Source organism: Oryctolagus cuniculus, chromosome 21 (assembly GCF_051225735.1).
Source record: "Oryctolagus cuniculus isolate XC-2025 breed Fujian yellow rabbit chromosome 21, ASM5122573v1, whole genome shotgun sequence".
In the NCBI taxonomy this organism is placed as follows: domain Eukaryota; kingdom Metazoa; phylum Chordata; class Mammalia; order Lagomorpha; family Leporidae; genus Oryctolagus; species Oryctolagus cuniculus.
This window is the reverse complement of record NC_142887.1, coordinates 40335002-40407090: the sequence shown is the minus strand read 5'-3', so window position 1 is coordinate 40407090 and position 72089 is coordinate 40335002. Positions and strand designations below refer to the sequence as shown.

The window sequence follows — 72089 nt, the reverse complement described above, 5'->3', positions numbered from 1 at the left end:
CAAATTTTGTATTCTGACGCCATACAAACATGAGTTTGGGCAGAGTACCGATTATGAAATACAAAACACAACAAATGGGCATTTGAAGCTCAAAAATCTACAGGTTACATGACCAAGGTGAGTTTTTGTGTTTTGCAAAAAAAATGTTACACTTTGGCTGAGGTCACAGATATTAATTGACTCCAAACTGAGTTTCACTGCGATTTTCAGGGTAATTCAGTCAGAATTCCACAGGCAGACAGCTGGAGGTATGGATGAATCTGGGGACAGCCGGTTTCCTTGCGACTAAATCAAGCCCAATATCATTAAGGATTCTTGCATTTCTTTGGCTTTTTTCTCTTTTTTCTTATTTATCATGGTTTGTAATGAATTTTCTGATGTGAGCTTTGATTTTGAGGCTGGCATATTGAATTCAGGGCACAAGAGGAAGGTTCTTTTTCAATCAGGGCACAGCTGTTGGCTTGCTCCAATTCTGGCTTGCTGTCATTGTTTTGGGTGCCTCAGCTGATTTGTGGTTTCTTGAGCGGCAATTTCCTTAATGTTTTCTGGGTCTGAGTCGGTTTTGCCTTCTTATTCCCATATTTTGTATTCTGATGCAATACAAGCAAGATTTGGACAGAGTAGCCATTATGAAAGAAAAAAAAAAACACAGAAATTGCCCTTTCAGGATTAGAAATCTACTGGCAACATGATCAACATTAGTTTCTGTGTTTTGGAAAATGACATGGAACCCTTCTGCTGAGGGGACAGATTCTAATTCCCTCCAAATTGAGTGTGAGTGCAATTTTTAGGTGAAATCAATCAGAATTCCAAAGTCAGTCAGTGGAAGGGGGGATGAATCTTTAAACAGCCAGTTTCCTTGTGTCTAAATCCAGCCAAATATCACTAAGAACTCGTGCATTTCTTTGGCTTTTGTCTCATTTTTCTGATTTATCATGGTTTGTAATGAATTTTCTGATGTGAGCTTTGGTTTTGAGGCTGGCATATTGAGTTCAGGGCACCGGATCAATGGTCTTTTTCAAACAGGACACAGCTGTTGGCTTGTTGCAATTCTGGCTTACTGTCATTGTTTTGCGTGCCTCAGCTATTTTTGGTTTCTTTAGCGGCAATTTCCTACATGTTTTCTGGGTCTGAGTTGGTTTTGCCTTCTTCCTTTCCAAATTTTGTATTCTGACGTAATACAAACAAGAGTTTGGACAGAATAGCCATTATGAAATAAAAAACACAACAAATATGCGTTTGAAGCTTATATATGTAGAGGTAACACGAGCAAGGTAAGTTTTTGTGTTTTCGAAAGTAAAATTGAACACTCTGGCTGAGGTAACAGATATTAATTGCCTCCAAAACCGAGTTTCACTGCAATTTTTTTGTTAATTCATTCAGAAACCAAAGACACTCAGTTGGGAGGTGTGGATGAATCTGGAAACAGCCGTTTACATGGCAATAAATCAAGCCCAATATTACTAAGAACTCCTGCATTTCTTTGGCTTTTTTCTCATTTTTCTTATTTATCATGGTTTGTAATGAATTTTCTGATGTGAGCTTTGGTTTTGAGGCTGGCATATGGAGTTCAGGGCACAAGAGGAAGGTTCTTTTTCAATCAGGGCACAGCTGTTGTCTTTCTCCAATTCTGGCTTGCTGTCATTGTTGTGGGTTCCTCAGCTGACTTTTGGTTTCTTGAGTGGCAATTTCCTAAATGTTTTCTGGGTCTGAGTTGGTTTTGCCTTCTTCCTTCCCATTTTTGTATTCTGACGCAATACAAACAAGAGTTTGGACAGAGTAGCCATCATGAAATAAAAAACAAAACAAATAGGCATTTGAAGTTTTGAAATCTACAGGTAAGAAGACTAAGGTGAGTTTTTGGGTTTTGGAAGATAAAATGTTACACTTTGGCTGAGGTGACAGATATTAATTGCCTCCAAACCGAGTTTCACTGCGATTTTTTTGTTAATTCATTCAGAAACCAAAGACACTCAGCTGGGAGGTGTGGATGAATCTGGAAACAGCCGTTTACATGGCAATAAATCAAGCCCAATATTACTAAGAACTCCTGCATTTCTTTGGCTTTTTTCTCATTTTTCTTATTTATCATGGTTTGTAATGAATTTTCTGATGTGAGCTTTGGTTTTGAGGCTGGCATATGGAGTTCAGGGCACAAGAGGAAGGTTCTTTTTCAATCAGGGCACAGATGTTGGCTTGCTGCAATTCTGGCTTGCTGTCATTGTTTTGGGTGCCTCAGCCGATTTGTGGTTTCTTGAGCGGCAATTTCCTGAATGTTTTCTGGGTCTGAGTCGGTTTGGCCTTCTTATTCCCAAATTTTGTATTCTGAATCAATACAAGCAAGATTTTGGCAGAGTAGCCATTACAAAAGAAAAAAAAATACACAGCAAATTGCCCTTTCAGGATTAGAAATCTACAGGCAACTCGACCAAGATGAGTTTCTGTGTTTTGGAAAATGACATGGAACACTTCTGCTGAGGGGACAGATTCTAATTCCCTCCAAATTGAGTGTGAGTGCGATTTTGAGGTGAATTCAATCAGAATTCCAAGGTCTGTCTGTGGAAGGGGGGGGATGAATCTGGAAACAGCCAGTTTCTTTGTGTCTAAATCCAGCCAAATACCACAAAGGACTCTTGAATTTCTTTGGCTTTCTCAGATTTCCCTTATTTATCATGGTTTGTAATGAATTTTCTGATGTGAGCTTTGGTTTTGAGGCTGCAATATGGAGTTCAGGGCACCGGAGGAATGGTCTTTTTAAAACAGGGCACAGCTGTTGGCTTGCTCCAATTCTGTCTTGCTTTCAAGGTTTTGGGTGCCTCAGCTGATTTGTGGTTTCTTGAGCGGCAATTTCCTAAATGTTTTCTGGGTCTGAGTTGGTTTTGCCTTCTTCCTTTCCAAATTTTGTATTCTGACGTAATACAAACAAGAGTTTGGACAGAGTAGCCATTATGAAATAAAAAACACAACAAATATGCGTTTGAAGCTTATATATGTACAGGTAACACGAGCAAGGTAAGTTTTTGTGTTTTCGAAAGTAAAATTGAACACTGTGGCTGAGGTGATAGATATTAATTGCCTCCAAAACCGAGTTTCACTGCGATTTTTTTGTTAATTCATTCAGAAACCAAAGACACTCAGTTGGGAGGTGTGGATGTATCTGGAAACAGCCGTTTACATGGCCATAATTCAAGCCCAATATCCCTAAGAACTGCTGCATTTCTTTGGCTTTTTTCTCATTTTTCTTATTTATCATGGTTTGTAATGAATTTTCTGATGTGAGCTTTGGTTTTGAGGCTGGCATATGGAGTTCAGGGCACAAGAGGAAGGTTCTTTTTCAATCAGGGCACAGCTGTTGTCTTTCTCCAATTCTGGATTGCTGTCATTGTTGTGGGTTCCTCAGCTGACTTTTGGTTTCTTGAGTGGCAATTTCCTAAATGTTTTCTGGGTCTGACACGGTTTTTCCTTCTTAATCCCAAATTTTGTATTCTGACGCAATACAAACAAGAGTTTGGACAGAGTAGCAATGATGAAATAAAAAACAAAACAAATAGGCATTTGAAGCTTAGAAATCTACAGGTAAGAATACTAAGGTGAGTTTTTGAGTTTTGGAAAATAAAATGGAACACTTTGGCTGAGGTGACAGATATTAATTGCCTCCAAACCGAGTTTCACTGCGATTTTCAGGTTAATTCAGTCAGAAACCACAGACACTCAGCTGGGAGGTGTGGATGAATCTGGAAACAGCCGTTTACATGGCAATAAATCAAGCCCAATATTACTAAGAACTCCTGCATTTCTTTGGCTTTTTTCTCATTTTTCTTATTTATCATGGTTTGTAATGAATTTTCTGATGTGAGCTTTGGTTTTGAGGCTGGTATATTGAGCTCAGGGCACAAGAGGAAGGTTCTTTTTCAATCAGGGCACAGCTGTTGGCTTGCTCCAATTCTGGCTTGCTGTCATTGTTGTAGGTTCCTCAGCTGACTTTTGGATTCTTGAGCGGCAATTTCCTAAATGTTTTCTGGGTCTGTTTGGTTTTGCCTTCTTCCTTGCCAAATTTTGTATTCTGACGCAATACAAACAAGAGCTTGGGCAGAGTAGCCATTATGAAATAAAAAACAAAACAAATAGGCATTTGAAGTTTTGAAATCTACAGGTAAGAAGACTAAGGTGAGTTTTTGAGTTTTGGAAGATAAAATGGAACACTTTGGCTGAGGTGACAGATATTAATTGCCTCCAAACCGAGTTTCACTGCGATATTCAGGTTAATTCAGTCAGAAACCACAGACACTCAGCTGGGAGGTGTGGATGAATCTGGAAACAGCCGTTTACATGGCAATAAATCAAGCCCAATATTACTAAGAACTCCTGCATTTCTTTGGCTTTTTTCTCATTTTTCTTATTTATCATGGTTTGTAATGAATTTTCTGATGTGAGCTTTGGTTTTGAGGCTGGTATATTGAGCTCAGGGCACAAGAGGAAGGTTCTTTTTCAATCAGGGCACAGATGTTGGCTTGCTGCAATTCTGGCTTGCTGTCATTGTTTTGGGTGCCTCAGCCGATTTGTGGTTTCTTGAGCGGCAATTTCCTAAATGTTTTCTGGGTCTGAGTCGGTTTTGCCTTCTTCCTTCCCAAATTTTGTATTCTGATGCAATACAAGCAAGATTTTGGCAGAGTAGCCATTATGAAAGAAAAAAAAAAAAAACACAGCAAATTGCCCTTTCAGGATTAGAAATCTACAGGCAACTCGACCAAGATGGGTTTCTGTGCGATTTTCAGGTGAATTCAGTCAGAATTCCACAGGCAGTCAGCTGCAGGGGTGGATGAATCCGGGAACAGCCAGTTTCCTTGCGACTAAATCAAGCCCAATATCATTATGGATGCTTGCATTTCTTTGGCTTTTTTCTCATTTTTCTTATTTATCATGGTTTGTAATGAATTTTCTGAGGTGAGCTTTGGTTTTGAGGCTGCAATATGGAGTTCAGGACACTGGGGGAATTGTTTTTTCAAACAGGGCACAGCTGTTGGCCTGCTCCAATTCTGGCTTACTGTCATTGTTTTGGGTGCCTCAGCTGAATTTTGGTTTCTTGATCAGCAACTTCCTAAATGTTTTCTGGGTCTGAGTTCGTTTTGCCTTCTTCTTAACAAATTTTGTATTCTGATGCCTTACAAACAAGAGTTTGGACAGAGTAGCCATTATGAAATAAAAAACATAACAAATATGTTTTGAAGCTTATAAACCTGCAGGTAACACGACGAAGGTGAGTTTTTGTGTTTTGGAAAATAAAATGGTCTGAGGTGACAGATAATAATTGCCTCCAAGCTGAGTTTCACTGCGATTTTCAGGTGAATTCAGTCAGAATTCCACAGGCTGTCAGCTGGAGGGGTGGATGAATCTGGGAACAGCTGGTTTCCTTGTGACTAATAAGGCCAAATGTCATTATGAATTCTTGCATTTTTTTGGGTTTTTTCTCCATTTTCTTATTTATCATGGTTTGTAATGAATATTCTGATGTGAGCTTTGGTTTTGTGACTGCAATATGGAGTTAAGGGCATCGGAGGAATGATCTTTTTCAAACAGGGCACAGCTGTTGGCCTGCTTCAATTCTGGCTTCCTGTCATTGTTTTGGGTGCCTCAGCCGATTTGTGGATTCCGAGTGGTAATTTCCTAAATGCTTTCTGGGTCTGAGTTGGTTTTGCCTTCTTCCTTCCCAAATTTTGTATTCTGACACCATACAAACAAGAGTTTCGGCAGAGTAGCCATTATGAAACAAAAAACTCAACAAATGGGCATTTGAAGCTTATAAATCTACCGGTAACATGACCAAAGTGAGTTTTTGTGTTTTGGAAAATCAAATGGAACACTTTGGCTGAGGTGACAGATAGTAATTGCCTCCAAACTGAGCTTCACTGTGATTTTCAGGTTAATTCAGTCAGAATTCCACAGGCAGTCAGCTGGAGGGGTGGATGAATCCGGGAACAGCCGGTTTCCTTGCGACTAAATCCAGCCCAGTATCATTATGGATTCTTGCATTTCTTTGGCTTTTTTCTCATTTTTCTGATTTATCATGGTTTGTAATGAATTTTCTGATGTGAGCTTTGGTTTTGAGGCTGCAATATGGAGTTCACGGCACTGGAAGAATGGGCTTTTTCAAACAGGGTACAGCTGTTGATTTGCTCCAATTCTGGCTTGCCTTCATTGTTTTGGTGCATCAGCTGATTTGTGGTTTGTTGAGCGGCAATTTCCTAAATGTTCTCTGGGTCTGAGTTGGTTTTGCCGTCTTCCTTCTCAAATTTTCTTTTCTGATGCCATACAAACAAGAGTTTGGACAGAGTAGACATTATTAAATAAAAAACACAACCAATCGGCGTTTGAAGCTTAGAAATCTACAGGTAACACGACCAAGGTGAGTTTTTGTGTGTTGGGAAATACAATGGAACACTTTGGCTGAGGTGCCAGATATTAATTGCCTCCAAACTGAGTTTCACTGCGATTTTCAGGTTAATTCAGTCAGAATTCATCAAGCAGTCAGCTGTAGGGGTGAATGAAACCAGGAACAGCCAGTTTCCTTGTGATTAAATCAAGCCCAATATCATTGTGGATTCTTGCATTTCTTTGTTTTTTTTTTTCTCATTTTTCTTATATATCATGGTTGTAATGAATTTTCTGATGTGAGCTTTGGTTTTGAGGCTGCAATATGGAGTTCATGGCACAAGAGGAAGGTCCTTTTTCATTCAGGGCACAGCTGTTGGCCTGCTCCAATTCTGGCTTGCTGTCATTGTTTTGGGTGCCTCAGCTGACTTTTGGTTTCTTGAGCAGCAATTTGCTAAATGTTTTCTGGGTCTGAGTTGGGTTTTCGGTCTTCCTTCCCAAATTTTGTATTCTGATGCCATAGAAACAAGAGTTTCGGCAGAGTAGCCATTATGAAATAAAAAACACAACAAATAGGCGTTTGAAGCATAGAAATCTACAGGTAACACAACCAAGGTTAGGTTTTGTGTTTTGGAAAATCAAATGGAACACTTTGGCTGAGGTGACAGATAGTAATTGCCTCCAAACTGAGTTTCACTGCGATTTTCAGGTTAATTCAGTCAGAATTCCACAGGCAGTCAGCTGGAGGGGTGGATGAATCCGGGAACAGCCGTTTTCCTTGCGACTAAATCCAGCCCAATATCATTATGGATTCTTGCATTTCTTTGGCTTTTTTCTCATTTTTCTGATTTATCATGGTTTGTAATGAATTTTCTGATGTGAGCTTTGGTTTTGAGATTGCAATATTGAGTTCAGGGCACCGGAGGAATGGTCTTTTTCAAACAGGGCACAGCTGTTGGCTTGCTCCTATTCTGGCTTGCTGTCATTTTTTGGGTGCCTCAGCCGATTTGTGGTTTCTTGAGCGGCAATTTCCTACATGTTTTCTGGGTCTGAGTTGGTTTTGCCTTCTTCATTCTCCAATGTTGTATTCTGACGCCATACAAACAAGAGTTTGGACAGAGTAGACATTATTAAATAAAAAACACAACCAATCGGCGTTTGAAGCTTAGAAATCTACAGGTAACACGACCAAGGTGAGTTTTTGTGTGTTGGGAAATACAATGGAACACTTTGGCTGAGGTGCCAGATATTACTAGCCTCCAAACTGAGTTTCACTGCGATTATCAGGTTAATTCAGTCAGAATTCCACAGGCAGTCAGCTGGAGGGGTGGATGTATCTGGGAACAGCCGGTTTCCTTGCGACTAAATCAAGCCCAATATCATTATGGATTCTTGCATTTCTTTGGCTTTTTTCTCATTTTTCTTATTTATCATGGTTTGTAATCAGTTTTCTGATGTGAACTTTGGTTTTGAGGTTGCAATATGGAGTTCAGGGCACAAGAGGAAGGTTCTTTTTCAATCAGGGCACAGCTGTTGGCTTGCTCCAATTCTGGCTTGCTGTCATAGTTTTGAGTGCCTCAGCCGATTTGTGGTTTTGTGAGCAGCAATTTCCTAAATGTTTTCTGGGTCTGAGTTGGTTTTGCCTTCTTCCTTCCCAAATTTTGTATTCTGACGCCATACAAACAAGAGTTTCGGCATAGTAGCCATTATGAAATAAAAAACACAACAAATAGGCATTTGAAGCTTTGAAATTTAGAGGTAACATGACCAAGGTGAGTTTTTTTGTTTTGCAAAATCAAATGGAACACTTTGGCTGAGGTGACAGATATTAATTGCCTCCAAACTGAGTTTCACTGTGATTTTCAGGTTAATTCAGTCAGAATTCCACAGGCAGTCAGCTGGAGGGGTGGATGAATCCGGGAACAGCCGGTTTCCTTGTGACTAAATCAAGCCCAATATCATTATGAATCCTTGCATTTCTTTGGCTTTTTTCTCATTTTTCTTATTTATCATGGTTTCTCATGAATTTTTTGATGTCAGCTTTGGTTTTGAGGCTGGCATATTGAGTTCAGGGCACAAGAGGAATGGTCTTTTTCAAACAGGGCACAGCTGTTGGCCTGCTTCAATTCTGGCTTACTGTCATTATTTTGGGTGCCTCAGCCGATTTGTGGTGTCTTGAGCGGCAATTTCCTAAATGTTTTCTGGGTCTGAGTTGGATTTGCCGTCTATCTTCCCAAATTTTGTATTCTGATGCCATACAAACAAGAGTTTGTCAGAGTAACCATTATGAAATAAAAAAACACAACAAATAGGCTTTTGAAACTTAGACATCTATAGGTAATACGACCAAGGTGAGTTTTTGTGTTTTGGAAAATCAAATGGAACACTTTGGCTGAGGTGACAGATATTAATTGCCTCCAAATTGAGTTTCACTGTGATTTTCAGGTTAATTCAGTCAGAATTCCACAGGCAGTCAGCTGGAGGGGTGGATGAATCCGGGAACGGCCAGTTTCCTTGCGACTAAATCAAGCCCAATATCATTATGGATTCTTGCATTTCTTTGGCTTTTTTCTCATTTTTCTTATGTATCATGGTTTGTAATGAATTTTCTGATGTGACCTTTGGTTTTGAGCCTGCTATTTTGAGTTCAGGGCACAAGAGAATTGGTCTTTTTCAAACAGGGCACAGCTGTTGGCTTGCTCCAATTCTGGCTTGCTGTCATTGTTTTGGGTGCCTCAGCTGATTTGTGATTTCTTGAGTGCCAATTTCCTAAATATTTTCTGGGTCTGAATCGGTTTTGCCTTCTTATTCTCAAATTTTGTATTCTGATGTAATACAAGCAAGATTTTGGACAGAGTAGTCATTAGGAAAGAAAAAAAAAAAAAAAAAACAGAGCAAATTGCCCTTTCGGGAGTAGAAATCTACAGGCAACACGACCAAGATGAGTTTCTGTGTTTGGGAAATGACATGGAACCCTTTTCCTGAGGGGACAGATTCTAACTCCCTAAAAATTGAGTGTGAGTGCCATTTTGAGGTCAATTCACTCAGAATTCCAAAGTCAGTCTGTGGAAGGGGGCAATGAATCTGGAACCAGCCAGTTTCCTTGTGTCTAAATCCAGCCAAATATCACAAAGGACTCTTGCATTTCTTTGGCTTTTTCACATTTCCCTTATTTATCATAGTTTGTAATGAATTTTGTGATGTGAGCTTTGGTTTTGAGGTGGCAATATTGAGTTCAGGGCACAAGAGGAATGGTCTTTTTCAAACAGGGCACAGCTGTTGGCTTGCACCAATTCTGGCTTCCTGTCATTGTTTTGGGTGCCTCAGCTGATTTGTGGTTTCTTGAGTGGCAATTTCCTACATATTTTCTGGGTCTGAGTCAGTTTTGCCTTCTTATTCCCAAATTTTGTATTCTGATGCAATAGAAGCAAGATTTTGGACAGAGTAGCCGTTAGGAAAGAAGAAAAAAACACAGCAAATTGCCCTTTCAGGATTAGAAATCTACAGGCAACACGACCAAGATGAGTTTCTGTGTTTTGGAAAATGAAATGGAACCCTTCTGCTGAGGGGACAGATACTAATACCCTCCAAATTGAGTGTGAGTGCGATTTTGAGATGAATTCAATCAGATTCCAAAGTCAGTCTGTGGAAGGGGGACGAATCTGGAAACAGCCAGTTTCCTTGTGTCTAAATCCAGTCAAATATTACAAAGGACTCTTGCATTTTTTTGGTTTTTCCACATTTCCCTTATTTATCATGGTTTGTAATGAATTTTCTGATGTGAGCTTTGGTTTTGAGGCGGCAATATAGAGTTCAGGGCACCGGAGGAATGGTCTTTTTCAAACAGGGCACAGCTGTTGGCTTGCTCCACTTCTGGCTTGCTGTCATTGTTTTGGGTGCCTCAGCTGACTTTTGGTTTCTTGAGCGGCAATTTCCTAAATGTTTTCTGGGTCTGAGTTGGTTTTGCCTTCTTCCTTCCCAAATTTTGTATTCTGACACCATACAAACAAGAGTTTGGACAGAGTAGCCATTATGAATTAAAAAAGACAACTAATAGGCATTTGAAGCTTAGAAATTTAGAGGTAACATGACCAAGGTGAGTTTTTGTGTTTTGGAAAATCAAATGGAACACTTTGGCTGAGGTGACAGATATTAATTGCCTCCAAATTGAGTTTCACTGTGATTTTCAGGTTAATTCAGTCAGAATTCCACAGGCAGTCAGCTGGAGGGGTGAATGAATCCGGGAACGGCCGGTTTCCCTGCGACTAAATCAAGCCCAATATCATTATGGATTCTTGCATTTATTTGGTTTTTTTCTCTTTTTTCTTATGTATCATGGTTTGTAATGAATTTTCTGATGTGAGCTTTTGTTTTGAGGCGGCAATATTGCGTTCAGGGCACAAGAGGAATGGTCTTTTTCAATCAGGGCACAGCTCTTGGCTTGCTCCAATTCTGGCTTGCTGTCCTTGTTTTGGGTGCCTCAGCTGACTTTTGGTTTCTTGAGTGGCAATTTCCTACATGTTTTCTGGGTGTGAGTCAGTTTTGCCTTCTTCCTTCCCAAATTTTGTATTCTGATGCAATACAAGCAAGATTTTGGACAGAGTTAGCTCTGTGTCCATTCTTCTCTCTCTGTACTAGATGAATAAAAAGACAGTGTAAAATGATTTGAAAAGAACTATAAGGGGTCGGCGCTGTGGTGCTGCTGCCATTTGGGGAGTGAACCAGCAGATGGAAAACACCTCTCTCTCTCTCTCTCTCTCTCTGTGCCTCTCCTTCTCTGTAACTCTGACTTCTAAATAAAAAAATGAATCTTAAAAGAAGTATAAACATCAATAAAACACAAATGAAAATTGTATTCTCAAAACTGGATATTAAACCATGCCTTCTACACCTCTGTTAAAAGTTACATTCTATCATAGTCATTTATGATTTCTAGGGCCAAAGTAGTAAATAAGATTTTTCTGGAAGAGACAGAGGTTATGAGGGAGCCAGGATTTGGGGTCAGTTAGCAGAAGTGAGTGTCACTCTTTCAGATTTGATGCAGGAAAGGAACAGCAACTGATCCCTGAGATTTTGGTGTGTGAAGGAAAGGAAGGAGGGACTTAGCAAAAGCAAATGCCCTCTGGTTGTGGGCACCCACCCCTGACTGCAGCTTTTCGGAGGAACAGCTGGTGTCTCTAGGGATGCTGCAGCCTGGACTCCATTTCCCAGAGTTCCCAGTAGCTCCGAGGTATTCTGCTTTCCAAATACCTGTGGGCATGCACCTGCCACTGCCTGTCCCTGGGGCTCAGAGTTGGACCAGGGGAGTTCATTCCTTGATCAGTGTCAACCCTGGGGGCTATGCTGCTCCTTCTCTGGCATTTACTGCAACTCCTGCTCTGCACGTGCGATCCCAGGCAGTTTCCGAGTGCTCACCCTGAGCCTGCCTCCTGCTGCTTCTTCCCTCTTCATCCACCAACTGTGGGTCCCACATGCCAGGGACGCTCTTCCCCACACTCCCAATTTCACTCCCCGTGTATCTGGAAGAAAGGGTACCTGCTCCAGGGACTTTCTGCTGCAGGTTTGGCATGCAGGAAGGGGCGGAGACACATGTGGGAGAAGTGTGCCAGCGATCCTGGCAGCTTCTCCCGAGGTCAGGGCTGGGACCCGGGCTGCTCTGTCTCCCACCTCTATTTCCCAGGCTCAAAGTGCCCGGACTCTCTCCTGCAGTACCTCACCTAAACTGTCCCTAATGTGCTTTATTTAGTGGTTACAGGAGAGAGGGGGCAGCGTTCTGGGAACCTGCACTCACAGGGAAGGAAGGCAGAAAGACTCCTGATCTCCACAGTTAAATAAGCCGGGTTCCCACTGTGGGTGGTCTCAGAATGCAGTCTGCCTTGTCTCTTGATGTTTCCTGGGCTGGTTCCTGCAGGGTGGGGCTGGATGGCCCTCAGGAGGGAGCCTGGGGCAGCAGAGGGGTGGGCAGGAGGATCTGTCTAGGATCTGCCCCACTGCTCTCATCCTGCACCTCATCTTCCTGGTGGGGAGCAGTGTGAAGCGTGAATAGCTGCTTTGTGTGTTGATCCCTCTCAAGTATTAATTATCAAATTTTTCCAATGTGGAATTTGAAGCTGTTCCAGAAACATGGGGTGGGAAATCTCCCTTCTTTAAAACAGGCACAGAGACAGTGGAGGATCCAAGGAGTTTCTATTAATGGCCCTAGGCTCAGCTGGAATGATTTCCTGAGAATTGAGCATCAAATTCAAGTTTCTTAGCTGTTACAGCATTGGTGGGTTTAAATGGCAGCCTACATGATTAGAACCACATTTCCAATGGTCAGTGGGTCCAGTATGTTTGTAAAAGAGATGCCAGAGACAGATTTATTAGGACAGATTTATGACTGGAGTTTACAAAAGCAGAACTTAGGACATCTTCCCTCCCTAGACAAGATTTCAGTGGGCAGCTGTTTCACACATTAATTGTGAGCATCCACTTTTAAAGGCTTGTGTTGGATGGGGTCCACTTCTCTTTCTTTGATGATGTATTTGGCTGCTTTTCATTTTCTGTCTTCAGCTATCTCTTCTCCTGTTAGCAAGGCTGTCAACTGTTTTGACCTGCCACTGATCCCTTTGCAAAGTGAGAAGGGAACCAAAATTAATGCAAGTCTACTGTGTTGTCAATAACTGGAGCTACTTTTTTAAAGATTTATTTATTCATTTGAAAGAGTTACACAGAGAGAGGAGAGAGAGAGAGAAAGAGAGAGAGGTCTTCCATCCGATGGTTCATTCCCCAATTGGCAGCAATAGCTGGAGGTATGCCAATTTGGAGCCAGTAGCCAGGAGCTCCTTCTGAGATGAAGCTGTTTTTTTAAATAATTATTTATTTATTTGAAAGGCAGAACTTTGTCCAGGTCTCATAGGTGGGTGCAGGAGATGAGGGATTTGGGCCAACTTCTACTGTTTTCCCAGTCCACAGCAGAGAGCTGGATGGGAAGTGCAGCAGCCAGGATCCCAACCGGCACCCATATAGGATGCTGACAAGGCAGGCAGTAGCTTTACCCACTATGCAACAGTGCTGCCCACTAACGGGAGCTCTTTTAATCTGAGTTTGCATAAAGAGGAGAATTACAGCATCATAAATACAGATAAGTAACAGTTTTTCTCTGCCCAGCACTTTATATTACCCAGTGCTCCACTGAGAATCTTACATTCCACACTGTGTAATTAAGAAGGCCAGTTACTTATCTTATTTTGGGTTCTGTGTTTAAACCCATGACACTTTTGACATAGGAGGATATTAGTTCTACAATTTCATAGAGACTGGTCTTTGGAAGCATCGATAGAAGTTATAACTGTGAGAGTGCTAAGAAAGAAGAGGGGAAGAAATAAGTGCCCCTTACCCCCCTCAGAGATGTCCACAAGTGCAGTAGAAGATATGCCCTATGGTTGACTTTCTGGGACAAACTGTGTTTGAGTGCTTCACATGTTCTGATAGAAAGGTGTTGCCACCAGGTTATTAGTATATTTTGTTAGTTTTTAAAGATTTATTTATTTATTTGAAAATCAGAGTTACACAGAGAGAGAAGGAGAGGCAGAGAGAGAGAGAGAGAGAGAGAGGTCTTCCATCAGGTTCATTTCCCCAATGGCTTCATCATTGTGAACTTTGCTCAGTTCCTGACCTATACCTTTCCTTTAACCTAGTACTTTGCCATGTAGTAGCCCATGAAAACTGCAGACTGCATAAATTAATGAATACTTGGAGGGTTGTGATTTCTTAGAGGAACATCATGAGACAGAAGGAATAAAACAAAACAAAAGTATCCTCCATATATAGAAGGTACACTGTTTTTGCAAGCCACAGAGAAGAGGAAGAAGCAGGAAAGTAGTGAGACTGGAAAGTTTGCGGCAAAGGTAATAGGCACTGGTCAAGAATTTAACAAGCCCATTAGGAAAACATTAAGGTTTCCTTACTTCCATGTAGACTCTGCCCTCTTATGGTGAACAGGGTCCTCTAAACCCACTTGTTGCACAAATGAAAACCCAAGCATTGTCTTCTCCCACAGATGGAGTCTGCTATTGGTTTTGATTTACATTTCCCTAATGGCTAGTGATATTGGGCATGTTCATCTATGTCTTGACCATTGAGATTTCTTCTTCTGAGAAACATCTGTTCTGATCCTTGCCCATTTCTTAGCTGTACATTTTGCTTCTTATTTGGAGATTTTCCCAGTTCAATATATGTATGTTATGGCTATCAATCTTTTGTCATAGTCAGAGTTTTCAATGTTTCCTGCCATTCTGTCCATTGTATCTTTACTCTGTTGAATACTTTGTTGTGAAGATGTATCTTAATATGATATGCTCAAATTTCTATATTTTATTTTTGTTACTTGTGCTTTTGGAATCTTACCCAAAACTGTTATCTATGCTTATGTTTTATAGTTTCTCATATGTTTACTTAGTTTCTGGCTTTATATTTAGACTTTTAATTCACCTTGAGTTGCTTTTACATAGTGTATGAGGTTTTGGGTATATTTTCAGGCTTCTACATATGTATAATCACTTTCCTTTAAACCATATGCTAAAGGGGTTCTTCTTTCTCCTGTTTGTTTTCTTTCCTTTGTTAAATAGGAGTTGCCTGTAGAAAAGTCGGTTTATTTCAGCTGCCTATACTTTTACATTGAACTATGAGTCTGTTTTCCAACAGTGCTAACACTGTTTCTATATTTTTAAGATTTATTTATTTATTGGAAAGGCCAGATGCTTCTTCCAAGTCTCTCATGTGGGTGCCAGCACCGTAGAACATGGTCCATCTTCCACCAATTTCCCAGGTGCATTAGTAGGGAGCTGGATTGGAAGTGGAGCACCTGGTCTCCTAGCAGCAACATATGGGATGCATGCACAGCAGGTCAAGGCTTTAACCCAGTACACCACAGCACCAAACCCTTCCTTATTTACTTCTGCTGTGATCTTTCATTATTCACTTTTTTCTACTGCCCTGCAACTTGACTCCTTCCTGTTTTTTTTCTGGGTCCTAGACGATGGTAGTAGGTGGCTTCTGGGATCTTTTTGTGTTAGTAGATACTTGGTAATCTAAAATCACAGTTTTTAGTTTCTATATTTCTCTGCTAATCACTAGGACCTTCTGGATGACAATAGAAAATGCTGGCAGAAATGAGGATATATTAATTTGCTAAGAAAATACCACAGAGAATATGATTTAAATCATGGAATTTTACTTCTCAGAGTTGTAGAGCTTGAAAATATCAGATCAAGGTGCTTAAATAGGCTCGATTTTTCCAGAAGCCTTTCTCCGATGTGACAGACACATCTACCATTTGATCTGCTTAAAAGCACTTTCTTCAGGTAGAGTCATGTTGCTGGTTAGCACTTCCGTGTTAGAGTTTTAGGGAGGCACATTTCAGTCCATAACAGCAAAAGGGGCCCTGTGGTCTACTTCAATGACAGCCATCTCTGCGGAGGACAGAAAGTTTGGAATCAGCGTTAGGATTTCTCACAGTATTACTGTCAGTGCTATCTCCATCAAATGTGCATTCATGTACACACAAATCTACCTGTACTCATAAACACATTCAACAGTGGAAATGCCTGATGGTTGTGTATGGGTAACATCAATATAATAATCCATAAGATGACCTATTAGCAGACATTAAAAAGAGAATTAGAAAGAATGACAACAAAATCTGCAGTTACCTATATTTATGTCTATATGTATGATATTCAGTATTTATAGTTGCTAAAAGATGAATACTGATGTGTGGGAATAAAAGCTAAACCTTACCTTGCAATATTGCAGCCTAGTCTACATGAAAGATGTCTTCCTAAAACCATTCACTGGGCCCACTCTGTGGCATAGTAGATTAAGCATCCACCTGCAGCACCAGCATCCCACATGGGCACCAGTTTGAGTCCCTGCTCCTGCACTTCCAATCCAGCTCTTTACTAATGGCCTAGGAAAGCAGTGCAATATGCCCTGAGTTCTTGGGCCCCTGCACCCATGTGAGAGACCTGGAGGAAGCTGCTGACTCCTGGCTTCTGGCACCTGGCTTCAGATCGGCCCAGCTCCAGCCATTCTGGCCATTTAGGGGTGAACCAGTTGATAGAAGACCTCTCTATCTCTTCCTCTCTATATCTGTAACTCTGCCTCACAATAAAGAAATACATTTTTAAAAACCTTTCACATGTTAAATTTCTTAATTGTTTTAAAGATTTATTTATTTATGTACAAGTCGAGTTACAGACAGAGAGGATAGACAGAGAGAAAGAGAGAGGTCTTCCATCTGGTGTTCACTCCCTAATTGATTGCAACTTCCAGAGCTGTGCTGATCTGAAGCCAGGAGCCAGGAGCTAGTTCCCAGTCTCCCAGATGGGTACAGGGGCCCAAAGACTTGGGCCATCTTCTACTACTTTGCCAGGCCATAGCAGAGAGCAGGATCAGAAGTGGAGCAGCTGAGTATTGAACCGGCCCCCATATGGGATGCTGGCACTTCAGTCCAGGGTGTTAACCTGCTCCACCACAGCACCAGTCCAACATTTTAAATTTCTGATACTCTAAAGTAGTACAGGATTGCATTACATCTAGGAAAGATGCATTTAAAAATTATAAATCAAGTGCATTTTAGCAGAAGTTTTAACAAATACTTCTGATTTTCTCAGCATTATATATAAATAAATGACATAATGAGTCATTGTCAGATTTTTAGCTTTTGACAGCCACTTATAATATTTCACAGCTTTTTGAAATGTATTGCTAGTGTGTTTTTCTCAACACATGCACTGGATTTTACCAGTTTAGTGCACATGGAGTTGCCTCTTATAGGATTTGCATTTTAATGGGTTTTCATGGCACATGTAATCAACATCTGCAAAGCCTCTAAAACACATAAATAATAACATGAATCAGGCTTTTTTCTTAAATATTAATTTATTTATTTGAAAGAGTTGCACAAATAGAGGAGAGGTAGAGAGAGAGAGAGAGACAGACAGAGACAGAGAGGTCTTCCATCAGCTGGTTTACTCCCAGTTGGCCGCAATGACTGGTCTGTGTCAATCTGAAGCCAGGAGCTTCTTCAGGGTCTTTCACATGTGTGCAAGGCCCCAAGGACTTGGGCCACCTTCTAATGCTTTCCCAGGCCATAGCAGAGAGCTGGTTCAGAAGTGGAGCAGCCACGACTTGAACTGGCACCCACATGGCTTGCCAGCACTGCAGGCAACAACTTTATCTGCTATGCCACAGCGCCAGCCCCACATTGCATCTTTTTAAGATGATATGGATTTAAGTTCATGAGAAATTATTAGCATAGTGGGAACTGATAGATATGCATGAAGCAGGATGGACTTGTTAGGAATGGTGATGTTAATTTTCTTATAAAATAAATAAATAAGAAATTAAATATGGTCAGACATAAATGAAGACTAAATTTTATTAGTGGTAATCCAGAAAACACTGATCTCAGGTCTTTTTCTTCCAGTGTTAAGTTTATATTTTTAAATGCATATTAAGTGAACAAATTTCATGTAATTTATATATACAGATTGAAGAGCAAACTGATAACATCCTATCCTATCTTCCCTTGTTCTCATATTTCCAACTCCCTCCTTCTTGTTTTATTTTCTTTTAATTTTGACAGCTGCATGCTTTGATTTTATTTTAGAATCACAAGCTTTAACCCTCTACAAAATAAAGAATTCAGCAAGTAGTAGCAGAAATATCAATGAGTATATGTTGTGTACTCTATCAAAGAGTACAGAAAAGTGCTATGAACAATACTCAAATCTCAAAATGTCAATTTAACTCATATGCTGCTTTTTGTTGTCTATATATTAATTACCACCAGTCAGAGAAAACATATGGTATTTGTCTTTTGGGGACTGGCTTCTTTCATGAAGCATACTTGTTTCCAGTTCATCCATTTAGTTACAGAAGATGGGATTTCATTCTCAATTATGGTTGAATAGTATTTTACACTGTATATATAGCTCATATTTTTGTTCCAGTCACCAGTTGATGGACATCTGGGTTGATTCCATGTTAGCTATTGTGAATTGAGCTGTAATAAACATGAGGGTACAGATAACTCATGCCTGTGCATATTCTATTTCATTTCATGCAGATAAATTCCCAGTAGTCAGATGGCAGGATCACATGGTATGTTTGTTTTCAGATTTCTGAGGAACTTTGATACTGCCTTCCATAATGGTTGCACTAGCTTCATTCCCACCAACAGTGGGTTAGGGTACCTTTTTCTCTCCCTCTCCACCAGCCTTTATTGTTTGTTGACCTTTTCAAAAGAATTATTTATTTGAAAGATTGAGTTACAGAGATGGAGAGGCAGAGGCAGAGAGACAGAAGTATTTTATCTGCTTGTTTATGCTCCATATGGCCCAACAGGTAGTGCTGGTCCAATCGGAAGCCAGAGTCAGGAGCATCTCCCTGGTCACCCATGCGGGTGCAGGGACCCAGGCACTTGGGCCATTCTCCACTGCCCTCCCAGTCCAGTGCAGAAAGCTGGACTGGAATAGCAGCAACCGGGACCAGAACTGGCACCCATATGGGATGCCGTCTCCACGGGTGGAGGATCAACCCAGTGTGCTATGGCACTGGCCCCCATCAGGGATATTTTTCTATAGTACTCTCTCTCAACTGTATCTTTTCTAGTTAAAGAATTAAGGTGATGCAGGATTAATAGAAGGAGTTTGAGAGGATTGTCTCTCTTTCAATTGTGTTGAATAGTTTGAGAAGCATTAGTTCTTTAAAAGTCCTGTAGAATTCAATAGCGAGGCTGTCTGATCCTGGACTTTTCCTTGTTGGGAGGGTCTTTATTACTCATCCAATCTCTGTCTTGGTTTTTGGTTTGTTTAGCTTTTCTATGTGTCTTCATGACTCAATTTTGGTATATTGTGTATGTCCAGGAATATGTTGATTTTTACTCTAGGATTTCCAATTTGTTAGCAGTCACAACAGATGCCCACAGCCTATATTGCAGTGCTAATCTGAGTTTTGGGTACTACACTTCCAAATCAGCTTCATGTTAATATCCCTGGGAAGCAATGTATAATAGCTCAAATTCTTTCATTCCTGTCGTCAAATTGGAGAACTGTAACCTCAATGGGGACATGAGAACCTGGTCTTGCACAGTGGTAGCCATATAGAAAGTGAACCAGCAGATGGGAGATCTCTCTGCTTCTCTTTCCTTCTCTCTTTGTCTCTGTGTGTCTCTGCCTTTTTTATCATATTAAAATATTTAATTACTTACTTGAAAGAGTTACAGAGAGAGGGAGAGACAGAAATCTTCCACCACCTAATTCATTTTTGAGATGACTTTAATAGCCAGAGTGTGGCCAGGTTGAAGCCAGGAGCTTTCCCTCCGATGTGCATGGCAGCAAGGAGCTTTTCCTGCAATGTGCGTGGCAGCATCCCAGGCACTTGGGCCATCTTTCCCTGCTTTTTCAGTCCATTGGTAAGGAGCTGGATCAGAAATGGAATAGCTGGTACTTGAACTGGTGCACGGAGAGGATGGCAATGTAACAGATAGCAGCTTTGTCCACTGCACCACAACCACCAGCTCCTCTATCTGCCTTTCCAATAAATAAATCTTTTGAAAAAGAACTGAAGGTAGTAAAAGTCATCATGACTGAGCAATGGCAAATTTATTGAAGTGATCTATTTTCTTAAAGATCCTTTTATGAATTTGAAAGGCAGCACTAGATGGAGAGAATGGGAGAGATTGATCTTCCTCCTGGTTTGTTCACTCCTCAAATGGCTGCAATGACTGCGGCTAGGCCAGACTGATATCAGGAGCCAGGGGCTTCTTCCAGGTCTCTCACAAGGGTGCAGGAGCCCCAATATTTGAGTCACCCTGTGCTGCTTTTCCAGACACATTAGCAGAGAACTGGATCCGTTTGGAGCATTAATGTCTATGATACTCTCCTTGCAGTTGAAGGATTTAGAATCCATTTTGATTATGGGTGGGCCAAGTACAATGTCTTCCAATTGTCCAAGGTTTGGATTAGATGGGTTCTGAGAAATTTTGTTAAAATAGTTATTAATCTTGTTTAGACAAGGTCATAGTCAAAGTGGAGGTTCTCTCCTCCCTTCAGAGAAAGGTACCTCCTTCTTTGATGACCTGTTCTTTCCACTGGGATCTCACTCGCAGAGATCTTTTGCCAGAGTGTCTTGGCTTTCCATGCCTGAAATACTCTCATGAGCTTTTCAGCCAGCTCCAAATGCCTTTAGGGCTGATTCTGAGGCCAGAGTGCTATTTAGGACATCTGCCATTCTATGAGTCTGCTGAGTATCTCACTTCCCATGTTGGATCACTCTCCCCTTTATTTACTCCATCGGTTAGCGTTAGCAGGTACTAGACTTGTCTATGTGCTCCCTTTGACTCCCAGTCCCTCCACCATGACCAACTGTGAACTGAAACTGATCACCTGGAACAGTGAGATGGCATTGGTACATGCCACCTCAATGGGATTGAATTGGAATCCCCTGGTATGCTTCCAACTCCACCACTTGGGGCAAGTCAGCCTGAGCATGTCCCAAATTATACATCTCTTCCCTCTCCCATTCCCACCACCATGTTCAACAGGGATCACATTTCAGTTAATTTTCAACACTTAAGAATAACTGTGCATCAATTACAGATCTAAACCAGTCATATTAAGTAGAACAGATAAAAAAAACTACTAAGAGGGATAATGTATTAAGTTGTTCATTAACAGTCAGGGCTATGCTGATCAAGCCACCGTTTCCCATAGTGTCCACCTCACTCCAACAGGTTTCCCTCTTGGTGTTCAGTCAGTTGTCACTGATCAGGGAGAACATATGGTATTTGTCCCTTTGGGACTGGCTTATTTCACTCAGCATGATGTGTTCCAGATTCCTCCATTTTGTTGCAAATGACTGGATTTCGTTGTTTCTTACTGCGGTATAGTATTCTAAAGAGTACATATCCCATAATTTCTTTATCCAGTCTATCGTTGATGGGCATTTAGGTTGGTTCCAGGTCTTAGCGATTGTGAATTGTGCTGCAATAAACATTAGGGTGCAGACCTCTTTTTTGTTTGCCAATTTAAATTCCTTTGGGTAAATTCCAAGGAGTGGGATGGCTGGGTCGAACCGTAGGGTTATCTACGACCTTGTCTAAACAAGATAAGAGTCGGAGAACTCAGAGGGCTTCCATAGCCTTGGAAACTCATGACTGGAGCATAGGGAGATTACTGATGCCATAGACAGGAGTGTCAATTGGTAAAGTCAACAACAGGAGTCACTGTGCACTTACTCCTCATGTAGGATCTCTATCCTTAATGTGCTGTACATTGAGATTTAATGCTATAACGAGTACTCAAACAATATATTTCACTTTGTGTTTCTATGGGGGTGCAAACTGTTGAAATCCTTACTTAATGCATACTAAACTGATCCTCTGTTAAAAAAAAAAAAAAGAAATTATCAATTCCCAACTTGACTCTCACTGGGATTAAACATGACAATAGGTCTGCTCTGATTTCATCATCATTTAAAAAAAAAATCATCTATTATTTTTCACTTTATGTTTCTGTGTGGGAGCAAACTGTTGAAATCCATACTTGACGTATACTAAGCTGATCTTCTGTATATTAAGATAATCAAAAATGAATCTTGATGTGAATGGAAGGGGAGAGGGAGTGGGAAAGGGGAGGGTTGTGGGTGGGAGGGACGGTATGGGGGGGAAGCCATTGTAATCCATAAGTCGTACTTTGTAAATTTATATGCATTAAATAAAAATTAAAAAAAATAGTTATTAATCATAAATCTCAGTTTAAGCTTTTCTTACCAAATTTTCATGTTTGCTGATGTTTATATCTATGGGAAAATTGGGTCTCTGGATTGCAACCAATGAAAGCATCCAGACTAACAGTAATAAGGTCAACAGTCAGCAGAATGATGTCCAGCTGAACTGAAATAGCTTTTCTTATTTGGTAGAGGGGTTACCTCCTGCATTATGCTGACATACTGACATAGACAGTAGATATTGGAGCCTGTCCCTTCTGCCAAATGAAGAATACCATATTTTGGTCCATCATATATATATTTATATATTATAATATATATTATATATTATACTATATATTTCTATACATAATATAGAATTGCATATAATTATTATAAATATATAATTGTATATATTATATATGAATTTGTTATTTATATATAAATAATTATTTCTGATCCAGCTCCTTACCAATGGATTGAAAAAGCAGTGAAAGATGCTCCAAGTACCTGGGTTCCTGGGACACACATCAGAGGAAAAGCTCCTGGTTTCAACCTGGCCACACTCTGGCTATTGAAGTCATCTCAATAATATATATATATATATATAAAATACATATAATAAATTATATAATATTATCTGTTTATAATTATATATTATATAATATATTGTATGATAAATTATAATATATTTTATATATGAATATATTTATATACATAAATATATAAATAAATGTAAATATATATATAAGGAATTTATTTATGTAGTTGACAGGTTTACTTACAGAGAGTGAGAAGAAGAGACACAGAAAGGTCTTCCATATGCTCATTTACTCCCCTAATGACTGCAATGTCTGCAGCTGGGCCAATCTGAGCTAGGAGCTTCCAGGTCTCCCATATTTTGGCAGGGACCAAAGCACTTGGAACAGCTTCTACTGCTTTCCCAGGCTATTGCAGAGAGCTGGCTGGGAAAAGGAGAAATGGGGACTAGAACTGGTGCTCATATGGGGTGCCAGCATTGCAGGTAAAGGATTACACCACTGCACCACAGTGCTGGCCCCAGTCTATCCTTTATTAAGGAGATCTCAGTAATCATGTTCAGGTATTGCTGTCCTATATTCATGGCCAAAGTCCTAGCAGGCAACATGGTTTGGAGAATCATAAGCACAAGGTGTGTAGGAGACTTCATTTCTCATACAGCACAGTTAATAACAAGGTTCCAAGAGGGGAAATTACTTGCATCATAGTCTTTGAGAACTAATGGACATCACAGGTGATCTAAAGAATTTAGAAGGTTTGTGAGCCCCTAGAGTGAAAAAGTCACTGGGAGCACAAGGACAGTGCCTAGAGTTTATTTTGATGGATTTTAGCCCCTTTCATTGGAGGGAGGCCCGAAGAAGCTGGACTGATTAGTAAACCTCAGAAGTGTCTTTTCAAGGTGAAGGCAAACTGAGACTGAGGGGTTTTTGGAAAAACGTTGAACAAAAGACATTTCCCACACGTGGTTAAGACACATCATTTATCTACTGATTTTCATCAGATCTGTTAACATTAGGTATAAGGTACAGTGGACATGGTGGATGGCATATAGCAATATGATTTTAGTAATATATCATGAGGTGCTTTTTTTAAATGGATTTAGCAGGTAAAATTGGGCTACCTAATGGGATGTAGCTGGAATAATCACCTTTTTGTTAAATAAATCTGAGGTAATAAATGTTAGTGTATGAAGACATTGAGTTTTCTTTTATTGGGCCTTCTTGGTTATTTTAATCTGGGATCTGCGAATTCTCATTTTCTTTATTTTATTCCTCATCATGTCGGACCAACTCTGCTGCTTTGGGGATTTTTTTAGTACATCTGACATTTGGAAATTTAGACAATAGTATAGTTAAAATGAGATGTACCAAGTAAAGTATTTATTTTTATTCTGATACATATTTTGGAATTCTTCTAAAATTCCTATTGAGTATCCTTGTTAAATTTAGTTGCATCCCAGGTTAAGACTTATTGGAGGCAGGCTCCATGGCTCAATAAGCTAATCCTCCACCTGCGGTGCAGGCACACCAAGTTCTAGTCCTGCTGGGAGAGCCAGATTCTGTCCCAGTTGCTCCACTTCCAGTCCAGCTCTCTGCTATGGCCCAGGAGTGCAATGGAGGATGGCCAAAGTGCTTGGGCCCCGTACCTGCATGGGAGACCAGGAGGAAGCACTTGGCTCCTGGCTTTGGATCAGCGCCATGTGCCAGCCGCAGCACACTGGCGGCAGCGGTCACTAGGGGGTAAACCAACAGAAAAAGGAAGACCTTTCTCTCTGTCTCTCTCACTGTCCACTCTGCCTGTCAAAATAAAAAATAATTTTTATAAAAAGACTTATTGGAGCCACTTTAGTGATTATACCCATGAAACTTTGTTAATAAATGCAAATAGAACCTGGGAAAATTGATGTATATCTTATGCTGTAGAGACTTAAGATTGAACATCTTTTTTTAATCTTTTTTAATTATATAATTTAAAAACAAATTTTAGATTTTTTTTTTTTACTTTACTAAGTCACAGCTCTGGCCCCATTAATATGACTTAACAATGTTTTTTCCTCTCAGACTTATCTCTATTGTTTCAGTTAACTGCATGCCTTTTCTTTACATTCAGATTCCCTCAGCTGTCAAAGCTTATTCATCTTAATTCTGTTGTTCCTATTTCCCTCCCTTTTATTCTGTCCCTAGGCTAATTGAGATCATGATTCTCCATTCCTTCTGTGTGGTGTCACAGTAGGCTTGAAGTGTTCTTTTTCTCTTCTGATTTCTAAAGAAAGAAATTATGTATTCCCCCAGTTTAGATATTTTAATAATGCACTCTAAAACAAAGGTTAAATGTTCTTAATTTGACAAGAATTTTCGGGGCCAGTGGTGTGGCATAGTGGGTAGAGCCACCACTTGCAGTGCTGGCAGCTCATATGGATCCAGATCTCTGCTATAGCCTGGGAAAGCAGTAGAAGATGGCCCAAGTCCTGGGCCCCTGCACCCATGTGGGAGACCTGGAAGAAGCTCCTTGCTCCTGGCTTTGGATTGGCACAACTCTGGCCATTGCAGCCAACTGGGGAGAGAACCAGTGGATGGAAGACCCCTCTCTCTTCTCTGCCTCTCTCTGTGCAACTCTGACTTTAAAATAAATAAATAAATCTTTAAAAAAAGATTTTTTTCTAATTTTAGATTTGTTCTACTTCATTGCCACTTCAGGGTGTGTGTAAGGAGTGCATATCCAGTTTTTCTATTTTGGAATTTTGGGATTTTGTATTAGCTCTGCTGTGTATTCATTTTTCTTGAGCATTGGTGATATCTTCTCCTTAGTTGTATTAAGAGAGAGAGCAATAGCCCTCATGTCTTTTTAGGTAAGTAAGACATATTAAAAACAGAGCATTCAGTATACATTCATAGTATTTTGACTTGTTCAATTGATTTTCCTGACCTCCCTTGGATATTCTTGGTCTTTGCTGTACAACTTTCTATACTCATTAATTCTTTGATATTCCCAAATCCAGAAAATGAATGACTCAACAGCTGTGTTCCTGTATTTGCTGGGACTCAGGGTAAGAAGCAAAGTGGAGGTGTTCAGGAATCTAAAGTTACATGCTACATAGCAAAGCACATCATTTCCTATACAAAGTGACTGGGAAATCCAGAATCTTTTGCACACATATTGGATCCTGAACTATTACTGGACTATTCAGTAAGATTTTAATGTATTTATTTTCTGTGTGTGTGTTTGTATTTCTAAATAAACTCTGCTGGGCTACTTAACATTAACATGTATTGCAGAATTCTTTCATCAGTTTTTACTTTTAAAAAGTTTCTCTTTCAGTTTTATGGGAGAGGGTAGAAGTTTCCTGCTATGTAACTGAAAGTTCATTCATTCATTAAAGTTAAAAATATTTGTTGCAAATTGGTAGAATACTATTAATTCTCATGTGATTTACATGAAACTAAATACATTCTCTATTTTGTTTTGCTTAAAATTTCTGCATGTGTGGACTTCTTTTTTCCTTCTTGCCCCAAATCCCTTTGTGTATTGGGATGGCAAATGGGTTTTACACTGGAGAAAACATGTTATTTTGGCAAAGAAGTACTTAGCCTTCCTGCTTCAAGTATTCAAATATTGCATTGGAAATCAGTATATTTGTTTACTGTACAAATGTCCTTCATACAATTTTGTAATCTTCTGGGATGGGAGAGGAAGCAGGAAATAGGAGGATTATGGGTGGGAGGGATGTTTTGGGGGAGGGGAAGCCACTGTAATCCAAAAGCTGTACTTTGGAAATTTATATTTATTAAAAAAATTAAACAATTTTGTAATCTTCATCTTCCTTTTTATTTCATCCTTTTTTTAAAAAAATTCATTTATTTTACTTGAAAATCAGAGTTACACAGAGAAGGAGAGAGAGAGAGAGAGAGCAGTCTTCCAACCGCTGGTTCACTCCCCATTTGGCCACAATGGCTGGAGCTCTGCCAATCCAAAGCCAGGAGCCAGCAGCTTCTTTTGGGTCTCCTATGCAGGTGCAGGAGCCCAAGGGCCTGGGCCATCCTCTACTGCTGGATAGTAAGTCTTACTTGCCTAAAAAGATGGATAGTAATTTGAGTAGCCAGGACTTGAACTGGCACCCAATTGGAATGTCAGCACTGCAAGCCACAGCTCTACTTGCTACTCCACAGCATCGGCCCCCTAAATTCTTATGAGTATTGCTACACGATTGGAATTTATAATTGATAATGCTGAACAATTGAAACTGTCTTATTTACAATTGTAGGACTGGATATGGCAGTTCTACTTGAAGTAAAGTATGTAGCCTGCTTATTGTATGATTTTCGGAAAAGCATGTATTTATATATAACAGCAGATCTGTTAATCATTTAAAAGTGAATTGTCATGATTACCCAGATGTAAAGAATGCAATATGTGCTAATGAGTTAGCAGTCACAGACATTTAGAATTAGAGGGATTTTAGAACTTTTTCAATACTGCAGTTTTTATGAAAAACTAATAATTTTTTTTATTTGACAGGTAGAGTTATATACAGTGAGAAATCAGAAAGGTCTTCCTTCCATTGGTTCAGTCCCCAGATGGCTGCCACAGTTGGAGCTGTGCCCATCCAAAGCCAGGAGTCAGGTGCTTTCTCCTGGTCTCCCATCCGGGTGCAGGGCCCAAGCACTTGGGCCATCCTCTACTGCCTTCCCGGGCCATAGCAGAAAGCTGGACTGAAAGAGGAGCAACCAGGACTAGAACACTTTGCCCATAAGGGATACCAGCACCACAGGTGGAGAATTAACCAAGTGAGCCACGGCGCTGGCCCCCGATAAATTTACTCTTAACAAAATATCAAAATATCTTATTTAGTATAAAGTTAGTAGTGAAAAGAGACTACCTTGTTGAACACAGAAATTTGAGATTATATTTCTTGGTATTAATTTGCATCTTAAGGCTTATTGCCTAGTTTATTTCAATATTTCAATCTAATATTCCTAATAATATCTTGTACTTAGTGGTTCACTGTGTGCCAGACAATATTCTTTTGATTTTTTAAAAGATTTATTTATTTATTTATTTGGAAGTCAGAGTTACACAGATAGTGAACAAGAGGAAGAGAGAGAGAGAGAGAGGTCCTCCATCTGCTGGTTCACTCCCCAGATGGCCTAAAAGGTCAGAGATATGCCAATCTGAAACCAGGAGCCAGGACCTCTTCAGGGTCTCCCATGCAGATTCAGGGGCCCAAGGACTTGGGCCAACTTCCTACTGCTCTCCCAGGCTATAGCAGACAGCTGAATGGAAAGTGGAGCAGCCTGGACTTGAACCGGCCTCCATATGGGATGCCCCCACTGCATGCAGTGGCTTTACTAGCTACACCACAGCACTGGCCTCAAGACAATGCTCTAAAATGATGCATTAATTATTCCCAAATATTGAAAAGTGGCATGGTACACATTTGAATGTGTTGTTTTGTACTAGTTGTAGAAACAGTTTAAAATATATTTATATTTAAAAATGTAAGCTTTGATCTAAAGGTTTACTTTCCCTTAAGGTGCCTGTTTGGAAACTGAGAGATCATTGAAGTCTCAAGATAGAGTACAACTGATCTTATCCAAGCCTCCTTTATCACATGAGGATGCTAAATGCCAAGCCCAGAGAAGTAAAGTGAATTGTTCAAGGTCACATAGGTAAGTTGTGGCAGGGATAATTCTGTATTAGCATTAGGTATCCTGATACATAGGCCACTGTTCTGTCAATTTTGTACTCCTTCTGGAGTTAAAGATTCTAAGTTGTGGAAAATTGAATTTGGAAATTTAGTGGTTGCTATGTTGTTATGGTGAGAAATTTCTGTGTATAGCTATGAGTTGCTTAAATTTTATTCAATATATTTTTCTAGTATGTTTGCTATTTATTTGAAATGTATAACAAGTAGCTTCATCTATTTGCCAAAAGAATTTTTAAAGATTTATTTATATTATTTGAAAGTCAGAATTACACAGAGAGAGAAGGACAGGCAGAGAGAGTGGTCTTCCATTCACTGGTTCACTCCACAGTTGGCCTCCATGGCTGGAGCTGTGCTGACTGGAAGGCAGGAGCCAGGAGCCTCTTCCTGGTCTCCTATGCAGGTGCAGGGGCCCAAGGACTTGTACCATTTTATAGTGTTTCCCAGGCCATAGCAGAGAGCTGGATAGGAAGTGGAGCAGCCAGGTCTTGAACTGATGCCCCTATGGAATACCAGCACTGCAGGTGGCAGCCTCACCCACTATGCCACAGTGCCAGCCCTTGCCAAAAGAATTTATAGAAGCTATTCCATATATACACTTAACAATTATTTAGTTACTTGACATGAACTATCCCTGCATATTTGAAAATTTTGAATGGTATCACTTGGGTTTTAAGAATGTTATATTTTAGGTCTCTTAATATTTTTAGTGATGATGTTTTAAAGGCCCTTTCTGTTTTATGAAAAATGATAAGGATTTTGTTTTACAATGGCCATAGTATTACTACTTAAAGCAATAGATTAAATAAAACTTTTAAACAAAGTCATTTAATACTGAATTCTAACACACTGGTATATTTTAAAGTGAGAAGCCGGACTTCTTTCAGATATTCTAAAGAAGAATGATAATCAAAATTGAAGACATCTACAGTTTTTAATCACTTGTTTTAAATATTGGTCATAATGGTCCAATTTTGAGTTTAATTTTAATTAGCTTTTAAATGATTCAATATGTTTTATAGAAAAAATTCGGAGAACATAATTATATACTCAACCTCCCTCCCTTCTTTTTCCTTCTTTGTCATTTTTTTTAGCTTATGAAATGACATTTTCAGTTTACATTACATTAAAAAGGGTTCTTGAATCAAGGGACAAGTTTAACAGGCAAAAAGCAAAAAGATCGTAATTTAGAGGGAATATAGACAATGGCTCTAAACAATATTTGAATATCACATCTAAACAATATTTGAATAAATTGATAAATATTTTAATTTCTCCTACTAAAATGCTCAAAGTCTTTAATTATTTATCAAATATTAGTGCAAAATTATGGATTTAAATGATCCCAAAAAGTGATGAATTTTTGTGTAATAAAGTCCAATTTTTGTCAAGGCTTTTTGACAGTCTCACAGAAAACTTATGTTTGTGAATGGGAAGAATAATACCAAAATATCCATACTACCAAAAGCAATTTGCAAATTCAATGCAATCCCAATCAACATACCAACGATGTTCTCAGAGCTAGAAAAAATGATGCTAAAATTCACATAGAAACATGAGAGATGCTTAACATCTAAAGCAATATTATAAAGCAAAAAAAAGCTGGAGACATCACACCATATTTTAAGACATATTACAGGGGTCAGCACTATGACAAAGCAGGTAAAGTCACCGTCTGCAGTGCCGGCATCTCATATGGGTGCCAGTATGTTTCCCAGCTGCTCCACTTCTTATACCCCTCTCTGGTATAGCCTGAGAAAAAAGTAGAAAATGGCCAAAGTCTTTGGGCCCCTGCACCTGCATAGAGACCTGGAAGAAGCTCCTGACACTTGGATTCAGATCAACAGAGCTCCGGCCATTGTGACCATTTGGGGAGTAAACCAGTGGATGGAAGACCTCTCTCTCTCTCTGCCTCTACCTCTCTGTAACTCTGCCTTTCAAATAAATATACTGCAAAAAAAAAAGAAGAAGTGTTAGCACTGATATAATAACAGACACATAGTTCAATGGAAAAGACTTGGTAGCATAGAAATAAACCCAAATTTCTACCAGCAACTCATATTTAACAAAGGAACTAAAATGAACTGGAGAAAGAAGAATCTCTTTCACAAGTGGTGCAGAGGAACTTGATTATCCATATGTAGAAGCCTGAAAAGAGACTCCAACATCTCTTACACTATGTGAAAGTGAACTCACAGTGAATTAAAATGTAATCATAAGACCCAAACCCAAGTAAACATAGGGAAACTCTAAATATTGTCAACACACAATAGCTTTTGGGTAAGATTCCAATAGCAATAGTCACAAAAATAAAAACAGAGACATTTGAGTATATCCAACTAAGATACTTCTTCACAACAAAGTAAACATCAGAGTGTAGATACAATGAACAGATGGCAGGAAAAATTAAAACTCTGAATGTTTACAGATTTCCAGAACATTTACATGAATTGGAAAAACTCCAAAAAATACAGTGAAGAAACAGGCAAGGATCTGAATAGACATTTCTCAGAAGAAATGTACATGGTCAAAACATGTGAATATGCCCGATGTCACTAGCCATTATGTAAATATAAATCAGAACACCATATCAGTCTCCAACACCTGTGGGAGAATACAACACTCAGGTGTTTGTGTGTGCAGCAAGTGGGTTTAGAGGACCCTGTTCACCTCTGGAGAGCAGAGCCTACAGGGAGGTAAAGAAACCTTACTGCGCAGGGGCATGCTAATCTTCTCTGTATCATTCCAATTTTAGTATATGTGCTGCCGAAGCGAGCACATGTGCTGCCGAAGCGAGAAAGAGATGAAAAGAATTTATCTCAGCTAGCCACTAATATTCAAGAAACAAGGTCTTCAGGAAAGCCAACTCAACTGACATTTTCATGTCATTGTTAAATAAAGGAAAAATTATCTAGGTTCAGCAATACGTAGTTTATAAGAGAAAGACTACAGAGTAATTTCCTTGGCATAGAAATAACTTTTTTTTTTTTTTTTTTTTTTTTTTTTTTTTTTTTTTTTTTTTTTTATCCATGAGGGCTTGCTATCACCACCACACACCCACATCCCATATACAAATGCCTGGCTTGAGTGGTAGCTTCTCTGCTTTGAGGCAAGTTTCTGCTAGTGTGCACCCTGGGAGGAGACGGAGGATGGCAGAAGTGCTTGGGTCCCTGCACCCAAATGGGACATCCAGAATGAATTCCCAGTTCCTGGTTTTGGCTTGGTCAAGCTTTGGCTATTGCAAGTGTCTGGGGAGTGAAGCAGTGGTTCCCTCTTCCTGTCACTCTGCCTTTCAAATCAATAACTGTTGTTGGTAATGACTAATAATGATATTCACTGATTGTCAAATTTTGAATCTATTAATTATAGACAATTTCTCTTTGTATTTTTAAACTTTCATAATGTTCTGTAGCCAATTTCATCACTAGAAATAAAAACTTTTCCTCAAAAAAAAAAAAAAAGAAACCTTACTGCTTTCCTAATGTGCTTATTAAGTTCTTGACCAGCGCCTGTTAGTCTTGCCACAAACTTTCTAGTCTTACTACTTTCCTTCTTCTTCTTCTTCTTCTCTGTGACTTGTAAAATAGTATACATTCTATATACTGTGGATACTTTTGATTTATTTTATTCCTTCGGTCTCCTATGAAGTTCCTCCACAAAAGCACAGCCCTCAAAATATTCATTCATTTATGCAGTCTGCAGATTTCATGAGCTACTAAATTCCAAGTAGTATGTTAAAGGCAAGATCTGGGCCTAAGAGAAAAGTGGTCTAAATTCTGTGCCTAGAAGAGGATTTGGGACATAGTAGAACTTCAGTGAAGTGCTATGTGAATGACATGCACTCATTAAATGAGTAATCTAAAGCATACACTTCATTTAAGCAACACAGCAGCCCTACTCACCTCAGGTAGAGCAATTGAGAGGAATAATGTGAACAAAAATAAGACATCAATAAGTTGAATAATAACAGAGAAAAAACAAAATGAGATAGATGCCAACATTACTGAGCTATTTTTGAGGAATTAAATTGATAGAGGGGCTGGCATTGTGGCCAAGTGGGGAAAGCTGCAATCTGTGAGGCCAGCATAACATCTGAGTTCCACTTTGAGTTTAGGAATCTCCACTTCCAATTTAGCTCACTGCTAAACACCTGGGAAACCAGCAGAAGATGGACGAAGGACTCAGGTCCTTGCCACTCATGTGGGAGACTTGGATGAAGCTCCTGACTCCAGCATGCCCCAGGCTCAACTGTTGAAACTCTCTGGGGTGTGAGCCAGCAGATGAAAGCTATCTATGTCTTTCCCTCTCTCTCTAAATCCACCTTTCAAATAATAAAGATTTAATAAACAAATTAACTGATTTCAAAATACACAAAAACATGAACAATACTATATCATTTTTATGCCAAACTGATAAAAAATAACAAATGCTAGAGAGCACATGGGAAAAGAAAACCACCATATATGGTAGGTGAAAACACAAGTTAGTACAGATGTTATGCAGAACAGTATGGTCATTCCTTAAAAAGGATAAAAATTGGGGCTGGCGCTGTTGTGCAGTGAGTTAAAGCCCTGGCCTGAAGGGCCAGCATCCCATTTGGGTGCCAGTTCTAGTTCCAGCTGCTCTTCTTCCAATACAGCTCTCTGCTATCTCCTGGGATAGCAGTAGAAGATGGCCCAAGTCCTTGGGCCCATGCACCCATGAGGGAGACCCAGAGGAAGCTCCTGTCTCCAGGTTTCAGAATGGCATAACTCTGGCCTTTGTAGTCATCTGTAGAGCGAACCAGCTAATGGAGGACCTCTCTGTGTCTCTACCTCTATTGTAACTCTTTCAAATAAATAACAAAAATTAAACTAAGATAAAAATTGACCTACCATGTGAGAGTTATCTTGCTCTTGGCTATATAGAATAAGGAAATTTTATTAGAAGGAAAGGAGGAGAGCATATCAAAGATACAGCAATTTTCCCATAACACAGCCACTATAACACAGTTCACTGCAGCCAGGATGTGAAACCAATCTAGCTGTCCATCAGTGAAAAACAATGGACAGGGCAACCTCTTTTAGATACAAAAAAAGAACAAAATATTATTAAATTAATTGAAATAAGCCAGAAGCAGGAACACAAATGTCACCTGGTCCTTGTCACATGTGGAAGTGAAAGAAAATAATGGATCTGAACACAGAACTGTGATTACTAGAGGCTGAGAAGGGAAGCAGCTAGGGATAGAGGGGGATTGGATAATAGGTATCAAAAATCAAAGAGGCAGAAAGAACTTCTGGTGTTCCATAATATAATGAGATGACTACATTCAACCATATTAGGTTCTGTGTAAAGAACTGAAGGAGAGGAGCTGGTAGTCTCAAATCATGGAGAAGAATTAGAAACTGTAGTTGCTTGGGGGCCAGCATTGTGGCACAGTGGGCTAACACCCTGGCCTGAAGCACCAGCATCCCCTGTGGGTACCAGTTCTAGTCCTGGCTGCTCCTCTTCTGATCCAACTCTCTGCTATGGCCTGGGAAAGCAGTAGAAGATGGCCCAAGTCCTTGGGTCCCTGCACCCAAGTGGGAGATCTGGAAGAAGCTCCTGGTTCCTGGAATCAGATTGGCAGAGCTCCGGCCATTGTGGCCATCTGGGGAGTGAACCGGCAGAGGAAGACCTCTCTCTCTCTCTGCTGCTACTTCTCTCTGTAACTCTGTCTTTCAAATAAATAACTCTTTAAAAACTTAATAAAACTGTAGTTGCTTAGCTTGATCACTTTTTACTGCATAAATGTGTGCAAATATTGCACTACACCCTGTAATAATGCATGACTAGGACACATTAATCACAAATTATTTCAATGAAATTTTAAAAATTAGAAGCATTTCTTTATATTAACAATGAACTATTTGAAAATGAAATTAGAGAAACATTTCCATGCATAGCAGCATAAGAACCAGGAACCAATGTCTTCAATGTTATCAGTGATGAATCAGATTCACAGCCCCCAGCACTCAGTTTTTGCCATATACTTTACCATGGCAATTGTGGGCATATAGTAGTAAATCAATGGACAGGAATCCTTTGTCTCTAAATCTGCTAAATAAATAAACAAGGAATTCATCAAAGAAAAAGAGATATCAATTTGGATGCCAGGCACAAAAACACATGCACTTGAGCTATCCTCCAGTTTGTGATGCCAACAAATCTTTCAGACATGTTACATTTTCAGAGACTTTTCTGTAATCTTGCTAAGCTTTCTGGAAATCTGCCTTATAGCAAAGGGTTTCCCAATTCCATTACACTCATGATATTTCTTTTGTGTGATATATTAGTTTACCATCTAGAGATAATTTATGGTACAAAACTTTTCTATGCATGCATGTTTTCTCATTTGTGAGTCTATTCATGGGAATTGAAGACTGATTTATAACAGAAATACATTTTCCAAATTCATTGCATAGACTTTTGTTCCTTATGAATTCTCTGAAGTCTGTTGATGTCTAATTTCTGGCTAAAGGTTTTATTGTATTTACAGCATGCAAAGACTATCACCTTTTGTGAATTCTGTGTCTATACAAGCCTGAAATAAAGAAAATGTTTTTGCACAATCAGTATACGCCTAAGAAACCACCTGTGTCAATTCTCTGATGTACCATTGACTTCTGACTCTAATAATATTTATAAGCTTTCTCCTTTACATGAGTCTCTGTTGGATAGGATGTGATTTCCAGCAAAAGGTTTTGTCACAATACTTACATGAATTTTGGAGAAAAGCTCTTCCACATTCATTATATTGTTAAGGTCTCTCCCTTGTTCAAATTCCATGATGGATTATGAGGCATTACCTATGTGAAATGACTTTCTCACATTTATTTCATTCATTAGATATATATGTTGTGCATTCTGATATAAGGAGAGATTTGGGCAGAGCTTTCCAACACTCATTACACCCATAAGGTTTCTCTCCCATGTGAATTCCCTGTTGTCTTATGAGGTATGGCTTCTAATTAAAGGGATTTTACTTTCAAAGGAGTTTTTCCCTATATGAATTTGATGATGTACAATGAGGGCTGAATTATGGTAAAAGGCTCTGAGTCATTACATTCATAAAATTGCTCCCCATGAGAATTCTTTTATGTTTGATGAGGTCTGATTTGCACCACAAAGGCTATTCACATGTATTATATTCATGCATTTCTCCCCTTGGTGAATTCTCTAATATTTCATGAGATATAACTTGCACAAAAAGGTCAAGTAGAAAATTCCCTGTGTGGATACTCTGATATCTTATGAGTTATGAAGTACAGCAAAGAGGCTTTCCACCATCCTTCCATCCATAAAACCTACCTAAATTGAGCAGCAAAGATATAGAAAACCTAAACACACACATAACCAGATGGAAATGATACCAGTAATAAAGACCATCACTACCAAGAAAACCCCAAAACTGGAAGGCTTCACTGCTGAATTCTAACAGACATTTAAAGCACTAACTGCAATTCTTCTCAAGTTATTCAAAACAATTGAGAGAGAGGCGATTCTCCCAAATTCTTTCTATGAAGCCAACATCACCTTCATTCCTAAACTTGAAAAAAGTGCAACAAAGAAAGTAATTATAGACCAATTTCCCTGATGAACATACATGCAAAGATCTGCAACAGAATTCTGGCCAATTGAATCCAACAATGCATCAGAAAGATCATCCACCCAGACCAAGTGGGATTTATCCTTGGTATGCAAGGATGGGACCAAAGGCTTTTCCACAGTCATTTCATTTATAAGCTTTCTCCATGGTGTGAAGGCTCTGATACTTTCTGAGGTTTGACTTCTCAGCAAAGGTTTTTCCACAGTCATTGCAATCATAAGGTTTCCCCCAGTACAAATTGTCTGATGCTTTGTGAGCTTTGATTTCTCAGCAAAGGCTTTTCCACAATGATTGCATTCATAAGGTTTCTCCCCTCTGTGAATTCTCTGATGATTTATGAGGTTTGCCTTCTGGCCAAAGGATTTTCCATAGTAATTGCATTCATAAGGTTTCTCACCTGTGTGAATTCTCTGATGATTTATGAGGTTTGCCTTCTGGCCAAAGGATTTTCCACAGTCATTACATTCAAAAGGTTTCTCACCTGTGTGAATTCTCTGATGATTTATGAGGTGTTTCTTCTGGCCAAAGAACTTCCCACAGTCATTAGATTTGTAAGATTTCAACCCTGTGTGAATTCTCTGATGTCTAATGAGATCTGACTTCTGGTGAGTGGTTTCCACACAATCATTACACACATGAGGGTTTTCCACAATATGAGTGCTGTGATGGAGGGTATTTAATACTGAATGAATTCCCACAAGGTTTACATGCATAGGATTTCTTCCCTATATTTGGTCTATGATTCAGTCTAACATGTGATTGGTAAATGACAGGTTCCACAGTCCCAATATACTTATAAATGTTCTCTCTTTTCAGGTGAATACAATCAGAATTCCACAGTCAGTCAGCTGGGAGGGGTGGATGAATCCGGAAACAGCTGGTTTCCTTGTACTAAAACAAGCGCCATATCACGAAGGACTCTTGCATTTCTTTTTCTTTTTTGCATTTTTCACATTTTCTTATTTATCATGGTTTGTAATAAATTTTCTGATGTGGGTTGTGGTTTTGAGGCTGGCTTAAGGAGTTCAGGGAACCAGAGGAATGGTCTTTTTCAATTAGGGCACAGCTGTTGTTTCTCTCCAATTCTGGCTTTCTGTAATTGCTTTGGGTGCCTCAGGCAATTTTTCATTTTGAGCGACTTTTTCCTAAATGCTTTGTTGGTCTGAGTTGGTTTTGCCTTTTTCCTTTTCAAATTGTGTATTCTGATGCAATACAAACAAGGGTTTAGAACGAGGATCCATCAGGAAATTGAAAAACAGAACATATTGGGTTTTCATGATTAGAAATCATAGGCAACATGACCAAGATGAGTTTTTGGGTTTTGGAAAATGACATAGAACCCTTCCTCTGAGGGGCAGATATTAATTTCCTCCAAATCGAGAGTAAGTGCGATTTTCAGGTGAATTCAATCAGAATTCCACAGCCAGTCAGCTAGGAGGGGTGGATGAATCCGGGAACAGCTGGTTTCCTTGCAACTAAATCAAGCCCAATATCACAAAGGACTCTTGCATTTCTTTGGCTTCTTTCTCTTTTTTCTTTTTATCATGGTTTGTAATGAATTTTCTGATGTGAGCTTTGGTTTTGAGGCTGCAATATAGAGTTCAGTGCACAGGAGGAATGGTCTTTTTCAAACAGGGCATAGCTGTAGGCCTGCTTCAATTCTGGCTTGCTGTCATTGTTTTGGGTGCCTCAGCCGATTTGTGGTTTCTTGTGTGGCAATTTCCTAAATGTTTTCTGGGTCTGAGTTGGCTTTGCCTTCTTCATTCCCAAATTCTGTATTCTGACGCAACACAAACAAGAGTTTCGACAGAGTAGCCATTATGAAATAAAAAACATTACAAATGGGCATTTGAAGAATATAAATCTACAGGTAACACGACCAAGGTGAGTTTTTGTGTTTTGGAAAATCAAATGGAACACTTTGGCTGAGGTGACAGATATTAATTGCCTCCAAACTGAGTTTCACTGTGATTTTCAGGTTAATTCAGTCAGAATTCCACAGGCATCAGCTGGAGGTGTGGATGAATCCGGGAACATTCGGTTTTCTTGAGACTAAATCAAGTCCAATATCATCATGGATTCTTGCATTTTTTTGGCTTTTTTCTCATTTTTCTTATTTATCATGGTTTGTAATGAATTTTCTGATGTGAGCTTTGGTTTTGAGGCTGGCATATTGAGTTCAGGGCACAAGAGGAAGGTTCTTTTTCAATCAGGGCACAGCTGTTGGCTTGCTCCAATTCTGGCTTGCTGTCATTGTTTTGGGTGCCTCAGCCGATTTGTGGTTTCTTGAGTGGCAATTTCCTAAATGTTTTCTGGGTCTGAGTCGGTTTTGCCTTCCTATTCCCAAATTTTGTATTCTGATGCAATACAAGCATGTTTTGGAGAGTAGCCATTATGAAAGAAAAAAAAAAAAACACAGCGCATTGCCATTTCAGGATTAGAAATCTACAGGCAACACAACCAAGATGAGTTTCTGTGTTTTGGAAAATGACATAGAACGCTTCTGCTGAGGGGACCGATTCTAATTCCCTCCCAAATGAGTGTGAGTGCGATATTGAGGTGAATTCAATCAGAATTCCAGAGTCAGTCTGTGGAAGGGGGGGATGAATCTGGAAACAGCCAGTTTCTTTGTGTCTAAATCCAGCCAAATATCACAAAGGACTCTTGCATTTCTTTGGCTTTTTCACATTTCCCTTATTTATCATGGTTTGTAATGAATTTTCTGATGTGAACATTGGTTTTGAGGCTGCAATATAGAGTTCAGGGCACCGGAGGAATGGTCTTTTTCAAACAGGACACAGCTCTTGGTTTGCTCCAATTCTGGCTATTGTCTTTGTTTTGGGTGCCTCAGCTGAAATTTGGTTTCTTGAGTTTCACTGGGATTGTCAGGTTAATTCAGTCAGAATTCCACAGGCAGTCAGCTTTAGTGGTGGATGAATCTGGGAACAGCCAGTTTCCTTGGAACTAAATCAAACCCAATATCATTATGGATTCTTGCATTTCTTTGGCTTTTTCACTTTTTTCTTATTTATCATGGTTTGTAATGAATTTTCTGATGTGAGCTTTGGTTTTGAGGCTGCAATATGGAGTTCAGGGCACAAGAGGATGGTTCTTTTTCAATCAGGGCACAGCTGTTGGCTTGCTCCACTTCTGGCTTGCTGTCATTGTTTTGAGTGCCTCAGCCGATTTGTGGTTTCTTGTGTGGCAATTTCCCAAATGTTTTCAGGGTCTGAGTTGGCTTTGCCTTCTTCCTTCCCAAATTTTGTATTCTGATGCAATGCAAAGAAGAGTTTGTACAGAATAGCCATTATGAAATAAAAAACCCAACAAATAGGCATTTGAAGCTTAGAAATCTACAGGTAACATGACCAAGGTGAGTTTTTGTGTTTTGGAAAAAAAAATGGAACACTTTGGCTGAGGTGACAGATATTAACTGCCTCCAAACTGAGTTTCACTGTGATTTTCAGGTTAATTCAGTCAGAATTCCACAGGCAGTCAGCTGGAGGGGTGGATGAATCCGGGAACAGCCGGTTGCCTAGCGACTAAATCAAGCCTTATATCATTATGGATTCTTGCATTTCTTTGGCTTTTTTCTCTTTTTCTTATTTATCATGGTTTGTAATGAATTTTCTGATGTGAGCTTTGGTTTTGAGGCTGGCGTATTGAGTTCAGGGCACAAGAGGAAGGTTCTTTTTCAATCAGGGCACAGCTGTTGGCTTGCTCCACTTCTGGCTTGCTGTCATTGTTTTGGGTGCCTCAGCTGATTTGTGGTTTCTTGTGTGGCAATTTCCTAAATGTTTTCTGGGTCTGAGTTGGTTTTGCCTTCTTCCTTCCCAATTTTTGTATTCTGATGCAATACAAGCAAGATTTTGGACAGAGTAGCCATTATGAAAGAAAAAAAAAAAACACAGCAAATTGACCTTTCAGGATTAGAAATCCATAGGCAACACAACCAAGGTGAGATTCTGTGTTTTGGAAAATGAAATGGAACGCTTCTGCTGAGGTGACAGATTCTAATTCCCTCCAAATGGAGTGTGAGAGCGATTTTGAGGTGAATTCAATCAGAATTCCAAAGTCAGTCTGTGGAAGGGGGGGATGAATCTGGAAACAGCCAGTTTCTTTGTGTCTAAATCCTGCCAAATATCACAAAGGACTCTTGCATTTCTTTGGCTTTTTTCTCTTTTTTCATATTTATCATGGTTTGTAATGAATTTTCTGCTGTGAGCTTTGGTTTTGAGGCTGGCATATTGAGTTCAGGCACAAGAGGAAGGTTCTTTTTCAATCAGGGCACAGCTGTTGGCTTGCTCCAATTCTGGCTTGCTGTCATTGTTTTGGGTGCCTCAGCCGATTTGTGGTTTCTTGAGTGCCAATTTCCTAAATGTTTTCTGGGTCTGAGTCGGTTTTGCCTTCTTATTCCCAAATTTTGTATTCTGATGCAATACAAGCAAGATTTTGGAGAGTAGCCATTATGAAAGAAAGAAAAAAAAACACAGCGCATTGCCCTTTCAGGATTAGAAATCTACAGGCAACACGACCAAGATGAGTTTCTGTGTTTTGGAAAATGACATAGAACGCTTCTGCTGAGGGGACAGATTCTAATTCCCTCCGAAATGAGTGTGAGTGTGATTTTGAGGTGAATTCAATCAGAATTCCAGAGTCAGTCTGTGGAAGGGGGGGATGAATCTGGAAACAGCCAGTTTCTTTGTGTCTAAATCCAGCCAAATATCAGAAAGGACTCTTGCATTTCTTTGGCTTTTTCACATTTCCCTTATTTATCATGGTTTGTAATGAATTTTCTGATGTGACCTTTGGTTTTGAGGCTGCAATATAGAGTTCAGGGCACCAGAGGAATGGTCTTTTTCAAACAGGGCACAGCTGTTGGTGTGCTCCAATTCTGGCTATTGTCTTTGTTTTGGGTGCCTCAGCTGAAATTTGGTTTCTTGAGTTTCACTGGGATTGTCAGGTTAATTCAGTCAGAATTCCACAGGCAGTCAGCTTTAGTGGTGGATGAATCTGGGAACAGCCGGTTTCCTTGCAACTAAATCAAACCCAATATCATTATGGATTCTTGCATTTCTTTGGCTTTTTTCTCTTTTTTCTTATTTATCATGGTTTGTAATGAATTTTCTGATGTGAGCTTTGGTTTTGAGGCTGCAATATGGAGTTCAGGGCACAAGAGGATGGTTCTTTTTCAATCAGGGCACAGCTGTTGGCTTGCTCCAATTCTGGCTTGCTGTCATTGTTTTGAGTGCCTCAGCCGATTTCTGGTTTCTTGTGTGGCAATTTCCCAAATGTTTTCAGGTCTGTGTTGGCTTTGCCTTCTTCCTTCCCAAATTTTGTATTCTGATGCAATGCAAAGAAGAGTTTGTACAGAATAGCCATTATGAAATAAAAAAAACACAACAAATAGGCGTTTGAAACTTAGAAATCTACAGGTAACATGACCAAGGTGAGTTTTTGTGTTTATGAAAATAAAATGGAACACTTTGGCTGAGGTGACAGATATTAATTGCCTCCAAACTGAGTTTCACTGTGATTTTCAGGTTAATTCAGTCAGAATTCCACAGGCCTTCAGCTGGAGGGGTGGATGAATCCAGGAACAGCCGGTTTCCTAGCGACTAAATCAAGCCCTATATCATTATGGATTCTCGCATTTTTTTGGCTTTTTTCTCTTTTTTCTTATTTATCATGGTTTGTAATGAATTTTCTGATGTGAGCTTTGGTTTTGAGGCTGGCATATTGAGTTCAGGGCACAAGAGGAAGGTTCTTTTTCAATCAGGGCACAGCTGTTGGCTTACTCCACTTCTGGCTTGCTGTCATTGTTTTGGGTGCCTCAGCTGATTTGTGGTTTCTTGTGTGGCAATTTCCTAAATGTTTTCGGGGTCTAGTTGGTTTTGTCTTCTGCCTTCCCAAATTTTGTATTCTGATGCAATACAAGCAAGATTTTGGACAGAGTAGCCATTATGAAAGAAAAAAAAAAAAAACACAGCAAATTGACCTTTCAGGATTAGAAATCCATAGGCAACACAACCAAGATGAGATTCTGTGTTTTGGAAAATGACATGGAACGCTTCTGCTGAGGGGACAGATTCTAATGCCCTCCAAATGGAGTGTGAGAGCGATTTTGAGGTGAATTCAATCAGAATTCCAAAGTCAGTCTGTGGAAGGGGGGGATGAATCTGGAAACAGCCACTTTCTTTGTGTCTAAATCCTGCCAAATATCACAAAGGACTCTTGCATTTCTTTGGCTTTTTCACATTTCCCTTATTTATCATGGTTTGTAATGAATTTTCTGATGTGAGCTTTGGTTTTGAGGCTGGCATATTGATTCAGGGCACAAGAGGAAGGTTCTTTTTCAATCAGGGCACAGCTGTTGGCTTGCTCCACTTCTGGCTTGCTGTCATTGTTTTGGGTGCCTCAGCCGATTTGTGGTTTCTTGAGTGCCAATTTCCTAAATGTTTTCTGGGTCTGAGTTGGTTTTCCCTTCTTATTCCCAAATTTTGTATTCTGATGCAATACAAGCAAGATTTTGGAGAGTAGCCATTATGAAAGAAAAAAAAAAAAAAAAACACAGCGCATTGCCCTTTCAGGATTAGAAATCTACAGGCAACACAACCAAGATGAGTTTCTGTGTTTTGGAAAATGACATAGAACGCTTCTGCTGAGGGGACAGATTCTAATTCCCTCCGAAATGAGTGTGAGTGCGATTTTGAGGTGAATTCAATCAGAATTCCAAAGTCAATCTGTGGAAGGGGGGGATGTATCTGGAAACAGCCAGTTTCTTTGTGTCTAAATCCAGCCAAATATCACAAAGGACTCTTGCATTTCTTTGGCTTTTTCACATTTCCCTTATTTATCATGGTTTGTAATGAATTTTCTGATGTGAGCTTTGGTTTTGAGGCTGCAATATAGAGTTCAGGGCACCTGAGGAATGGTCTTTTTCAAACAGGGCACAGCTGTTGGTGTGCTCCAATTCTGGCTATTGTCTTTGTTTTGGGTGCCTCAGCTGAAATTTGGTATCTTGAGTTTCACTGCAATTGTCAGGTTAATTCAGTCAGAATTCCACAGGCAGTCAGCTTTAGTGGTGGATGAATCTGGGAACAGCCGGTTTCCTTGCAACTAAATCAAACCCAATATCATTATGGATTCTTGCATTTCTTTGGCTTTTTTCTCTTTTTTCTTATTTATCATGGTTTGTAATGAATTTTCTGATGTGAGCTTTGGTTTTGAGGCTGGCATATTGAGTTCAGGGCACAAGAGGATGGTTCTTTTTCAATCAGGGCACAGCTGTTGGCTTGCTCCACTTCTGGCTTGCTGTCATTGTTTTGAGTGTCTCAGCCGATTTGTGGTTTCTTGTGTGGCAATTTCCCAAATGTTTTCAGGGTCTGAGTTGGCTTTGCCTTCTTCCTTCCCAAATTTTGTATTCTGATGCAATGTAAAGAAGAGTTTGTACAGAATAGCCATTATGAAAGAAAAAACACAACAAATAGGCGTTTGAAGCTTAGAAATCTACAGGTAACATGACCAAGGTGAGTTTTTGTGTTTATGAAAATAAAATGGAACACTTTGGCTGAGGTGACAGATATTAATGGCCTCCAAACTGAGTTTCACAGTGATTTTCAGGTTAATTCAGTCAGAATTCCACAGGCTGTCAGCTGGAGGGGTGGATGTATCTGGGAACAGCCGGTTTCCTAGAGACTAAATCAAGCCCTATATCATTATGGATTCTTGCATTTTTTTGGCTTTTTTCTCTTTTTTCTTATTTATCATGGTTTGTAATGAATTTTCTGATGTGAGCTTTGGTTTTGAGGCTGGCATATTGAGTTCAGGGCACAAGAGGAAGGTTCTTTTTCAATCAGGGCACAGCTGTTGGCTTGCTCCACTTCTGGCTTGCTGTCATTGTTTTGGGTGCCTCAGCTGATTTGTGGTTTCTTGTGTGGCAATTTCCTAAATGTTTTCGGGGTCTGAGTTGGTTTTGCATTCTTCCTTCCCAATTTTTGTATTCTGATGCAATACAAGCAAGATTTTGGACAGAGTAGCCATTATGAAAGAAAAAAAAAAACACAGCAAATTGACCTTTCAGGATTAGAAATCCATAGGCAACACAACCAAGGTGAGATTCTGTGTTTTGGAAAATGACATGGAACGCTTCTGCTGAGGGGACAGATTCTAATTCCCTCCAAATGGAGTGTGAGAGCGATTTTGAGGTGAATTCAATCAGAATTCCAAAGTCGGTCTGTGGAAGGGGGGGATGAATCTGGAAACAGCCAGTTTCTTTGTGTCTAAATCCTGCCAAATATCACAAAGGACTCTTGCATTTCTTTGGCTTTTTCACATTTCCCTTATTTATCATGGTTTGTAATGAATTTTCTGATGTGAGCTTTGGTTTTGAGGCTGGCATATTGAGTTCAGGGCACAAGAGGAAGGTTCTTTTTCAATCAGGGCACAGCTGTTGGCTTGCTCCACTTCTGGCTTGCTGTCATTGTTTTGGGTGCCTCAGCCGATTTGTGGTTTCTTGAGTGCCGATTTCCTAAATGTTTTCTGGGTCTGAGTCGGTTTTGCCTTCTTATTCCCAAATTTTGTATTCTGATGCAATACAAGCAAGATTTTGGAGAGTAGCCATTATGAAAGAAAAAAAAAAAAGCGCATTGCCCTTTCAGGATTAGAAATCTACAGGCAACAAGACCAAGATTAGTTTCTGTGTTTTGGAAAATGACATAGAACGCTTCTGCTGAGGGGACAGATTGTAATTCCCTCCAAATGGAGTGTGAGAGCGATATTGAGGTGAATTCAATCAGAATTCCAAAGTCAGTCTGTGGAAGGGGGGGATGAATCTGGAAACAGCCAGTTTCTTTGTGTCTAAATCCAGCCAAATATCACAAAGGACTCTTGCATTTCTTTGGCTTTTTCACATTTCCCTTATTTATCATGGTTTGTAATGAATTTTCTGATGTGAGCTTTGGTTTTCAGACTGCAATATAGAGTTCAGGGCACCTGAGGAATGGTCTTTTTCAAACAGGGCACAGCTGTTGGCCTGCTCCAATTCTGGCTATTGTCTTTGTTTTGGGTGCCTCAGCTGATATTTGGTTTCTTGAGTTTCACTGCGATTGTCAGGTTAATTCAGTCAGAATTCCACAGGCAGTCAGCTTTAGTGGTGGATGAATCTGGGAACAGCCGGTTTCCTTGCAACTAAATCAAACCCAATATCATTATGGATTCTTGCATTTCTTTGGCTTTTTTCTCTTTTTTCTTATTTATCATGGTTTGTAATGAATTTTCTGATGTGAGCTTTGGTTTTGAGGCTGGCATATTGAGTTCAGGGCACAAGAGGCAGGTTGCTTTTCAATCAGGGCACAGCTGTTGGCTTGCTCCACTTCTGGCTTGCTGTCATTGTTTTGAGTGCCTCAGCCGATTTGTGGTTTCTTGTGTGGCAATTTCCCAAATGTTTTCAGGGTCTGAGTTGGCTTTCCCTTCTTCCTTCCCAAATTTTGTATTCTGATGCAATGCAAAGAAGAGTTTGTACAGAATAGCCATTACGAAAGAAAAAACACAACAAATAGGCGTTTGAAGCTTAGAAATCTACAGGTAACATGACCAAGGTGAGTTTTTGTGTTTTGGAAAATAAAATGGAACACTTTGGCTGAAGTGACAGATATTAATTGCCTCCAAACTGAGTTTCACTGTGATTTTCAGGTTAATTCAGTCAGAATTCCACAGGCTGTCAGCTGGAGGGGTGGATGAATCCGGGAACAGCCGGTTTCCTAGCGACTAAATCAAGCCCTATATCATTATGGATTCTTGCATTTCTTTGGCTTTTTCACATTTCCCTTATTTATCATGGTTTGTAATGAATTTTCTGATGTGAGCTTTGGTTTTGAGGCTGGCGTATTGAGTTCAGGGCACAAGAGGAAGGTTCTTTTTCAATCAGGGCACAGCTGTTGGCTTGCTCCACTTCTGGCTTGCTGTCATTGTTTTGGGTGCCTCAGCTGATTTGTGGTTTCTTGTGTGGCAATTTCCTAAATGTTTTCGGGGTCTGAGTTGGTTTTGTCTTCTTCCTTCCCAAATTTTGTATTCTGATGCAATACAAGCAAGATTTTGGACAGAGTAGCCATTATGAAAGAAAAAAAAAAAACACAGCAAATTGACCTTTCAGGATTAGAAATCCATAGGCAACACAACCAAGATGAGATTCTGTGTTTTGGAAAATGACATGGAACGCTTCTGCTGAGGTGACAGATTCTAATGCCCTCCAAATGGAGTGTGAGAGCGATTTTGAGGTGAATTCAATCAGAATTCCAAAGTCGGTCTGTGGAAGGGGGGGATGAATCTGGAAACAGCCAGTTTCTTTGTGTCTAAATCCTGCCAAATATCACAAAGGACTCTTGCATTTCTTTGGCTTTTTCACATTTCCCTTATTTATCATGGTTTGTAATGAATTTTCTGATGTGAGCTTTGGTTTTGAGGCTGGCATATTGAGTTCAGGGCACAAGAGGAAGGTTCTTTTTCAATCAGGGCACAGCTGTTGGCTTGCTCCACTTCTGGCTTGCTGTCATTGTTTTGGGTGCCTCAGCCGATTTGTGGTTTCTTGAGTGCCAATTTCCTAAATGTTTTCTGGGTCTGAGTCGGTTTTGCCTTCTTATTCCCAAATTTTGTATTCTGATGCAATACAAGCAAGATTTTGGAGAGTAGCCATTATGAAAGAAAGAAAAAAAAAAAAAACACAGCGCATTGCCCTTTCAGGATTAGAAATCTACAGGAAACACGACCAAGATGAGTTTCTGTGTTTTGGAAAATGACATAGAACGCTTCTGCTGAGGGGACAGATTCTAATTCCCTCCCAAATGAGTGTGAGTGCGATTTTGAGGTGAATTCAATCAGAATTCCAAAGTCAGTCTGTGGAAGGGGGGTATGAATCTGGAAACAGCCAGTTTCCTTGTGTCTAAATCCAGCCAAATATCACAAAGTGCTCTTGCATTTCTTTGGCTTTTTTCTCTTTTTTCTTATTTATCATGGTTTGTAATTAATTTTCTCATGTGAGCTTTGGTTTTGAGGCTGGCATATTGAGTTCAGGGCAGAAGAGGATGGTTCTTTTTCAATCAGGGCACAGCTGTTGGCTGGCTGCAGTTCTGGCTCGCTGTCCTTATTTTGAGTACTTCAGCAGATTTGTGGTTTCTTGTGTGGCAATTTCCCAAATGTTTTCTGGGTCTCAGTTGGCTTTGCCTTCTTCCTTCCCAAATTTTGTATTCTGATGCAATGCAAAGAAGAGTTTGTACAGAGTAGCCATTATGAAATAAAAAACACAACAAATAGGCGTTTGAAGCTTAGAAATCTACAGGTAACATAACCAAGGTGAGTTTTTGTGTTTATGAAAATAAAATGGAACACTTTGGCTGAGGTGACAGATATTAATTGCCTCCAAACTGAGTTTCACTGTGATTTTCAGGTTAATTCAGTCAGAATTCCACAGGCAGTCAGCTGGAGGGGTGGATGAATCCGGGAACAGCCGGTTTCCTTGTGACTAAATCAAGCCTTATATCATTATGGATTCTTGCATTTTTTTGGCTTTTTTCTCTTTTGTCGTATTTATCATGGTTTGTAATGAATTTTCTGATGTGAGCTTTGGTTTTGAGGCTGGCATATTGAGTTCAGGCACAAGAGGAAGGTTCTTTTTCAATCAGGGCACAGCTGTTGGCTTGCTCCAATTCTGGCTTGCTGTCATTGTTTTGGGTGTCTCAGCTGATTTGTGGTTTCTTGAGTGCCAATTTCCTAAATGTTTTCTGGGTCTGAGTCAGTTTTGCCTACTTATTCCCAAATTTTGTATTCTGATGCAATACAAGCAAGATTTTGGAGAGTAGCCATTATGAAAGAAAAAAAAAAAAAACACAGCGCATTGCCCTTTCAGGATTAGAAATCTACAGGCAACACGCCCAAGATGAGTTTCTGTGTTTTGGAAAAAGTCATGGAACCCTTCTGCTGAGGGGACAGATTTTAACTCACTCCAAATTGAGTGTGAGTGCGATTTTGAGGTGAATTCAATCAGAATTCCAAAGTCAGTCTGTGGAAGGTTGGGATGAATCTGGAAACAGCCAGTTTCCTTTTATCTGAATCCAGCCAAATATCAAAAAGAACTCTTGCATTTCTTTGGCTTTTTCACATTTCCCTTATTTATCATGGTTTGTAATGAATTTTCTGATGTGAGCTTTGGTTTTGAGGCTGCAATATAGAGTTCAGGGCACCGGAGGAATGGTCTTTTTCAAACAGGGCACAGCTGTTTGTGTGCTCTAATTCTGGCTTCCTGTCAGTGTTTTGGGTGCCTCAGCTGAAATTTGGTTTCTTGAGTTTCACTGTGATTGTCAGGTTAATTCAGTCAGAATTCCACAGGCAGTCAGCTTTAGTGGTGGATGAATCTGGGAACAGCCGGTTTCCTTGCAACTAAATCAAACCCAATATCATTATGGATTCTTGCATTTCTTTGGATTTTTCTCTTTTTTCTTATTTATCATGATTTGTAATGAATTTTCTGATATGAGCTTTGGTTTAGAGGCTGCAATATGCAGTTCAGGGAACCGGAGGAGGGTCTTTTTCAATCAGGGCACAGCTGTTGGCTTGCTCCAATTCTGGCTTGCTGTCATTGTTTTGGGTGCCTCAGCCGATTTGTGGTTTCTTGAGTGCCAATTTCCTAAATGTTTTCTGGGTCTGAGTCGGTTTTGCCTTCTTATTCCCAAATTTTGTATTCTGATGCAATACAAGCAAGATTTTGGAGAGTAGCCATTATGAAAGAAAAAAAAAAAAACACACAGCGAATTGCCCTTTCAGGATTATAAATCTACAGGCTACACGACCAAGATGAGTTTCTGTGTTTTGGAAAATGACATAGAACCCTTCTGCTGAGGTGACAGATTCTAATTCCCTCCCAAATGAGTGTGAGTGCGATTTTGAGGTGAATTCAATCAGAATTCCAAAGTCAGTCTGTGGAAGGGGGGTATGAATCTGGAAACAGCCAGTTTCCTTGTATCTGAATCCAGCCAAATATCAAAAAGGACTCTTGCATTTCTTTGGCTTTTTCACATTTTCCTGATTTATCATGGTTTGTAATGAATTTTCTGATGTGAGCTTGGTTTTGAGGCTGCAATATGGAGTTCAGGGTACTGGAGGACCTGTCTTTTTCAAAGAGGGTACAGTTGTTGGCTTGCTGCAATTCTGGCTTGCTGTCATTGTTTTGGTTTCCTCAGCCAATTTGTGGTTTCCTGTGTGGCAATTTCCTAAATGTTCTCTGGGTCTGAGTTGGCTTTGCCTTCTTCCTTCCCAAATTTTGCGTTCTGATGCAATGCAAGCGAGATTTCCGACAGAGAACCATTATGAAATAAAAAACACAACTAATAGGCGTTTGAAGCTTAGAAATCAACAGGTAACATGACCAAGGTGAGTTTTTGTGTTTTGGAAAATAAAATGGAACACTTTGGCTGAGGTGACAGATATTAATTGCCTCCAAACTGAGTTTCACTGCGATTTTCAGGTTAATTCAGTCAGAATTCCACAGGCTGTCAGCTGGAGGGGTGGATGAATCCGTGAACAGCTGGTTTCCTAGCGACTAAATCAAGCCCTATATCATCATGGATTCTTGCATTTTTTTGGCTTTTTTCTCTTTTTTCTTATTTATCATGGTTTGTAATGAATTTTCTGATGTGAGCTTTGGTTTTGAGGCTGGCATATGGAGTTCAGGGTACAAGAGGAAGGTTCTTTTTCAATCAGGGCACAGCTGTTGGCTTGCTCCAATTCTGGCTTGCTGTCATTGTTTTGGGTGCCTCAGCTGATTTGTGGTTTCTTGTGTGGCAATTTCCTAAATGTTCTCTGGGTCTGATTTGGTGTTGCCTTCTTCCTTCCCAAATTTTGTATTCTGATGCAATACAAGCAAGATTTTGGACAGAGTAGCCATTATGAAATAAAAAACACAACAAATAGGTGTTTGAAGCGTACATATCTACAGGTAACATGACCAAGTTGTTTTTGTGTTTTGGAAAATGAAATGGAACATTTTGGCTGAGGTGACAGATATTAATTGCCTCCAAACTCAGTTTCACTGCGATTTTCAGGTTAATTCAGTTAATTCAGTTAGGATTCCACAGGCTTGCATTTCTTCAGCTTTTTCACTTTTCCCTTATTTATCATGGTTTGTATGAATTTTCTGATGTGAGCTTAGATTTGAGGCTGTCATATTGAGTTCAGGGCACAAGAGGAAGGTTCTTTTTCAATCAGGGCACAGCTGTTGGCTTGCTCCACTTCTGGCTTGCTGTCATTGTTTTGGGTGCCTCAGCTGATTTGTGGTTTCTTGTGTGGCAATTTCCTAAATGTTTTCTGGGTCTGAGTTGGTTTTGCCTTCTTCCTTCCCAAATTTTGTATTCTGATGCAATACAAGCAAGATTTTGGAGAGTAGCCATTATGAAAGAAAAAAAAAAAAACACAGCAAATTGACCTTTCAGGATTAGAAATCCATAGGCAACACAACCAAGATGAGATTCTGTGTTTTGGAAAATGACATGGAATGCTTCTGCAGAGGTGACAGATTCTAATTCCCTCCAAATGGAGTGTGAGTGCGATTTTGAGGTGAATTCAATCAGAATTCCAAAGTCAGTCTGTGGAAGGGGGGGATGAATCTGGAAACAGCCAGTTTCTTTGTGTCTAAATCCTGCCAAATATCACAAAGGACTCTTGCATTTCTTTGGCTTTTTCACATTTCCCTTATTTATCATGGTTTGTAATGAATTTTCTGATGTGAGCTTTGGTTTTGAGGCTGGCATTTTGAGTTCAGGGCACCTGAGGAATGGTCTTTTTCAAACAGGGCACAGCTGTTGGCCTGCTCCAATTCTGGCTATTGTCTTTGTTTTGGGTGCCTCAGCTGATATTTGGTTTCTTGAGTTTCACTGAGATTGTCAGGTTAATTCATTCAGAATTATACAGGCAGTCAGCTTTAGTGGTGGATGAATCTGGGAACAGCCGGTTTCCTTGCAACTAAATGAAACCCAATATCATTATGGATTCTTGCATTTCTTTGGCTTTTTTCTCTTTTTTCTTATTTATCATGGTTTGTAATGAATTTTCTGATGTGAGCTTTGGTTTTGAGGCTGCAATATGGAGTTCAGGGCACAAGAGGATGGTTCTTTTTCAATCAGGGCACAGCTGTTGGCTTGCTCCACTTCTGGCTTGCTGTCATTGTTTTGAGTACCTCAGCCGATTTGTGGTTTCTTGTGTGGCAATTTCCCAAATGTTTTCAGGGTCTGAGTTGGCTTTGCCTTCTTCCTTCCCAAATTTAGTATTCTGATGCAATGCAAAGAAGAGTTTGTACAGAATAGCCATTACGAAAGAAAAAACACAACTAATAGGCGTTTGAAGCTTAGAAATCTACAAGTAACACTACCAAGGTGAGTTTTTGTGTTTTGGAAAATCAAATGGAACACTTTGGCTGAGGTGACAGATATTAATTGCCTCCAAACTGAGTTTCACTGTGATTTTCAGGTTAATTCAGTCAGAATTCCACTGGCAGTCAGCTGGAGGGGTAGATGAATCCAGGAACAGCCGGTTTCCTAGCGACTAAATCAAGCCCTATATCATTATGGATTCTTGCAATTCTTTGGCTTTTTTCTCTTTTGTCGTATTTATCATGGCTTGTAATGAATTTTCTGATGTGAGCTTTGGTTTTGAGGCTGGCATATTGAGTTCAGGGCACAAGAGGAAGGTTCTTTTTCAATCAGGGCACAGCTGTTGGCTTGCTCCACTTCTGGCTTGCTGTCATTGTTTTGGGTGCCTCAGTGAATTTTGGCTTCTTGAGCGGCAATTTCCTAAATGTTTTCTGGGTCTGATTTGGTGTTGCCTTCTTCCTTCCCAAATTTTGTATTCTGATGCAATACAAACAAGAGTTTGGACAGAGTAGACATTATGAAATAAAACACACAAGAAATAGGATGTTGAGACTTAGACATCTACAGGTAAAACAACCAAGGTGAGTTTTTCTGTTTTGGAAAATAAAATGGAACACTTTGGCTGAGGTGACAGATATTAATTGCCTCCAAACTGAGTTTCACTTCGATTTTCAGGTTAATTCAGTCAGAATTCCACAGGCCGTCAGCTTGAGGGGCGAATGAATCCGAGAACAGCCGGTTTCCTTGCGACTAAATCAAGCCCAATATAATTAGGGATTCTTGCATTTCTTTGGCTTTTTTCTCATTTTTCTTATGGATCATGGTTTGTAATGAATTTTCTGATGTGAGCTTTGGTTTTGAGGCTGGCATATTGAGTTCAGGGCACAAGAGGAAGGTTCTTTTTCAATCAGGGCACAGCTGTTGGCATGCTCCACTTCTGGCTTGCTGTCATTGTTTTGGGTGCCTCAGCTGACTTTTGGTTTCTTGAGTGAAAATTTCCTAAATGTTTTCTGGGTCAGAGTTGCTTTTGCCTTCTCCCTTTTGAAATTTTGCATTCTGACACAATACAAACAAAGTTTGGGCACAGTAGCCATTATGAAATAAACAACACAACAAATTGCGTTTGAAGCTTAGAAATCTGCAGGTAGCATGACCAAGGTGAGTTTTTGTGTATTGGAAAGTAAAGTGGAACACTTTGGCTGAGGTGACAGATATTAATTGCCTCCAAACCGAGTTTCACTGTGATTTTCAGGTGAATTCAGTCAGAAACCACAGACACTCAGCTGGGAGTTGTTGATGAATCTGCAACCAGCCAGCAATAAGAGAATAAATCAAGCCCAATATCACTAAGAACTCCTGCATTTCTTTGGCTTTTTTCTGATTTTTCTTATTTATCATGGTTTGTAATGAATTTTCTGATGTGAGCTTTGGTTTTGAGGCTGGCATATTGAGTTCAGGGCACAAGAGGAAGGTTCTTTTTCAATCAGGGCACAGCTGTTGGCGTGTTCTAATTCTGGCATCCTGACATTTTTTTGGGTGCCTCAGCTGATTTGTGATTTCTTGAGCGGCAATTTCCTAAATGTTTTCTGGGTCTGAGTTGGTTTTGCCTTCTTCCTTCCCAAATTTTGTATTCTGACACAATACAAACAAGAGTTTGGCCAGTGCAGCCATTATGAAATAAAAAACACTACACATAGGTGTTTGAAGCTTAGAAATCTACAGATAACACGACCAAGGTGAGTTTTTGTATTATGGAAAATAAAATGGAACACTTTGGCTGAGGTGACAGATATTAATTGCCTCCAAACTGAGTTTCACTGCGATTTTCAGGTGAATTCAGTCAGAATTCCACAGGCAGTCAGCTGGAGGGGTGGATGAATCCGGGCACAGCCCGTTTCCTTGCGACTAAATCCAGCTCAATATCATTATGGATTCTTGCATTTCTTGGCTTTTTTCTCATTTTTCTTATGTATCGTGGTTTGTAATGAATTTCCTGATGTCAGCTTTGGTTTTGAGGCTGGAATATGGAGTTCAGGGTCCCGGAAGAATGGCCTTTTTCAATCAGGACTCAGCTGATTGCCTCCTCCAATTCTGGCTTGCTGTCATGGTTTTGGGTGCCTCAGCTGACTTTTGGTTTCTTGAGTGGCAATTTCCTAAATGTTTTCTGTGTCTGAGTTGGCTTTGCCTTCTTCCTTCCCAAATTTTGTATGTGATGCAATACAAGGAAGATTTTGGACAGAGTAGCCATTATGAAATAAAAAACACAACAAATAGGCGTTTGAAGCTTGGAAATCTATAGGTAACATGACCAAAGTGAGTTTTTTTGTTTTGGAAAATAAAATGGAACACTTTGGCTGAGGTGACAGATATTAATTGTCTCCAAACCGAATTTCACTGCCATTTTGAGGTGAATTCAGTCAGAATCCCTATTCACTCAGCTGGGAGTTGTGGATGAATCTGGAAACAGCTGTTTACTTAGGAATAAATCAAGCCCAATATCACTAAGAAAACTTGCATTTCTTTGGCTTTTTTCTGATTTTTCCTATTTATCATGGTTTGAAAAGAATTTTTTGATGTGAGCTTTGGTTTTGTGGCTGGCATATTGAGTTTAGGGCACAAGAGGAAGGAACTTTTTCAATCAGGGCACAGCTGTTGGCGTGCTCCAATTCTGCTTGCTGTCATTGTTTTGGGTGCCTCAGCTGATATGTGGATTCTTTTTCTGCAGTTTCCTAAATGTTTTCTGGTTCTGATCGGATTTGCCTTCTTATTCCCAAATTTTGTATGTTGATGCAATACAAGCAAGATTTTGGACAGAGTAGCCATTATGAAAGAAAAAAAAAAACACAGTAAATTGCCCTTTCAGGATTAGAAATCTACAGGCAACACGACCAAGATGAGTTTCTGTGTTTTGGAAATTCACATGGAACACTTCTGCTGAGGGGACAGATACTAATTCCCTCCAAATTGAGTGTGAGTGCGAATTTGAGGTGAATTGAGTCAGAATTCCAAAGTCAGTCTGTGGAAGGGGGGGGATGAATCCAGAAACAGCCTGTTTCCTTCTGTCTAAATCCAGCCAAATACCACAAAGGACTCTTGAATTACTTTGGCTTTCTCAGATTTCCCTTATTTATCATTGTTTGTAATGATTATTTTTTGTGAGCTTTGGTTTTGAGGCTGGAAGATGGAGTTCAGGGCACTGGATTAATGGTTTTGTTCAATCAGGGCACAGCTGTTGGCTTGCTCCAATTCTGGCTTGCTGTCATTGTTTTGGGTGCCTCAGCCGATTTGTGGTTTCTTGAGCGGTAATTTGCTAAATATTTTCTGGGTCTGAGTCGGTTTTAACTTCTTCCTTCCCAAATTTTGTATTCTGATGCAATACAAGCAAGATTTTGACAGAGTAGCCATTATGAAAGAAAAAATAACACAGCAAATTGCCCTTTCAGGATTAGAAATCTACAGGCAACTCGACCAAGATGAGTTTCTGTGTTTTGGAAAATGACATACAACGCTTCTGCTGAGGGGACAGATCCTAATTCCCTCCAAATGGAGTGTGAGAGCGATTTTGAGGTGAATTCAATCAGAATTCCAAAGTCTGTCCATGGAAGGGGGTATGAATCTGGGAACAGCCAGTTTCCTTGTGTCTGAATCCAGCCAAATATCACAAAGGACTCCTGCATTTCTTTGGCTTTTTCACATTTCCCTTATTTATCATGGTTTGTAATGAATTTTCTGCTGTGAGCTTTGGTTTTGAGGCTGGAATATGGAGTTCAGGGCACAGGAGGAATGGTCTTTTTCAAACAGGGTACAGTTGTCGCCTTGCTCCCATTTTGCCTTGCTGTCATTGTTTTGGGTGCCTCAGCTGACTTTTGGTTTCTTGAGCGGCAATTTCCTAAATGTTTTATGGGTCTGAGTTGGTTTTGCCTTCTTCCTTCCCAAATTTTGTATTCTGCCACAATACAAACAAGAGTTTGGGCACGGTAGCCATTATGAAATAAAAAACACAACAAATAGGTGTTTGAAGCTTAGAAATCTACAGGTAACACGACCAAGGTGAGGTTTTGTGTTTTGGAAAATAAAATGGAAACTTTGGCTGAGGTGACAGATATTAATTGCCTCCAAACTGAGTTTCACTGTGATTTTCAGGTTAATTCAGTCAGAATTCCACAGGCAGTCAGCTGGAGGGGTGGATGAATCCGGGAACAGCTGGTTTCCTTGCAACTAAATCAAGCCCAATATCACAAAGGACTCTTGCATTTCTTTGGCTTTTTTCTCATTTTTCTTATTTATCATGGTTTGTAATGAATTTTCTGATGTGAGCTTTGGTTTTGAGGCTGCAATATGGAGTTCAGGCACTGGATTAATGGTCTTTTTCAATCAGGGCACAGCTGTTGGCTTGCTCAAGTTCTGGATTGCTGTCATTTTTTTGGTGCCTCAGCTGACTTTAGGTTTCTTGAGCGGCAATTTCCTAAATGTTTTCTGAGTCTCAGTTGGATTTGCCTTCTTCCTTCCCAAATTTTGTATTCTGACGCAATATAAACAAGAATTTGGACAGAGTAGCCATTATGAAATAAACAACACAACAAATATGCATTTGAAGCTTAGAAATCTACAGGTAACACGACCAAGGTGAGTTTTTGTGTTTTGGAAAATCAAATGGAACACTTTGGCTGAGGTGACAGATAGTAATTGCCTCCAAACCGAGTTTCACTGCGATTTTCATGTTAATTCAGTCAGAAACCACAGACACTCAGCTGGGAGGTATGGATGAATCTGGAAATAGCCATTAACAAGGGAATGATTCAAGCCCAATATCACTAAGAACTCCTGAATTTCTTTGGATTTTTTAGGATTTTTCTTATTTTTCATGGTTTGTAATGAATTTTCTGATGTGAGCTTTGGTTTTGAACCTGCAAGATGGAGTTCAGGGCACCGGAGGAATGGTCTTGTTCAATCAGGTAACAGCTGTTGGCTTACTCCAATTCTGTCTTCCATTCAAGGTTTTGGGTGCCTCAGTGTCCTTCAGTTTCTTGAGCGGCAATTTCCTAAATGTTTTCTGAATCTCAGTTGGTTTTGCCTTCTTCCTTCCCAAATTTTGTATTCTGACGCCATACAAACAAGATTTTGGGGAGAGCAGCCATTATGAAATAAAAAAAAACAACAAATAGGCTTGTGAAGCTTAGAAATCTACAGGTAACATGACCAAGGTGAGGTTTTGTGTTTTGCAAAATACAATGGAACACTTTGGCTGAGGTGACAAATATTAATTGCCTCCAAACTGAGTTTCACTGCGATTTTCAGGATAATACAGTCAGAATTCCACAGGCAGTCAGCTGAGGGTTGATGAATCCGGGAACAGCCGGTTTCCTTGCGACTCAATGAAGCCAAATATCATTATGGATTCTTGCATTTCTTTGGCTTTTTTCTCATTTTCCTTATTTTTCATGGTTTGTAATGAATTTTCTGATGTGAGCTTTGGTTTTGAGGCTGCAATATGGAGTTCAGGGCACAAGAAGAAGGTTCTTTTTCAATCAGGGCACAGCTGTTGGCTTGCTCCAATTCTGGCTTGCTGTCATTGTTTTGGATGCCTCAGCTGACTTTTGCTTTTTGAGCCTCAATTTCCTAAAAGTTTTCTGGGTCTGAGTTGGTTTTGCCTTCTTCCTTCCCAAATTTTGTATTCTGACGCAATACAAACAAGATTTTGGGGAGAGCAGCCATTATGAAATAAAAAACACAACAAATAGGCTTGTGAAGCTTAGAAATCTACAGGTAACAAGAGCAAGGTGAGGTTTTGTGTTTTGGAAAATCAAATGGAACACTTTGGCTGAGGTGACAGATATTAATTGCCTCCAAACTGAGTTTCACTGCGATTTTCAGGTTAGTTAGGTCAGAATTCCACAGGCCATCACCTGGAGGGGTGGATGAATCTGGGAACAGCCGGTTTCCTTGCGACTAAATCCAGCCAAATACCACAAAGCTTCTTGTATTTCTTCGGCTTTTTTCTCATTTTTCTTATTTATCAAGGTTTGTAAGATTTTGGATAGAGTAGCCATTATGAAAGAAAAAAAAAACACAGCAAATTGCCCTTTCAGGATTAGAAATCTACAGGCAACATGAGCAAGATGAGTTTCTGTGTTTTGGAAAATGACATGGAACCCTTCTGCTGAGGCGACAGATTCTAATTCCCTCCAAATTGAGTGTGAGTGCGATTTTGAGGTAAATTCAATCAGAATTCCAAAGTCAGTCTGTGGAAGGGGGGGACAAATCTGGAAACAGTCAGTTTCCTTGTGTCTAATCCAGCCAAATATCACAAAGAACTCTTGCATTTCTTTGGCTTTTTCACATTTCCCTTATTTATCATGGTTTGTAATGAATTTTCTGATGTGAGCTTTAGTTTTGAGGCTGCAATATGGAGTTCAGGGCACAAGAGGAAGGTTCTTTTTCAATCAGGGCACAGCTGTTGGCTTGCTCCAATTTTGGCTTGCTGTCATTGCTTTTGGTGCCTCAGCTGATTTTTGGTTTCTTAAGCGGCAATTTCATAAATGTTTTCTGGGTCTGAGTTGGTTTTGTCTTCTTCCTTTCCACATTTTGTATTCTGACACAATGCAAACAAGAGTTTGGGCACAGTAGCCAGTATGAAATAAAAAACACAACAAAAACAGACGGTTTCCTTGCGACTAAATCAAGCCCAATATCATTATGGATTCTTGCATTTCTTGGCTTTTTTTGCATTTTTCTTATTTATCATGGTTTGTAATGAGTTTTCTGATGTGAGCTTTGGTTTTGAGGCTGGCATGTTGAGTTCAGGGCACTGGATTAATGGTCTTTTTCAAACATGGCACAGCTGTTGGCTAGCTCCTGTTCTATCTTTCTTTCATGGTTTTGGGTGCCTCAGCAGATGTGTGATTTATTGAGCGGAAATTTCCTAAATGTTTTCTGGGTCTGAGTTGGTTTTGCCTTCTTCCTTCCCAAATTTTGTATTCTGAGGCAATACAAACAAGAGTTTGGACAGAGTAGCCATCATGAAACAAAAAAGAAAACAAATAGGCATTTGAAGCTAAGAAATCTACAGGTAACACGAACAAGGTGAGTTTTTGTGTTTGGGAAAATCAAATGGAACACTTTGGCTGAGGTGACAGATTTCAATAGATTCTAAACTGAGTTTCACTGCGAATATCAGGTTAATTCAGTCAGAATTCCACAGGCAGTCACCTGGAGGGTTCGATGAATCCGGGAACAGCCGGTTTCCTTGTAACTAAATCCTACCCAATATCACTAAGAACTGGCGCATTTCTTTGCTCATTTCTCATTTTTCTTATTTATCCTGGTTTGTAATGAATTTTCTGATGTGAGCATCGATTTTGAGGCTGGCATATTGAGTTCAGGACACAAGAGGAAGGTTCTTTTTCAAACAGGGCACAGCTGTTGGCTTGCTCCAATTCTTTCTTGCTATCATTGTTTTGGGTGCCTCAGCCAATTTGTGGTTTCTTGAGTGGCAATTTCCTAAATGTTTTCTGGGTCTGAGTTGCTTTTGCCGTCTTCCTTGCCAAATTTTGTATTCTGACGCAATACGAACAAGAGTTTGGACAGAGTAGCCATTATGAAATAAAAACCACAGCAAATAGGGCTTTGAAGCTTATAAATCTACAGGTAACAAGACCGAGGTGAGTTTTTTGGTTTTGGAAAATCAAATGGAACACTTTGGCTGAGGTGACAAATATTAATTGCCTCCAAACTGAGTTTCACTGCGATTTACAGGTTAATTCAGTCAGAAGTCCACAGGCAGTCAGCTGGAGGGATGGAAGAATCCGGGAACAGCCGGTTTCCTTGAGACTAAAAAAGCCCAATATCATTATGGATTCTTGCATTTCTTTGGCTTTTGTCTCATTTTTCTTATTTATCATGGTTTGTAATGTATTTTCTGATGTGAGCTTTGGTTTTGAGGCTGCAATATGGAGTTGAGGTCACAAAAGGAAGGAACTTTTTCAATCAGGGCACAGCTGTTGGCTAGCTCCAATTGGCTTGCTGTCATTGGTTTGGGTGCCTCAGCTGACTTTTGGTTTCTTCAGCAGCAATTTCCTAAATGTTTTCTGGGTCTGAGTTGGTTTTGCCTTCTACCTTCAAAAATTTTGTATTCTGATGCAATACAAGCAGAGTTTGGACAGAGTAGCCATTATGGAAAAAAAAAAAAAAAAGCATATTGCCCTTTCAGGATTAGAATTCTACAGGCAACACGACCAATATGAGTTTCTGTGTTTTGGAAAATGACATGGAACCGTTCTGCTGAGGGGACAGATTCTAATTCCCTCCAAATACAGTGTGAGTGAGATTTTGAGGTGAATTCAATCAGAATTCCAAAGTCAGTCTATGGAAGGGGGGATGAATGTTGAAACAGGCAGTTTCCTTTTCTCTAAATCCAGCCAAATATCACAAAGGACTCTTGCATTTCCTTGGCTCTTTCACATTTCCCTTATTTATCAAGGTTTGAAATGAAATTTCTGATGTGAGCTTTGGTTTTAAGGCTGCAATATGGAGTTCAGGGCACCAGAGGAATGGTCTTTTTCAAACAGTATACAGCTGTTGGCTTGCTCCAATTCTGGCTTGCTGTCATTGTTTTGGGTGCCTCAGCCGATTTGTGGTTTCTTGAGTGGCAATTTCCTAAATGTTTTCTGGGTCTGAATTGGTTTTGCCTTCTTCCTTCCCAAATTTTGCATTCTGACACAATGCAAACAAGAGTTTCGACAGAGTAGCCATTATGAAATAAAAAACACAACAAAAGGTGTTCGAAGCATATAAATCTACAGATAACACGACCAAGGTGAGTTTTTGTGTTTTGGAAAATCAAATGGATCACTTTGGCTGAGGTGACAGATATTAATTGCCTCCAAACTGAGTTTCACTGCGATTTTCGGGTTAATTCACTCAGAATTCCACAGGCAGTCAGCTGGAGGGGTGGATGCATCTGGGAACAGCCGGTTTCCTTGTGACTGAATCAAGCCCAATATCATTATGGATTCTTGCATTTCTTTGGCTTTTTTCTGATTTTCCTTATTTATCATGGTTTGTAATGAATTTTCTGATGTGAGCTGTGGTTTTGAGGCTGGCATATTGAGTTCAGGGCACAAGAGGATGTTCTTTTTCAATCAGGGCACAGCTGTTGCCTTGCTCCATTCTGGCTTGCTGTCATTGGTTTTGGTGCCTCAGCCGATTTGTGGTTTCTTGTGTGGCAATTTCCTAAATGTTTTCTGGGTCTGAGTTGGTTTTGCCTTCTTCCTTCCCAAATTTTGTATTCTGCCACAATACAAACAAGAGTTTAGGCACAGTAGCCATTATGAAATAAAAAACACAACAGATAGGTGTTTGTAGCTTAGAAATCTACAGGTAACACGACCAAGGTGAGTTTTTGTGTTTTGGAAAATACAATGGAAACTTTGACTGAGGTGACAGATATTAATTGCCTCCAAACTGAGTTTCACTGCGATTTTCAGGATAATTCAGTCAGAACTCCACAGGCAGTCAGCTGGAGGGGTGGATGAATCCGAGAACAGCCGGTTGCCTTGCGACTAAATCCAGCACAATATCACTAAGAACTCGTGCATTTCTTTGGCTTTTTTTCTCATTTTCCTTATTAATTATGGTTTGTAATGAATTTTCAGATGTGAGCTTTGGTTTTCAGGCTGGCATATTGAGTTCAGGGTGCAAGAGGACAGTTCTTTTTTAATCAGGGAACAGCTGTTGCCTTGCTCCAATTCTGGCTTGCTGTCATTGGTTTGGGTGCCTCAGCCGATTTCTGGTTTCTTCAGTGGCAATTTCCTAAATGTTTACTGGTTCAGAGTTGGTTTTGCCTTCTTATTCCCAAATTTTTTATTCTGACACAATGCAAACAATAGTTTGAAAGAGTAGCCATAATGAAATAAAAAAGAAAACAAATAGGCATTTGAAGCTACATGTAACATGACCAAGTTGAGTTTTAGTGTTTTGGAAAATCAAATGGAACACTTTGGCTGAGGTGATAGATATTAATAGTCTCCAAACTGAGTTTCACTGCGATTTTCTGGATAATTCAGTCAGAAGTCCACAGGCATTCCCATGGAGGGGTGGATGAATCCGGGAACAGCCGGTTTCCTTGCGACTAAATGAAGTCCAATATCATTATGGATTCTTGCATTTCTTTGGCTTTTTTCTGATTTTTCTTATTTATCATAGTTTGTAATGAATTTTCTGATGTGACCTTTGGTTTTGAGGCTGGCATGTTGAGGTCAAGGCACCAGAGGAATGGTATTTTTCAATGAGGGCACAGCTGTTGGTTTACTTCAATTCTGCTTTGCTGTCATTTTTTTGTGTCCCTCAGGCGATTTGTGGATTCTTGGGTGGTAATTTCCTAAATGTTTTCTGGGTCTCAGTTGGTTTTGCCTTCTTATTCCCTAATTTTGTATTCTGATGCAATTCAAGCAGATTTTGGACAGAGTAGCCATTATGAAAGGAAAAAAAACACAGCAAATTACCCTTTCAGGATTAGAAATCTACAGGCAACATGAGCAAGATGAGTTTCTGTGTTTTGGAAAATGACATGGAACGCTTCTGCTGAGGGGACAGATTCTAATTCCCTCCAAATTGAGTGTGAGTGCGATTTTGAGGTGAATTCAATCAGAATTCCAAAGTCAGTCTGTGGATGGGGGGGATGAATCTGGAAATAGCTAGTTTTCTATTGTGTAATTCCAGATAATTATCACAAAGGACTCTTGCATTTCTTTGGCTTTTTCACATTTCCCTGATTTATCATGGTTTGCAATGAATTTTCTGGTTTGAGCTTTGGTTTTGAGGCTGGCATATTGAGTTCAGGGCACAAGAGGAAGGTTCTTTTTCAATCAGGGCACAGCTGTTGGCTTGCTCCACTTCTGGCTTGCTGTCATTGTTTTGGGTGCCTCAGCCGATTTGTCGTTTCTTGTGTAGCAATTTCCTAAATGTTTTCTGATTCTCAGTTGGTTTTGCCTTCTTCCTTCCCAAATTTTGTATTCTTACGCAATAGAAACAAGAGTTTGGGCACAGTAGCCATTATGAAGTAAAAAACACAACAAATATGTGTTTGAAGCTTAGAAATCTACAGGTAACACGACCAAGGTTAGTTTTTGTGTTTTGGAAAATCAAATGGATCACTTTGGCTGAGGTGACAGATATTAATTGCCTCCAAACTGAGTTTCACTGCGATTTTCAGGTTAATTCAGTCAGAATTCCACAGGCAGTCAGCTGGAGTGGTGGATGAATCCGGGAACAGCCGGTTTCCTTGTGTCTAAATCCAGCCAAATATCACAAAGGACTCTTGCATTTCTTTGTTTTTTTCAAATTTCCCTTATTTATCCTGGTTTGTAATGAATTTTCTGATGTGAGCTTTGCTTTTGAGGTTGCAATATGGAGTTCAGGGCACCGGAGGAATGGTCTTTTTCAAACAGGGCAGAGCTGTTGGCTTGCTCCACTTCTGGCTTGCTGTCATTGTTTTGGGTGTCTCAGCTGACTTTTGGTTTCTTGAACGGCATTTTCCTAAATGATTACTGGGTCTGAGTTGATTTTGCCTTCTTTCTTCCCAAATTTTGTATTCTGACGCAATACAAACAAGGCTTTGTTTACAGTAGCATTATGAAATAAGCAACAAAACAAATAGGCGTTTGAAGCTTATACATCTACTGGTAACACGACCAAGGTGAGTTTTTGTGTTTTGGAAAATACAATGGAACACTTTGGCTGAGGTGACAGGTATTAATTGCCTCCAAACTGAGTTTCACTGTGATTTTCAGGTTAATTCAGTCAGAAATCCACAGGCAGTCAGCTGGAGGGGTGGATGAATCTGGGAACAGCCGGTTTCCTTACGACTAAATCAAGCCCAATATCATTATGGATTCTTGCAATTCTTTGGCTTTTTTCTCCATTTTCTTATTTATCATGGTTTGTAATGAATTTTCTGATGTGAGCTTTGGTTTTGAGGCTGCAATATGGAGTTCAGGGCACTGCATTAATGGTCTTTTTCAATCAGGGCACAGCTGTTGGCTTGCTCAAGTTCTGGCTTGCTTTCATTGTTTTCGGTGCCTCAGCTGACTTTTGGTTTCTTGAGCGGCAATTTCCTAAATGTTTTCTGAGTCTCAGTTGGTTTTGCCTGCTTTCTTCCCAAATTTTGTATTCTGACACAATATAAACAAGAGTTTGGACAGAGTAGCCATTATGAAATAAAAAACACAACAAATAGGCGTTTGAAGCTTAGAAATCTACAGGCAACATGACCAAGGTGAGATTTTGTGTTTTGGAAAATAAAATGGAACACTTTGGCTGTGGTGACAGATATTAACTGCCTCCATTCAGCTTAATTCAGTCAGAATTCCACAGTCAGTTAGCTGGATGGGTGGATGAATCCGGTAATAGCCGGTTTCCTTGTGACTAAATGAAGTCCAATATCATTATGGATTCTTGCATTGCTTTGGATTTTTCTCATTTTTCTTTTGTATCATGGTTTGTAATGAATTTTCTGATGTGAGCTTTGGTTTTGAGGCTGGCATATTGAGTTCAGGGCACAAGAGGATGGTTCTATTTCAAACAGGGCACAGCTGTTGGCTTGCTCCAATTCTGGCTTGCTGTCATTGTTTTGGGTGCCTCAGCTGATTTTGGTTTCTTGAGCGGCAATTTCCTAAATGTTTTATGGGTCTGAGTTGGTTTTGCCTTCTTCCTTCCCAAATTTTGTATTCTGAGGCAATACAAACAAGAGTTTTGACAGAGTAGCCATTATGAAATAAAAAACACAACAAATAGGCGTTTGAAGCTTATACATCTACAGGTAACAAGACCAAGTGAATTTTTGTGTTTTGGAAAATAAAGTGGAACACTTTGGCTGAGGTGACAGATAGTAATTGCCTCCAAACTGATTGTCACTGCGATTTTAGAGTAATTCAGTCAGAATTCCACAGGCAGTCAGCTGGAGGGGGGGATGAATCTTGGACGAGCCGATTTCCTTGTGACTAAATCAAGCCCAATATCATTATGGATTCTTGCATTTCTTTGGCTTTTTCTCATTTTTCTTATTTATCATGGTTTGTAATGAATTTTCTGATGTGAGCTTTGGTTTTAAGCTGGCATATTGAGTTCAGGGCACAAGAGGAGGGTTGTTTTTCAATCAGGGCACAGCTGTTGGGTTGCTCCAATTCTGGCTTGCTGTCATTGTTTTGGGTGCCTCAGCTGATTGTGGATTCTTGAGTGGCAATATCCTAAATGTTTTCTGGGTCTGAGTTACTTTTGCCTTCTTATTCCCAAATTTTGTATTCTGATGCAATACAAGCAATATTTTTACAGAGTAGCCATTATGAAAGAAAAAAAAAATACAAAGCAAATTGGCCTTTCAGGATTAGAACTTTACAGGCAACACAATCAAGATGAGTTTCTTTGTTTTGGAAAGTGACATGGACCCCTTCTGCTGAGGGGACAGATACTAATTTCCTCCAAATTGAGTGTGAGTGCAATTTTGAGGTGAATTCAATCAGAATTCCAAAGTCAGTCTGTTTAAGGGTGGGATGAATCCTGAAACAGCCAGTTTCCTTGTGTCTAAATCCAGCCAAATACCACAAAGGACTCTTGAATTTCTTTGGCTTTCTCAGATTTCCCTTATTTATCGTGGTTTGTAATGAATTTTCTGATGTGAGCTTTGGTTTTGAGGCTGGCATATTGAGTTCAGGGCACAAGAGGAAGGTTCTTTTTCAATCAGGGCACAGCTGTTGGCTTGCTCCAATTCTGTCTTGCTGTCATTGTTCTGCATGCCTCAGCTTACTTTTGGTTTCTTGAGCAGTAATTTCCTAAATATTTTCTGGGTCTGAGTTGTTTTTGCCTTCTTCCTTCCCAAATTTTGTATTCTGATGCAATACAAACAAGAGTTTGGACAGAGTAGCTATTATGAAATAAAAAGTGCAACAAATAGGCGTTTGAAGCTCAGAAATCTACAGGTAACACGACCAAGGTGAGTTTTTGTGTTTTGGAAAAGAAAATGGAACACTTTGGCTGAGGTGACAGATATTAATTGCCTCCAAACTGAGTTTCCCTGCGATTTTCAGGTTAATTCCATCAGAATTCCACAGGCATTCAGCTGCAGGGGTGGATGAATCCAGGAACAGCTGGTTTCCTTGCGACTAAATCAAGCCCAATATCATTATGGATTCTTGCATTTCTTTGGCTTTTTCTCATTTCTCTTATGTATCATGGTTTGTAATAAATTTTCTGATGTGAGCTCTGGTTTTAAGGCTGGCATATTGGGTTCAGGGAACAAGAGGATGGTTCTTTTCAATCAGGGCACAGCTGTTGGCTTGCTCCAATTCTGGCTTGCTGTCAATGTTTTGAGTGCTTCAGCAAATTTGTGGATTCTAGTGTGTCAATTTACTAGATGTTTTTTGGGTCTGTGTTGGTTTTGCCTTCTTCCTTCCCAAATTTTGTATTCTGATGCAATACAAACAAGAGTTTGGACAGAGTAGGTATTATGAAATAAAAAACACAACAAATAGCCGTTTGAAGCTTAGAAATCTACAGGTAACACGACCAAGGTGAGTTTTTGTGTTTTGGAAAATCAAATGGAACACTTTGGCTGAGGTGACAGATATTAATTGCCTCCAAACTGAGTTTCACTGTGATTTTCAGGTTAATTCAGTCAGAATACCACAGGCAGTCAGCTGCAGGGGTGGATGAATCCTGGAACAGCCTGTTTCCTTCGAGTGAATCAAGCCCAATATCATAATGGATTCTTGCATTTCTTTGGCCTTTTTCTTATTTTTCTTATTTATCATGGTTTGTAATGAATTTTCTGAGGTGAGCTTTGGTTTTGAAGCTGCAATATGGAGTTCAGGATCCGGGGGAATGGTCTTTTTCCTTTTTTTTTTTTTCTTGACAGGCAGAGTGGACAGTGAGAGAGAGAGACAGGGAGAAATTTCTTCCTTTGCCGTTGGTTCACCCTCCAATGGCCGCCGCGGCCAGTGTGCTGCGGCGGGCGCACCGCGCTGATCCGATTGCAGGAACCAGGAGCCAGGTGCTTTTCCTGGTCTCCCATGGGGTGCAGTGCCCCAGCACTTGGGCCATCCTCCACTGCACTCCCTGGCCACAGCAGAGGGCTGGCCTGGAAGAGGGGCAACCGGGACAGAATCCGCACCCAGACCGGGACTAGAACCTGTTGTGCTGGGGCCGCTAGGTGGAGGATTAGCTTAATGAGCCGCAGAGCCGGCTGGGAATGGTCTTTTTCAAACAGGGCACAGCTCTTGGCCTGCTCCAATTCTGGCTTGCTGTCATTGTTTTGGGAGCCTCAGACGATTTGTGGTTTCTTGAGCGGCAATATCCTAAATGTTTTCTGCGTCTGAGTTGGTTTTGCCTTCTTCCTTCCCAAATTTTGTATTCTGCCACAATACAAACAAGAGTTTGGGCAGAGTAGCCATTTTGTAATGAAAAACACAGCAAATAGGCGTTTGAAGCTTAGAAATCTACAGGTAACACGACCAAGGTGAGTTTTTGTGTTTTGGAAAATCAAATGGAACATTTTGCCTAAGGAGACAGATATTAATTGCCTCCAAACTGAGTTTCACTGCGATTTTCAGGTGAATTCAGTCAGAATTCCACAGGCAATCAGCAGGAGCGGTGGATGAATCCGGGAATAGCCGGTTTCCTGGCGACTAAATCCAGCCCAATATCATTATGGATTCTTGCATTTCTTTCGCTTTTTTCTCATTTTTCTTATTTATCATGGTTTGTAATGAATTTTTTGATGTGAGCTTTGGTTTTGAGGCTGGCATATTGAGTTCAGGTCACCAGAGGAAGGTTCTTTTTCAATCAGGGCACAGCTGTTGGCATGCTCCAATTCTGGCTTGCTGTCATTGTTTTGGGTGCCTCAGCTGACTTTTGGTTTCTTGAGTGGCAATTTACTAAATGTTTTCTGGATCTTAGTTGGTTTTGCCTTCTTCCTTCCCAAATATTGTATTCTGACACGATACAACCAATGGTTTGGACAGAGTTGCCATTATGAATTAAAAAACACTACAAATAGGCCTTTGAAGCTTAGAAATCTACAGGTAACATAACCAAGGTGAGTTTTTATGTTTTGGAAAATCAAATGGAATACTTTGGCTGAGGTCACAGATATATTTTGCCTCCAAAGTGAGTTTCACTGTGATTTTCTGGTTAATTCAGTCAGAATTCCACAGGCAGTCAGCAGGAGTGGTGGATGAATCTGGGAACAGCCGGTTTCCTTGCGACTCAATCAAGCCCAATATCATTATGGATTCTTGCATTTCTTTGGCTTTTTTCTCATTTTACTTATTTATCATGGTTTGTAATGAATTTTCTGATGTGAGCTTTGGTTTTGAGGCTGGCATATGGAGTTCAGGGTACCGGAGGAATACTCTTTTTCAAACAGGGCATAGCTGTTGGCCTGCTCCAAATCTGGCTTGCTGTCATTTCTTTGGGTGCCTCAGCTGACTTTTGGTTTCTTGAGTGGCAATTTCCTAAATGTTTGCTGGGTCTGAGTTGGTTTTGCCTTCTTCCTTCCCAAATTTTCTTTTCTGATGGCATGCAAACAAGAGTTTCGGCAGAGTAGCCATTATGAAATAAAAAACACTACAAATATGCGTTTAAAGCTTAGAAATCTACAGGTAATACGACCAAGGTGAGTTTTTGTGTTTTAGAAAATCAAATGGAACACTTTGGCTGAGGTTACAGATAGTAATTGCCTCCAAACTGAGTTTCACTGCGATTTTCAGGTGAATTCCGTCAGAATTCCACAGGCAGTCCACTGGAGGGGTGGATGAATCCGGGAACAGCCGGTTTCCTTGTGACGAAATCAAGCTGAATATCATTATGCATTCTTGCATTTCTTTGGCTTTTTTCTCCTTTTTCTTATTTATCATGGTTCGTGATGAATTTTCTGATGTGAGCTTTGGTTTTGAGGCTGGCATATGGAGTTCAGGGCACAAGAGGAATGGTCTTTTTCAAACAGGGCACAGCTGTTGGCCTGCTCCAATTCTTGCTTCCCGTCATTGTTTTGGGTGCCGCGGCTGACTTCAGGTGAATTCAGTCACAATTCCACAGGCAGTCAGCTGTAGGGGTGGATGAATCTGGGCACAGCCTGTATCCTTGCGAATAAATCCAGCCCAATATCATTATGGGTTTTCTGGGTCTGAGTTGGTTTTGCTGTCTGCCTTCCCAAATTATCTTTTCTGATGCCAAACAAACAAGAGTTTGGGCAGAGTAGCCATTATGAAATAAAAACCACAAGAAATAGGATTTTGAAGCTTAGAAATCTACAGGTAGCACGACCATGGTGAGTTTTTGTGTTTTAGAAAATCAAATGGAACGCTTTGGCTGAGGTGACAGATATTAATTGCTACCAAACTGAGTTTCACTGCGATATTCAGGTTAATTCAGTCAGAATTCCACAGGCAGTCAGCTGGAGGGGTGGATGAATCTGGGAACAGCCGGTTTCCATGCGAATAAAACAAGCCTAATATCATTATGGATTCTTGCATTTCTTTGGCTTTTTTCTCATTTTTTATTTATCAAGGTTTGTAATGAATTTTCTGATGTGAGATTTGGTTTTGAGGCTGCAATATGCAGTTCAGGGAACCGGAGGAATGGCCTTTTTCAAACAGGGCACAGTTGTTGGCCTGCTCCAATTCTGGCTTGCTGTCATTGTTTTGAGTGCCTCAGCTGACTTTTGGTTTCTTGAGCAGCAATTTCCTGCATGTTTTCAGGGTCTGAGTTGGTTTTGACTTCTTCCTTCCCAAATTTTGTATTCTGACGCCATACAAACAAGAGTTTGGGCAGAGCAGCCATTTTGTAATGAAAAACACAGCAAATAGGCATTTGAAGCTTAGAAATCTACAGGTAACATGACCAAGGTGAGGTTTTGTGTTTTGGAAAATCAAATGGAACACGTTGGCTGAGGTGACAGATATAAATTGCCTCCAAACTGAGTTTCACTGCGATTTTCAGGTGAATTCAGTCACAATTCCACAGGCAGTCAGCTGGAGGGGTGGATGAACTGGGAACAGCCGGTATCCTTGCGAATAAATCCAGCCCAATATCATTATGGATTCTTGCATTTCTTTGTCTTTTTTCTCATTTGTCTTATTTATCATGGTTTGTAATGAATTTTCTGATGTGAGCTTTGGTTTTGAAGCTGCAATATGGAGTTCAGGGCACCGGAGGAATGGCCTTTTTCCATCAGGGCACAGCTGTTGGCTTGCTCCAATTCTGGCTTGCTGTCATTATTTTGGGAGCCTCAGCTGACTTTTGGTTTCTTGAGTGGAAATTTCCTAAATGTTTTCTGGGTCTGAGTTGGTTTTGCCTTCTTCCTTCCCAAATTTTGTATTCTGACGGCATACAAACAAGAGTTTGGACAGAGTAGCCATTATGGAATGAAAAACACAACCAATAGGCGTTTGAAGCTTAGAAATCTACAGGTAACACAACCAAGGTGAGTTTTTGTGTTTTGGAAAGTCAAATGGAACACTTTGGCTAGGTGACAGATATTAATTGCCTCCAAACTGAGTTTCACTGCGATATTCAGGTTAATTCAGTCAGAATTCCACAGGCAGTCACCTGGAGGGGTAGATGAATCCGGGAACAGCCGGTTTCCTTGCGACTAAATCAAGCCCAATATCATTATGGATTCTTGCATTTCTTTGGCTCTTATTTTTCTTATTTATCATGGTTTGTAATGAATTTTCTGATGTGCGCTTTGGTTTTTAGGCTGGCATATGGAGTTCAGGGCACAAGAGGAATGGTCATTTTCAATCAGGGCATAGCTGTTGGCTTGCTCCAATTCTGGCTTGCTGTCATTGTTTTGGGTGCCTCAGCCGATTTGTGGTTTCTTGAGCGGCATTTTCCTAAATGTTTTCTGGGTCTGAGTTGGTTTTTCCTTCTTCCTTCCCAAATTTTGTATTCTGATGCAATACAAACAAGAGTTTCGGCAGAGTAGCCATTATGAAATAAAAAACACAACAAACAAGCATTTCAAGGTTATACATGTACAGAAAACACGACCAAGGTGAGTTTTTGTGTTTTGGAAAATCAAATGGAACACTTTGACTGAGGTGACAGATATTAATTGCCTCCAAACTGAGTTTCACTGCGATGTTCAGGTTAATTCAGTCGAATTCCAAAGGTAGCCAGATGGAGGGGTGGATGAATCTGGGAACAGCCGGTTTCCTTGCGACTGAATCAAGCCCAATATCATTATGGATTCTTGCATTTCTTTGGCTTTTTTCTCATTTTTCTTATTTATGATGGTTTGTAATGAATTTTCTGATGTGAGCTTTGGTTTTGAGTCTGCAAGATGGAGTTCAGGGCACCGGAGGAATGGCCATATTCAATCAGGGCACAGACCTTTGCTTGCTCCAATTCTGGCTTACTGTCATTGGTTTGGGGGCCTCAGCTGAGGTTGCTTTCTTGAGCGGCAAGTTCCTAAATGTTTTCTGGGTCTGAGTTGGTTTTGCCTTCTTCCTTCAAATGTTGCTTCTGACGCAATACAAACAAGAGTTTAGACAGAGTAGCCATTATGAAATAAAAAACACAACAAATAGGCGTTTGAAGCTTAGACATCTACTGGTAACATGACCAAGGTGAGTTTTTGTGTTTTGGAATATAAAATGGAACACTTTGGCTCTGGTGACAGATATTAATTGCCTCCAAACTGAGTTTCACTGTGATTTTCAGGTTAATTCAGTCAGAATTCCACAGGCAGTCAGCTGGAGGGGTGGATGAATCTGGGAACAACCGGTTTCCTTGCGACTAAATCAAACCTAATATCATTATGGAATCTTGCATTTCTTTGGATTTATTCTCATTTTTCTTATTTATCATGGTGTGTAATGAATTTTCTGATGTGAGCTTTGGTTTTGAGTCTGGAAGATGGAGTTCAGGGCAGAAGAGGATGAATCTTTTTCAATCAGGGCACAGCTCTTTGCTTGCTCCAATTCTGGTTTAATGTAATTGGTTTGGGTACCTCTGCTGACTTTTGGTTTCTTGAGCGGCAATTTCCTAAATGTTTTCTGGGTCTGAGTTGGTTTTGCCTTCTTCCTTGTCAAATTTTGTATTCTGACGCAATACAAAAAAGAGTTTGGTTAAAGTAGCCATTATGAAATAAAAACCACAACAAATATGCTTTTGAAGCTTAGAAATCTACAGGTAACTCGACCATGGTGAGTTTTTGTGTTTTGGAAAATCAAATGGAACACTTTGGCTGAGGTGACAGATATTAATTGCCTCCAAACTGAGTTTCACTGCGATTTTCAGGTTAATGCAGTCAAAATTCCACAGGTAGTCAGCTGGAGGGGGGGATGAATCTGGGAAGAGCTGATTTCCTTGAGACTAAATCAAGCCCAATATCATTATGGATTCTTGCATTTCTTTGGCTTTTTTCTCATTTTTCTTATGTATCATGGTTTGTAGTGAATTTTCTGATGTGAGCTTTGGTTTTGAGTCTGCAATATGGAGTTCAGGGCACAAGAGGAAGGTTCTTTTTCAAACAGGGCACAGCCATTTGCTTGCTCCAGTTCTGGCTTGCTGTCATTGTTTTGGGTGCCTCAGCTGATTTTTGGTGTGTTGAGTGGCAATTTCCTAAATGTTTTCTGGGTCAGAGTTGGTTTTGCCTTCTTCCTTCCCAAATTTTGTATTCTGA

The 72089-nt window shown here is 39.9% G+C and overlaps 1 pseudogene; it reads right to left on the bottom strand.

The window, feature by feature from the left end:
- Positions 1–31074: 31074 nt before the first annotated feature.
- LOC149119950 (U6 spliceosomal RNA) lies at positions 31075–31142 on the bottom strand (annotated as a pseudogene).
- Positions 31143–72089: the final 40947 nt, after the last annotated feature.